The sequence below is a fragment of the Castanea sativa genome, chromosome 10 (assembly GCF_040712315.1).
Source record: "Castanea sativa cultivar Marrone di Chiusa Pesio chromosome 10, ASM4071231v1".
NCBI classification, from domain to species: domain Eukaryota; kingdom Viridiplantae; phylum Streptophyta; class Magnoliopsida; order Fagales; family Fagaceae; genus Castanea; species Castanea sativa.
In genome coordinates, this window is record NC_134022.1 from 17,041,708 (window position 1) to 17,112,276 (window position 70,569).

The 70,569-nt window shown below is 35.3% G+C and overlaps 7 protein-coding genes and 2 pseudogenes across 15 annotated transcripts; 1 reads left to right on the plus strand and 8 right to left on the minus strand.

Moving 5' to 3' along the window:
• Positions 1-1,639: 1,639 nt before the first annotated feature.
• LOC142612124 (4-hydroxy-tetrahydrodipicolinate reductase 1, chloroplastic-like) lies at positions 1,640-5,701 on the minus strand (annotated as a pseudogene).
• A 178-nt stretch (positions 5,702-5,879) lies between these two features.
• On the minus strand, positions 5,880-7,036 carry LOC142611773 (serine/threonine-protein kinase PBL34-like). The gene is made up of 3 exons (XM_075783905.1): positions 6,906-7,036; positions 6,130-6,465; positions 5,880-6,051 (listed from the first exon to the last, which is right to left on the minus strand). The coding sequence occupies exons 2-3, from the start codon at positions 6,445-6,447 to the stop codon at positions 5,911-5,913; spliced, it is 459 nt and encodes a 152-aa protein (XP_075640020.1). The 5' UTR covers positions 6,448-6,465; positions 6,906-7,036; the 3' UTR covers positions 5,880-5,910.
• Positions 6,902-8,146, minus strand: LOC142611772 (uncharacterized; annotated as a pseudogene).
• Positions 8,147-8,380: 234 nt separating this feature from the next.
• LOC142612125 (serine/threonine-protein phosphatase 7 long form homolog) lies at positions 8,381-10,356 on the minus strand. The gene is made up of 7 exons (XM_075784246.1): positions 10,334-10,356; positions 10,045-10,156; positions 9,706-9,942; positions 9,422-9,597; positions 9,179-9,331; positions 8,565-8,655; positions 8,381-8,452 (listed from the first exon to the last, which is right to left on the minus strand). Exons 1-7 carry the CDS (start codon positions 10,354-10,356, stop codon positions 8,381-8,383), a joined length of 864 nt encoding a protein of 287 aa, XP_075640361.1.
• A 2,373-nt stretch (positions 10,357-12,729) lies between these two features.
• LOC142613969 (pentatricopeptide repeat-containing protein At2g03880, mitochondrial-like) lies at positions 12,730-15,820 on the plus strand. The gene has a single exon (XM_075786494.1). The coding sequence runs from the start codon at positions 12,730-12,732 to the stop codon at positions 14,329-14,331; it is 1,602 nt and encodes a 533-aa protein (XP_075642609.1). The 3' UTR covers positions 14,332-15,820.
• A 993-nt stretch (positions 15,821-16,813) lies between these two features.
• Positions 16,814-21,111, minus strand: LOC142611672 (uncharacterized protein At1g01500-like). Of its 3 annotated transcripts, XM_075783772.1 has the most exons (4): positions 20,757-21,111; positions 20,368-20,465; positions 18,819-19,624; positions 16,814-17,552 (listed from the first exon to the last, which is right to left on the minus strand). In XM_075783772.1, exons 3-4 carry the CDS (start codon positions 19,470-19,472, stop codon positions 17,325-17,327), a joined length of 882 nt encoding a protein of 293 aa, XP_075639887.1. In that variant the 5' UTR covers positions 19,473-19,624; positions 20,368-20,465; positions 20,757-21,111; the 3' UTR covers positions 16,814-17,324. The 3 variants fall into 3 exon arrangements, with proteins under 3 accessions (XP_075639887.1, XP_075639888.1, XP_075639886.1); XM_075783773.1 differs by lacking the exon at positions 20,368-20,465; XM_075783771.1 differs by lacking the exon at positions 20,757-21,111 and having other exon boundaries at positions 20,368-20,737.
• A 3,228-nt stretch (positions 21,112-24,339) lies between these two features.
• LOC142611755 (uncharacterized) lies at positions 24,340-28,436 on the minus strand. Of its 4 annotated transcripts, none has more exons than XM_075783882.1 (3): positions 28,175-28,436; positions 27,876-27,994; positions 24,340-24,739 (listed from the first exon to the last, which is right to left on the minus strand). In XM_075783882.1, the coding sequence occupies exons 1-3, from the start codon at positions 28,357-28,359 to the stop codon at positions 24,720-24,722; spliced, it is 324 nt and encodes a 107-aa protein (XP_075639997.1). In that variant the 5' UTR covers positions 28,360-28,436; the 3' UTR covers positions 24,340-24,719. The 4 variants fall into 4 exon arrangements, with proteins under 4 accessions (XP_075639997.1, XP_075639995.1, XP_075639996.1 ...); XM_075783880.1 differs by having other exon boundaries at positions 24,490-24,739; positions 27,861-27,994; positions 28,175-28,427; XM_075783881.1 differs by lacking the exon at positions 24,340-24,739 and adding an exon at positions 26,744-27,114 and having other exon boundaries at positions 28,175-28,424.
• Positions 28,437-32,602: 4,166 nt separating this feature from the next.
• LOC142613205 (putative pre-mRNA-splicing factor ATP-dependent RNA helicase DEAH2) lies at positions 32,603-37,099 on the minus strand. 4 transcript variants are annotated; one of them, XR_012840242.1, is made up of 7 exons: positions 36,599-37,099; positions 35,837-36,039; positions 34,639-35,723; positions 34,118-34,343; positions 33,755-33,993; positions 33,490-33,608; positions 32,603-33,007 (listed from the first exon to the last, which is right to left on the minus strand). XR_012840242.1 is itself a non-coding variant. In XM_075785442.1 (7 exons), exons 1-7 carry the CDS (start codon positions 36,917-36,919, stop codon positions 32,881-32,883), a joined length of 2,220 nt encoding a protein of 739 aa, XP_075641557.1. In that variant the 5' UTR covers positions 36,920-37,099; the 3' UTR covers positions 32,603-32,880. The 4 variants fall into 4 exon arrangements, 2 of the variants coding, with proteins under 2 accessions (XP_075641557.1, XP_075641558.1); XR_012840243.1 differs by having other exon boundaries at positions 34,118-34,353; XM_075785442.1 differs by having other exon boundaries at positions 34,118-34,243.
• Positions 37,100-46,492: 9,393 nt separating this feature from the next.
• LOC142612126 (uncharacterized) lies at positions 46,493-47,257 on the minus strand. Its single transcript, XM_075784247.1, has 2 exons — positions 46,907-47,257; positions 46,493-46,801 (listed from the first exon to the last, which is right to left on the minus strand). Exons 1-2 carry the CDS (start codon positions 47,255-47,257, stop codon positions 46,493-46,495), a joined length of 660 nt encoding a protein of 219 aa, XP_075640362.1.
• Positions 47,258-70,569: the final 23,312 nt, after the last annotated feature.

The window sequence follows — 70,569 nt, forward strand, 5'->3', positions numbered from 1 at the left end:
CTATAATACTAGCAACCGTAGTACTTTGGCATTAGTAGCACTTACTTTGGCAAGTTCAACCATAAGGGCCTCATTTGTAACAATGATAGCTAGTAATTAGATTGTATGTCGGACGTACTGTGGTTAAATTTGTATGGTCTGTAGCTAAGAGGGCAACTATACTACCCATGAACAGTAACTGTTTTAATCCAGTTTCTTGCATTCAATGTACTCTTCAATCAATGTTTGTATACACTACCCATGTGATGTGTTCTAGATTTGGTTTACAGCTGCAGGGGAAGAAAAAAAAATTCTAGAATACTGTTGCAGAGGAAGGGGGTAACAAAAAAAACAAAAAAAAAACCCAGTGGAAATCAAGTCTCTAAAACTCGATTTCTAATCGGATGGCATAATCGTAAATACTGCTAGTACAAATCGAGTTATAAAGGCTCGATTTATATAGGATTTATTTACCAAAAAGCCACTAAAATGGAAATTGAGTTTCAGAGACTCGATTTCCACTGGGAATTTTTCTAGTGGCAGTTGGCCGTAAATATTTTTGAACTCTCTACTTGGTGTACTCGCTGCTAGTGAACTCGAGTACCGAATATAAATCGAGTGTCTAATACTCGAGTTCCACTGGGTTTTTTCCATAATGGAAATCAAGTGTTCAATACTCGAGTTACACTGGTTTTCATTTGAGACTTCTGGAATTAAATAGTTTAGTTTAAAATTTAAAAAATTGTAAGATTTATTTTGAAACCAATCCACCTTAAATCATAGGATTTAAATTAGAATTTATTAAAAATATAATAAAATGAACCAAACTAGCCTATAACTTTTTTATTTTTGAGAAGAAGTCTAAAACCAAAAAAACTGAGTTCCTAGCAGGTGAAATTTCTTAAATAAAGATATAAGATTTAAATTGTGACCACCAAAAATTAATTAGTATCTTAATATGATGATAAGAGCACCTCATCATGAAATGAATCTCATAGATTAAAATTCTATCATATCAATAAATAAATAATATAAAAATAAGTTATTTTAAAACCACAACTTTTGTACTGTAACTTTTGTCACATTTTGATATAACTAGACTATCACATAGACTTATTATTTTTTCTTCACCACTTTCAATCTAGGTATAAAAAGTTGTGGCACAAAAAAGTTGCAAATTTTCTCTTTGATTTAATGCCATCAAGAATCCCTTGTTCCCCATCTCCTTCATTTTCGCTCCATTTTTTTTTTAATCATCTTGTCAAACAAAAAGCATTTTTGTTTGTGAAGTCAGAAACAATGCTGTTACCGATATTTTATTATCAAACATCTATTCAAATAAATTCCATCTTTCCTTCGTCTAATGATAGTAGATGAAGAGATTGGTAAGTTCTAACTCAAATAAAATAATACAACACAAGACTTTCATTTAGGAATATTTTATTAGTCATTCACTAGAGGTTCATATCTGGACATTTTAGTATATCCCACCAATCCAAACTATCATTGCCACAATTAATCGCATAGTTCTAAAATAAAACAAGAAAATGGTTAGGCCCAAATCTATGAATCGAAAATTGCCACCCCCATGCTACTTAACCAAGATCCCAATAAATCTTTAGCTAAGTTAAATGCTAATACAAATCTGAATGATCCAACTTCATCGCATGTTACTCTCCATATTGTATATCAGCTTGTCTGCCTTTGATTGAACCTGCAATTACACAATATTTGCACAATGAAACAGTGAAAATGAGAGCATGGTTGAACGGACTCCGGAGAAACACAACAATCATAATCAGAGATTCATTAATATTCTGCTCACCACTAAATATGTTTTATATAATTTTGAGAAAAGTAATTATTTTCTAAAAAGGATATTCATATTATCTTTGATCAATGAGATATTGCCTAAAAAACAAGCAGAAGAGGTAAAGGTACAGCAGTTATAACTTCCAATTTACATCAGGGTCTACATCAATATAAAACATTATAACACAACATAAATATTTTCTTTAAAAAAATTGTAATAGAAATAAAGAGAGGAATTCCAGCATTAGCACCTTCTTAGCAAGGAATATTACAACATCAACAGTGCCCTTTGCATATGTCGATCTACCACAAACATTATGTTGAAACTCGAAGGAAACTCTGCAGGAAAAAGAATTAAACCAAATCACTCAAAAGCATATAAGCTGAAACAGTAAAATACAAGCCAGAAAACAATAGAGATAAAACTGAGGATTTTATTGTTACGTTTGATCAGGTGATGTCAGATGATACATATGAAAAGCATGACCAGACAAATGCTCCTCTGGAACTCCCACCATCTCAAGTCGTCGCTGGGGATCCCGTATCATTTGTATCTGACAAAATGTTTTAAACAGAATTGAGAGGAGGATTAAACTCATAAAACATTTTGGATAAAGAATGTTTTTCCAAAAAGTAAGTTCAATCAGAAACAATCAGTCAGTCAGAAATAACACTCTATAATTGGACAGATTTTGTACCAAATTGGAAAATTAAGCTTTATAAACAGGATGTTCTAAATTTTATGAATAGAGAAGCTTAAGCCGACAAGCTAGCAAAAAATAATTTAGATATCTGCCACCAGGCTCTTCTATTGAAAAGAACAGTTTTCCTCTAAACTGGTTTCAAGGAATCTCCTCCAGCGTATGACAAAATAAAGAGATGATTATCCATGTATACTAAATAACATGACCCTTTAAGTCATTTAAATGAATCATATGATTATTAAATAGGTCATCTGACTAAGAAAACATGTGTGAATAGTCATTTGAATTGAAATGTAGTGGGTTGGAAACAAATTTGTCCCTAAGACCCTGGATAGGAGTGCTGTAAGATTTTATAGACGTCTTCTGATCAGCATAACAACAAAGACCATTCTCTCTCCTGTTCTACATGCATCATGTGTCAAACAAATACTGCCAAAACTAGCTAAATAGAATTTCTATCCAAAATGCCAGTGCGGTTTATAAAAGTGGAATGAACCTTAGGAGCTATAAAAGTGGAATTTGGCCACCTGGATTCAAGGCAGTCTAACTGAATTTTGGTACATTCCTCCAGATTTAAAATTTGTTTATTTCAGGTCAATAAAAAATTAACATGCATGAGCAGAACGCTTCCAAGAACCAAAACAAAATAGGCCAATATAAAACTTACTTATGCATATGCATGTTCTAGAACCACCTGTACAATTACTTATTAAAAAAAAAAGAACCAGCTGTCAGAAATTGATGCTGAATAAGAAACTTATCCTAGCACTAGCATAATCATCCACTAATTCATAATAATTATTTTGGAAAAGGAAAATTGATCCGATACTATATAAAAAGAATACTCTACAAATTCTTTTAACTTACTTGGTCCATATCAAAAGACACCCCAATTTCTGGAAGCAAGAAATAACAGCTTTAGCAGTTCCAGATGTGTCCACTTTGCTTGTTTGATGGGATTCCATCACCTAAAATTTGAAATTAATGCATCAGACACTACTGAGAATATGTCGCAGTAAAAGGATAGACAATGGGTAAGGAGAGCTAAATTGTGAGACTTCTTGGTACATGTAAAGATTGCAGTGATTAAGATACTGAGATAAGATTTATTACAAATAAATATCAGGCTAGTGATGCTGATACTGTATTTGAAACTGGATTCTTGTTATTGAAGTGAAGAAGTTTCTACTCTTTTTTTTTTTTAAATTAAAAAAAAGAATCAAAATTATCTTATTTTATGGACCTATATTGCAGTCATAAGCTGAACATTTTTTCTAATTGCTAGGCTTAAGGCCAAATTTAGATAACCAAAAGCATTGAAGACTACTCATTCATTACAATTATAATTAAGTTTTCAAATTATGTTTGCAAGCATATTTAATTGCAAAATATATAATCTGACACCTTTCTAGCCTATTTTTCCATTTGCTTCAACATTTGAAAAATCTGATTATCTCATGTTTTTATCAAGTGCAACGAAAAAAATAACTCACCAAAAATAAAATGAATACAAAATTACTGCCCAGGAGTAAGAAGATGATCAAGTTAAAAGAACCATTTAATGAGTGCTAAAAAATAGGTTAAAATCAGTGTGGCCGATACCGTACCGGTACCGGCCGTACCGGCCGGTACATACCGTACCGGCCAGTGCACCGGTACCGGTACACTTTTATATTGTACCGGAAAAAATACCGGCCGTACCGGCCAATTTCGGGCAATACCGGCCAGTACCGGGCGGTATAGAAAAAAGCTTTTTTTTTTTTTTTTAGTTTTGTAATTTTCGAATTTTTGTAAAGGTATAATGGTAACTTATTTACATTAACTTCTTAGTATTATTTATTTTCTTAGTATGCAATAAACAACTAAGCTTTTTATTTTTTATATTGTGTTTTTTTTTTCTTTTATTTGATACTAAAGTCTAAAATTATGAATAATTTGTTCTAAATTGAGGTAATATTTTATAATAAATTTTTATATTTACTATAATATAAGTGAAATATTATATGTTTATAAATATGGTTCTAGATATTTTGGTGTGTGTGTGTGTATATATATATATATAAAATAGCGGTAAACCCGAAACGGTATACCGGTATTGACCGGTATCCGAAATATATCGTACCGGTGACCAAACCGGTACAGTCTCCGGTACGGTATTGACTTCTTTGGTTAAAATAGCTACCTTTAGTCCCTCCTAGTTGTACATAAGATTTTTATGTTTGCGGAGTCTATGAGAGGCGATTGGTAAGTAGCCTTACCCTAAATTTTGGAGAGACTGATTCCCAAACTCAAACCAACAAATAAATCTCACGTCTAGTGATTTGGTAAAGGCTATTTTGAATTCATCAAATAAGGGGCAACTGCAGCACCATTATTGTTTTCTACTTATTTTTTATAAGGACTATAATTTTGTAGTTACTAGTATGGCTTAGTTGAGTTGAATATTATTTTGAATGATAGCTTGAAATAACCATTAACAAATAAGAAATCAAAATCAAGTAATTAAAACAACTTCAGCCTCCATCTTCACCCCCAAGAAAAATCCCAAGATTGAGAGAGAATGAAACCTGTAGGGAGTAACCTGAGAAGGCCCCAGGAAATTGCTCTGCCATAATTTCCATGGCTGCAAGAAATGCAACAACCTGACCAATCCAACAATCTATAAGAACAAGAACAGAAAATTCCCAAAGTGTTAAACTAGACCCAATTAAGTGTAGTGAACTCTGGTCACCTGTTTACCCATTTGTGGGGAAATTACTGCATAAACTTTAGAGTCTTCTACTGTCTTATATAACCAGTCCGTCTCCACCAGTAGTTCCCATCACAAAGGGTACTCCAACTTTACAATATAGCTCTGCATTATCTACACATCCACAACACAAAATTTAAAGAAACTAAACAAACTCGAAAGATACATAGAAGCATTAGAGTGTAAGTATCAATACAGTAAAGTTGTAGATGATATTAAATACTTTATTAATTAATTAAAAAAACAAGATTCCTAAAAATTACTAATGAAGACTCAAACGATCGATGAACTCAACTAAAGAACTACAAGAAACCCTGTCACTCAGTCAGTTAAGTCCACTGAAAAAGTATTTAATTAATTAATAAAGTATTTAATTAACCCTGTCACAAATGCCCACACAGTCAGTTAAGTCCACTGAAAAAGGCAGCCTTCCAAGTGTACATGATACGTTTCCCATGTACCAAAGGCATTCCTTAAGAATGCAAATGAAAGTGATTAGAATGATTTATAATCGCATTTATGTTTGTGTTGCTCTAGAGGAACATATCAAGATATGGTCATAAGTCTAATATGCCTTATTTTGTTGGAAATAAGGCTTTGATGTCATTTTTGTACTAGTGAACTTGCCTTCAAACTTATAAATTTGTTTCTAGATCAATATCACCATTAATTATATGATAGATGGTTTTCCAAGCTCCCTTGAGGCATGAACTCATATACTAGCAGCCTTTGATCATCTTCAATGCAGTAACCAATAAGCTTGACCATTCCAGGATGAACCAGATCACCAAGAAAATTTACTTCAGCCTATTACACAAGATGAGGAAAATAGATGAAATATAATAAGAAAAACATCAATAAATTTGGGCAACAAAAGTTACAAACCAGCCACTCTTTATGACCCTGAAGCCCATCATGGTTGAGAGTTTTTACAGCAACAGTAAGCCCTGTGCCAAGTTTCACCGGAGCAGTTCCATTTTCTTCAATCCACCCCTTGAACACAACCAAAACCTCCTTCACCCAGAAGACTTTCAGGTCTAAAATTTCTTGTTGCCAACTTAAAATCAATAAATGAGAATTTTTGCAGACGAGAAGCAACTTTAAGCTCTTCTTCAAGCTTGGAAGTGGATGAATTACTTTCTGCATTACTAGTGGTTGAGGATGGGACAATTGGAGCTGTAGGTTGGTCTCTGCTTGTATCATTGGTTGATTTACTTTCAACTGAACAGAGTTGCAAAACCAACATATAAGAATTTAAACTAACATAAATGAATAAGCCAGGCAGGTAGATATCACGCATTACAACACTTTGTAACAAAGAGCAAATCAGATTTAAGCAAACATAATAAATTAATATTAGTAGTGATTCTGGAAGAGAGTTTGAGAGTATGAGAGTATGAAGTTTCCAACAGAAAACCATAATAAACATAAGACAAATATATGAAATTAGGTGTAACATTATTAGATGTATCTGACATGAGAGGAGTGGCAAGGGAGAAAGAGAGAGCACTGGATAATAAAAAGAATCAAAACATTTATTCGACTTGATTATGAAATATTTGCTTGAAGTATGAGCCATGCCTGTATATGCCGTATAGTGTAATCATAGAAATATGTTCCTATCTAACATAGAAATCTTTGTCCCTCTTCTGTCTAGTTACCTTTTTTGAACCTTACGCCGTCTCGTATAATGAGGAGGAGGTCTTGCATGTCCTTCGTCAGATGCCTCAGGCCCAGCTTTGTGTCCATGTTTGTGCCCCCCTGTCCCACAAGGAGGTGCCTTTGATATGCGTTTCGGCCGACCTGCTGGCTCTGCAGGTAACCCAACAGCCTGTTCAGCCTGAACATGGGGTGGGTCGGTGCCCGAAGAAGGGCCAGTGGACATACTGTGGGAGGGTGGCTGTGTGTGCATGTCAGGAGGGGTTGGATCAAGACCCAGGTCAAAGGATGGAATGAGTGACAGCTCAGGAAATGGCCGTGGGGTGGGTGGACGGATCTCAGACCCAGGACATGGATGTGGGGTGGGTGAAGGGATGGTGGTAGGGCTAGGGGATGGATGTGGGATGGGTGAAGGGATGGTGGGGCTAGGGGATGGATGTGGGATGGGTGAAGGGATGGTGGTAGGGCTAGGATATGGTTGTGGGATGGGTGAAGGGATGGTGGGGCTAGGGGATGGATGTGGGGTGGATGGGTGGGGATCGAGGGTAGGGACAACTCTCGGGGTAGCAACAGGCGGACGAGAGCCACATCCGGCAGGAGCTCTGCTCGTGCTTGGCCTCTCAGAAGTGCTTGGGCTTGGGCTTTAAGTAGGCGCTACCGCAGGAGTAGCTACCTCCTCATTCGGGGCCTCAGGGATAGGAGGTTGTACGCGGCCAATCTCCTGCACTACCTTCAGCACATCAGTAATGTCCTTGTGGTCCTCTGTGCCCACTAGGTGACGCCTCAACAAACGGGCATATCCTTTAATCTGCACATGAAAAAAAGTAGCTAATAATGGTTAGGAAAGATGTAGCTAGCACATAGAGTAGACCAAAAATGCTAATTAAAAGTTCAAATGAACATAAATTTAAAAATAATAAAAATGGACATAAGAATGTATACCATAACTCTAATAGTGGTTAGGAAAGATGACCTTAGAGCATCTCAAAATAGTTTTTTAAATGAACAAAGTTCTCTATAAGGCATCTTAAGCAGACAACAGCTTTAAAAGAGAGGTTTGATGCTGAGAAGACATTAGACCACATATATCACATTTTCTAAACAGTGGTTTCATGCTAAGAAGTATGGTAAGATGTAGAACACATGGAAAAGTTACCATTATAATTAATCTAGCATCGAGGACATTGATGAACCTCCGAGTTACCCTTTTGTACCAATCGAAGTACTTGTGTTGTGGAGGCATATCACCGAGCACTACTTCACAACGCTGTTGAAGGCAATTACCCCACTCCGCAATATGTGCAGCATGTTTCCGCATCCAATCAACACCAACCTTCTCCCTCAAATCAATGCCATGAAGCACTGTATCGGTGTTAACATTACTGGAAATTTCTTGGATCATCCCGAATTGACGAACGACACGATCCGGTATATGTTTCTCTACTAGGTGGAAACATACAACCGGCATCGTTGCCGTTTACACGGCCCTCCCTGCAACACACCACGGTGGAAGGTCCTCGAATTCAGCTTCATACGGCTGCCACACCACCTACAACAGCCAAAAAATAAGTACGCAACACATTAGGCAACAATGTTTATATTTCAAACTTCACCAAACCTATATCTTGTTCCTAAACATGTTAAACAAGACATTTTCATACCTGGCCTGGCAACATTGAAACTATTTGCTCGCGACACCTGTCCAGGAAGATGTGGGCGGGCCTGTTTTTCTTGTTTGGGACCCACAACCACCTACAATCAAGAACAAAGGATCATTAACTTTGTAATATTTTCCCACTGAGAAAATCATATGATTAAAACTATAATGTAATCAATCTATGGATGGTCAAGTTAATGTAATGAAGTTGTATTCACAATTTGCATATAGACTCTCTATGGATGACCAAGTATTTATAACCTTAGCCCACTCACTATCTTTTCACCTAATCATTACAAACATAATTTGTTATGCTGCATTTAGAGTAACAGTTCTAATGAGATATTTAATCTAGCAAATTGAAGCTTGGTTAACTAAGCAGCTTTTATGTACTTATAAAATAAAAAAAAACTAAAAATTAAGAATTAATGTCTTATATATTAACCTAGTCATATAATTTAGGAAATTTGACACAAAATTAGAGTATATTAACCTAATGGTATATATTGAACCTCAGTTTAAAATTGTTTAATATTGGCTTAAATAATTCCTAGAAGCTTGTAAAATAAATAAATAAATAAATTGAAGATACATAACGTGTATGAGGTAGAGACTTACTTTAGGGACAATGGACCACGCATTGGGGGACCATAAGCACCCACTGGTGGGCCATGTTTAACTGTCGGGCACAAATATGGGAACCTAGCCCATGCCCAATACTGGACCAACAGTAAGCACCCATCAATCTGATTAACTTTCTTGTCGCTTGCCCTGCACAACTCTCAGTACAACCATGCAAGGCAAGCACTTCCCCAACTGTACCTTCGTGGGTTGCGAAGGTCTTCCAACTGCTACACCCACATTAGATGCACCCTATCGCCGGATTTGTCCATGAAGATTGTGTCCCCTAGTAGCGCTAGGATGTAGCATCGTGCGTACTTATGCAGCTGATCCTCTATGGCATTAGGCAGCAATGGATTGGCAACAGCTTCCAAAAGCTGTTGGATGAGAATCCTCTGGCCATGAAGTTTCTTTCTCTGATCATTTACAGGTCGGAAGCCAAGAAATTCGTCGCACACATTCTCCCGTTCTTTCTACGTGCTCCCTGTTATGGCCTCGCCGTCAACAAGAAGCCCGAGAAGAACCTCCACATCTTGCAATGTGATGATGACCTCACCATTTGGCATGTGAAAGGTGTGAGTCTCCTGCCACCATCGCTCCACTAAGGCTGTTATCAAGCCGTGGTCAATCTCTCTATCCAGGGTCCTGAGGAGTCCCTTCAAACCAAGTGCCTTAATGATGTCAACGACTCGGTCGTCCATCATTGTCTCTCGATCAGAGAACTCTTCACTACGGGCATGGCATTTAAGGGACCCTGGGTCCTGCACAGAACAAAACCATGTTTTAATATATGACAGCAAGTGCATGTATATTGTTGAATTAAATGTGTGTACATAGGTTAAATCTTTAATGTTGTGTTTTACCTGCCCATTCCAAATAGCTTCTAACTGATGGTTGGCCTGCAATGTCAACACCAACTGGTCAATGGGGCTAGGCTGCGCATGATCAATCTGTATAGCATTTGCAGCAGCCATACTGCACAAGAATGATAAGTAATTAGCACGTAATAAACATTATTGAAAACAAAAACAATTTTCACGTATATTGGGGTCCAATTTTCAGCTGGTTTTTTTTTTTTTTTTACAATTTACCATAGTGAAAACAGTTTTAACCGGTTTTAACGTTGTTATCTGGTCCGGTTCAATGACATGCCAAACACCCTTCTTTGAAACCATATTTGTCTTTGTGTGTGTGAGAGTTTATTGCTTTAGAGTGAATCAAATGGTCTAACTGTTCAAGTTAACTCATATACACGTGTGAGCTTGGGTGTGCTTTTTTATTTTTTTTATTGAATACAATTGTGCAGCCTGACTCAATGCATATATATGTGTGTGTGTGTGTGTTTGAATTGGTTTGTTGCTTTAATGAATCCAATGGTTCAAGATATCTTTTGTTGAAGGTATTGCTTTGCATTGGTTTGTTGAATTGGTAAATCAATTATGCATGTCTGTTATTATTCTATGTGAAACCACTTGCATTCACCATCTACAAAAGATGAACTTAAGATAGTTGTGGGTTAAAACTATCTTTTTTATATAATTTAATTAGTATTCTTATACAAATATACAAATTTACTTTTGAATTTTATTTGTTTACTGCATTAATGAGTCAATTTGTGTTCTATCTCTATTGTCTGGTTGTCTATGTATTTGTGTCTCTACTTTGGGGAGGTTAACTGAAATTAAAAGTTAAATTGGTTTTTTCTAATGGTAAAATTGATGATTTTTGTGATTGGAGGTTCCTAAAGCTGTGTGATTCATTGACCTTAATGGCAACTGAGGGATAATAGCTGAAAGGGAATTCAGTGATTAAGACTACAAATCCAACCATATGAGTAGAGACTGCTAAAATCTCACATTGATATCTGATACAATTTGCATGTTCAAACCTGTTTTAAAGTAAGATCTAATCCAATCAATAGGAAAATTTATTTCTCTTTCTATTTGTTACTATTGTTAACTTATTACAGACTTGGATACCTCAGACTAATTTGGATTCAATGAGTGGCAAAGTTTCATGGCGTCTTAGTTTCCTCTTGTTAAATTTTCTCAAACACGGCAATCTCAGCACAATCAAATCAATCAGAGTACCATGGAAAATTAACAAATAGAAAATTCCTCATGTTAAATTAACAAATAACAAAAATATTCTCGCATTTTCTTGGGAACCAAACAGAGTACCACACGAAACCACAAACCCACATGAAAAAATCACACAATAAGAAAATCATACCTGAGAGAACTGAGTGAGAGTGGAGAGGGTGCTTGAGAGTGAAGACTGAGTGAGTGAGAGTGGAGAGGGCGAGTGAGAGAGGCGTAAGAGTGAGAGAGGCGCGAGCGTGAGAGGGTGTGTGAGGGTGGAGAGGCGCGAGCGTGAGAAGGTGGAGAGGGTGTGAGAGAGGCATGAGAGGGAGAGTGACAGAGAGTAGAGAGAGGCGTGAGAGGAAGAGGTACAGAGAGTGGAGAGAGGCGTGAGAGGGTGAGTGACAGAGTGGAGAGAGAGGTCTGTGCAAGATGCGTTATTTTTTGAAAAAACCCTATTAGAAATCGAGTCTCAAAGACTCGGTTTCCAGTGGCTTCCACAGATCAACTAGCTTCCATGTGTTGAACACATCACATACAAATCGAGTATTTAAAGGTCGATATATAAATCGACTCTCTAAGGCTCGATTTTTAGGTGGCCGCCATGTGGAAAAGCGCCACATCAGATCTGATCAGACAATAGAAATTGAGTCTCTGAGACTCGATTTATAGGTTCAAAATTGACTCTCTAAGAGTCGAGATGTTAGTATTATATAAACTTTCGAAACAGTAACTACTAACTATATTGTTGAGTAATTATGGCTAATTGTCCATTTTCGCCTTAATAAAGTAACTTCTCTTTTTTCAAACCTTTTCTCCCAAACTATCACTGAACTTGACTGAATGGGCCTCTGATGAAGTTTTAATTCTCCTCCTCTCTGATGAAGAGAATGGACCTAAGTGGACCAAACTACACTAAACAAACCAAATAGAGCAAAATGTTACGCTAATATGCTCACCAGCAGCCACTATATATGCACTTTTAAATAATATATATATGTATATATATATATATTCTCAAACTTTTTTTAACATATATTCTTTCAGAAAGCAAATCTCCACTATCTTTTGGCTGTGTGCTATTTTTCACAATTATTAGATCTATTGTGATTGAAATAAAAATATTTTTACTATGTACTAATTGCTACTAAAAACTCTAACAAAAAATAATTAAAAAATAATTGCTACTAAAAATCACTATTAAATTATTAATATTACTTTCACCATATTCTGATCATAACGTATACATCAGCAATATTTCATAAAATTTTATCACTGAAAGGGAACTTAAGAAACCGCGCTTAAATACACTGAGAGAAAACTTAAGAAACAACACCTAAATACTTTGTCTAAATATTTGTGGTTCTCGTTCTCGTTCTCCTTCTCCTTCTCCTTCTCATTCTCATTAGTTCTAGATTTGTGCTTTTGTAATAAAGGAACTCATATTGGCCACAAATAATAAATAATATGCAAGATATGCGCAGGTTAGAAAAAGTCCTTATTACATATTCTCGCCACATATGCACTCTTTCAACGCCCAATCTCAATTCCATGATTAACACTTACTTTCAACAAAATTGCATTAACCATGCACGTAAACTGTTTGATCAAAACCCCTCGTCCCGAAACGTCGTCTCTTGGAACACAATGATCAATGGTTATGTTAAGAACCACCAAATGCAACATGCCCACGACTTGTTCGATGAAATGCCCATGAAAGACGTGGTTTCATGGAACACCATGCTATCAGGTTTTCACAAGACTAAAAATCCAGAAGCAGTGTATTTATGCCTTGTACAAATGAGAAGGGTTGGTTTTAGACCCAATGAGTATACTGTATCTATAGTGATTAGTGCATTTTTGGACTCAGTGTTCAATGTCTTAGTCTCACAAATCCATGCTCATGCCATCTGTTTGGCTCTTAATATGAGTGTTTTTGTTGGGTCAGCATTGATGACAGGATACGCGAACGTGGGGAATCAGGTGGGTTTTGGGAGAGTGTTTGAGGATATTTTGGTTAAAGATGTCACATCGTGGAATGCGTTGGTTTCCGGTTATATGGAATTGGGTTGCATGGTTGAGGCTCAGCGAGTCTTTGATGCGATGCCTGAGAGGAATATAGTCTCTTGGACTAGTTTGGTAAATGGGTATATTTGCAATAAGAGGATAAATGAAGCTCGGTCTGTTTTTAATAAAATGAGTGAAAGGAATGTGTTTTCATGGACTGTAATGATTAGTGGCTATGTGCAAAATCAGAAATTTATGGATGCATTAAAAATTTTTATCTGGATGTTGAAATCAGGGTGTCAGCCTAATCATTTTACTTTTTCAAGTGTGTTAGATGCATGTGCTGGGTGTTCTTCCCTTATCATGGGACAGCAAGTTCATTCTAGCATTTTAAAGTCTGGAGTACCAGGTGATGACATCTTGTCAACCTCAGTGGTTGATATGTATGCAAAATGCGGGGACATTGAAGCGGCATTTAGCTTTTTTGAGTCCATGCCAAATAAGAATTTGGTGTCATGGAATTCAATAATAGGAGGTTTTGCTAGGCATGGATTAGCAATAAGAGCATTGGAGGAGTTTGAAAGAATGATAAAGTTTGGTGTTAGGCCTGATGAAATTACATTCATCAACGTGTTATCAGCATGTGGGCATGGAGGGTTGATTGAAGAAGGTGAAAAGTACTTCAACTCCATGGTTGAGTACACAATAAAAGCAGGAGTGGAGCATTATGCTTGCATGGTAGATCTCTATGGGAGAGCAGGTAAGCTCGAGAAAGCAGAGAAATTTATCAAAGAAATGCCTTTTGAGCCTGATGTTGTCGTATGGGGTGCATTGCTTGGTGCATGTGGGTTGCATTCAAGCTTGGAACTTGGTCAGGTTGCTGCAGACAGGATTTGCAAATTGGAAAACGGTCATCCTGCAGTGTACTCAATACTTTCAAAGATTCAAGGTGAAAAGGAAGAATGGAGCAGTGTATTTGAGTTCAGGGAAATGATGGAAGAGAGGCATATTAAAAAGCAGAAGGCAAGTAGTTGGGTTGAGTCTCCTTTTGGTGACAGATAACAAAATGACAGAAATGCTTCTAGTAAAGTCATCTTTGCTACCAAATTATTCAACCAAAGATCTTTCCACACAACAAAATCTTTTAATGAAGTCTTCTACAACGAGAAATGAATTTTCAACATGCATCACAAGGGATAAGAATTTTTCTTCATGAAGTTGCTCAACAAGATACCAAGTGCAAAGATGGTTGATGTCTCAGTTACATCTACTGCAGCAGAAACCCTATGATCTGATGAAAGATTAAAATAAATTAGGATAGAGTCAACAGACGGAGCATAAAATAGAACACAAAATGTGGGATAGAGGATTTGTATTCCCCAAAACGATGAATAGTGCAAGTCTTTGGCAAAGTTTGGGTACATATCTCTAATGAAAGTGAAATGATGAGCTTGGATCAACTTATTATTGACTAAACTCTACATGGCAGAAAAGATATTACACAGTAACATTCAAGTGGTTGGACTATAATTCTTTGTTATTAATTGTAAAGTGACATTGCTGCATGCGTGGTGGCCATGGGCTGGCTGCTTGCTGTATGCTTGGGCTGTTATCAGCGGAATGCAGCAATGGCTTGCAGCATGCGTGAGTAACCATGGAGTGTTGCCAGTGGCAAGCACGCATGGCTTGCTGCACGCGTGGGTGGCCGTGGCTTAGTACCAGCAGGCTATGCTGCAGATCAAGAACTCACCAACAAAGATGCCATAGTTAAAGAAGCATGTGAGAAGATTAAGGCCACTAAAGAAAGAATGAACTGGATCTACTACTTCAAGTACCGAGGGGAGGAGTTTGCAGTAGGGGACATGGTGTATTTCAAGTTGCAGCATTATATACAACTCTCAGTGGCAGTTAGAAGCATCATCATGTCATCTGCTAGATATGTTGGTACATTCAAGATTTTGCAGAGGGTTGGGCCAATGGCTTATAAGTAGGATTTGCCTGTTGATGCACACATTCTTCCCATATTCCATGTCTAAGCTTCTTAAATAAAATTGGGAAACATTATCAGTTCCAACAACCTTTACCAGCCGTAGGTGCGGATGAAGGAACATTAATGCCCTTGCCTATGGTTGATTGGTTGTTCTCGACCACAGAACTTGTAGTAGGAAACAAGAAGTCTTGATTCTCTGGCAAGGGTCATCCCCTGCTGATGCTACCTGGGAAGAACAAGTCCTCATTAACAACAATTCTTGATTTTCTCCTTGAGGACAAGTTTAGCTCTCCCAAGGGGAGGGGAGATATAACGGTTCAAGTGGCAGGATATTTGGGTTACGTTATTATTTATTTTAATAATGGTTAGCTAGTTTAGAGATAAGCTCCTTAGTTTTAGTTAGTTGAATAATGGTTAGCTAGTTTAGAGATAAGCTCCTTAGTTTTAGTTAGTTGAATCGGTAGTGGTTTGTTAGTTATGTAACTTATGTTCCTACTTTGTAAGAGTTTAACTACTCCAAAAATAAATGAGATCATTGCATTCTGTTATACACGAGTATTTTGGAGGATGTGGCTCCCTTGATGTAGCCATAAATTTCCTTGTTTCTGTTTTTCTGCAGAAAGAGTTCACCATAGGGAATGATAAAGGTCCTGGGACAAAGTTACTATTTACCAATTAAATAAGCTAAAATCATGTGTTTTGTTCTTCTCATAATTTTCAGGTTCGAAAGAAGCTTGTGAGAAATTTCCTTATTGTTCTTATTGTATGCAAGGATAATGTCTCACCCATGTTGCCCAATAACAAATCTCTTCACCTGGAATTGGAAGAGTCATTCCTAAGAATAATCTCTACACAGCCTAGGAGCTGTTGCAGCAGTGCCTCAGCTTCTCAACCCAAAATGTTGAAGATTGCCCACATTTTTTCACAGCATTAAACACTTGGTTCAGCTGTGAAGCTTGACCTCTGCAAGCAGGCAACCTCTGTTAGAAAGTAGTACCGGTGTTAATGTTGTGGTTAAAGAATGTTGTTTCACTTCACCATTTTGCTTCTGTCATTGCTGAGGTTTATCCTTTTTCTATCAAATATTGTGTATACTAAATAGCATTTAGAGAGAACTTTGTGTGTTGTGCATATAAAACTGGATCTTTCCCACCTCTGCAACAGAAGCAAGTCTGAATGCTTTTGAAATCCTTCCTGACATCATCCTATCTGGCCATATTTAGTGCTTATCTAATTATCTGAAAATAAGTTCCACTAGGAGAAGGCTATTGCTAACTGTATCCTGGCTGCTTAGAATGCAATCTGACGCATTTCATTCCAACTTCCCATTTGGAAATTTGGAAGCCTGTCAGATACCTCTAGAAATGGCTTTTGAACGTGGTTAATTTTTACTATTGCATTTGCAGTCTGATTACAATTACAAATGCAGTTCTTATTTGGAGTTAAATTTTGGCAAAACCATTCTCTTGTCAGTGAGGGACTTTTTAATTTCCATTGATTAAATATGACGAGTAATAATCATCTTCATACAATGAAATGGGTTTTACATATGGAGAAATTATTTTGTGTAAACAGTTAAATTAGAATGATGACAATATAGCCATCAAGAAAAAAACCAACAAAATAAGTACGAACACAAATTATTCATGACCTGTTAAAGGGGATCTACATTTCTTTCCATTACTCAAAACTACTCTGCTATCAACACCTTAGAAAACAAAAGAACTTCACAGATAAGGCCACGCCAGACAACACTAGCTACATAAGGATCTCAACACACTAACGTTCCCTACAAAATCAAGTGAGAGATGCTGAAAGATTTTCTGAATTTATGGTTGTACATTTGAAATAAATGAACCTTTTATATTAGATGCAAGGCTTAGCCCCAGCAGAAACCAAGAAAAGCTTGAACTCATACATTCCTTTACTTGATTGCAAAAGCCATAAGCCCCTCCATATTGTCAACTGGAACACGTCAGAAGTACCACTAAGTTGCCTTAATTTGTTTCATAGGGGTGTTGAATGGACGGCATTTGGCTAGAAGGGAAAACAGGGAAAATGTGGATTACAGTGGTCGCCTTCTAAAGTTTCTGGTGGTGCCTTGGTATGTTCGAACCAGCAAGCCCACTCCAATTCCAATTCCAAGACAAACACTAAGGCCAATCCCGACACCCACTCTTACACCAGCATTGAACCATGTAAGCTCTCCATCTTCACCTTCAAAATATGTTGACCCAAAGCATGGGTTATTGTAGTATTCATTTTCTGGTTTGTGCTTCAGGAATTCTGACATCTGCAAAGTTTAAATAAAATCAGGATGCTAGGTTATGGGAAGCAAAATTTAGTAGCAAAGTAAAATATGTGTAAACATAAAAACATAGTGAAGAAATATTTGTTAATAACCCAAAAAAATTATAAAGCATATGAGTCATGGGAAGTATTAGCAACATACCAACTACGAAAATCATATGGATGAAAATTAATTAAATCCTAGCTAGTTGCTACAATAACAATATCAATTATGACCACATTTGGACTATTGCACCCACTAGAACTTAATGTGCGATGCTGTTGACTCCAACCAATCAAGATAATTACAGAAATTGCATACTGGTCATCAGTGTGAAGATTAAGTTCCTATAGGGATTAAAGCACTTTTTGCCTTCTTGAGAGTATTTAAGTATCATAAAGTAATTCAAAGAATGTCAAGAGGCAACAATATCTAAATAAGGGCATCTATTTGTAGATCAGCTGATATACTAATGAAATTCACAAATGAAAAGATGCTTTAGTAGATAGAGGAAGAACATCCATATCCATATAGATACGTTCTGTAATTATGTGGACACAATATAGAATGAACCAAAAGGTAAGTTCACCAGAGAGCTCCTACGACTCCATAGAACTTTGGGTTTAGCAGCATTTGACTCCTCAACAAAGTAGGTGATCTCTTTATTAGTTTATGGCCACGTTTTAGCACTAGTGGAACTAAGGCAACAAAAGAGAAAATTATATATCTACACCATAAGCAAACTATAATACTTTACAGTGACTAAGTTCAAGGTGGTATGTAGTAATAAAAAGAATTTTTCTACTCTTTACAAGGCCAAGGTAATGTTGAGAACACCTCTTTACTAAATCAGAATGGGTGCATAAGTGTACATACGGGTTCCATGATTATTTCTTATTCATAAATGTATACAATACGTAGAAAACCATGAAACTGAAAAAATAGGATAAAAAATATTTTTATTATACGTCTCTTCCAAATTCTAATTAGTCACTAAAATAATGTCATACGAAATAAAAAGGGTAGTATTGTATTAGTTCTTAGCTTCAAAACATTTGCCAGCACCTATCCTTCTGACCATTTAGGATAAGATTGTCTATGCCTTACAGGCATCCAATATTCTATGCAACAATCAAATAGAGTGAATATTTATGCAGCAAGCATAGGCGAGTTTAATGCAACACACACACAAAATATGAACAGAACATCTAAAAGTCAGAAAAACAAATCCAATCTAAAATTTAAAGATTTAGATTAGCAAAGCAGTACATGCAAATTAGGCCTGTGAGGAACATCTTTCTGGCTTTCAGTCGCCTCATATTCAGGTATCGAATCCAACATGCCCTTCCTCATTTGCCTTCTCCGATGACTGAGCTGCAAAGTCTTTGTTAAGATAATTGGAGTGCTCAAAAAGGACCCTGCAATGTAGACCTCAATTGTAGGTGAAGCCAAGTCTGGCCCCAGCATTGGCTTCCCCTTAAAGAAGCCAGTTTCCACGGTAGTATCTGATGCACAATCAATGCTCCATCCCTGGCCTTGATTATTTGATTTTCCAACAAAACCATTGCTATTACACAATTCTAAAACCCCTGATAACACAAGAACATCCTTATCAAAGACCTCAAACTTCACACTTCCTGTCATCCTGATACAATCAGTGCTCACAAATGTAGCTTCTTCAGACTTCTTATTTAATCGATCCCTTCTAAGAAGGGTTGACAACCCGTCAGAATATATGCCAGCTCGAACACCATTGACTTCAAGAAGCGTATCACGATCAAGCGGAATATGGTTCAGTGTGAGGTACTCAGGAGAGGAATCATCAATCTTGCACTTGCTAACTCTAACATAAAAAACCCTCAAATCAAGCCAAGGTAATGATACCTTGATGCAGGGTTGATAAGAAGAGTTCCTCATAACCATGTCCCTATTGTAAGCTGGCTAATTCAATTAGATGACTTGTAAGAATTCTCCATTGCCGGAAGAGTTTAATCTTCAGTAAAAATTTTCCACTTTAATTGAGTTGATGAGTTGTGATAATTCAAACAAATGCAATTCAGGCAAGGAAAGAATACCTGCAGCCATATGAATGAAGTCAGACCATTGATATTTACATGGCATAATTAGGACACAGCAAAACCATAAACCCAGCTGATCAGTGTGCCCAAGAGAAAGGATTGGGGGTGTCAATCTATAATAAAAGAGATTAAGCCCTACTTCTCCAAAGAACCAAACTGAACAGAGGAATCTACATGAACAAAATAAATAGAAAAAACTTTTTATTTTATAATGGCAGAAATTCAGTTCCAAGAGACAGAACACCTCATAGAATAAATAAATAAGAAGGAATGAGGAGCTGTCTAAACTCTGAACTCAACTGGATATGAATCTTACCAAGATAGACAGCATTAACATTTTGCTCATGTAGGTGATAAATTACTAATTGTTCTAAACGTTTTAGTTGTTAGAAAAAAGGATTTTGATACCATGATAAATTATGAATTGTCCCAAAATTTTAAGCAGTGAAGAAATAGTGAATTTCATCAACTATCATTCTAACTGTAGGAATTGCGTACAGAAACAAAGGACAAATAAATAAGTAGAGGAAAGGCCAAAGCGACTAACAAACCAGAAACAGAAAGGAAAGATAAAGAAGGGTTAAGAAGATGAAAAATCCCAGAGAAAAGTCCAAATAAAGTATATAGCTTAAGCCCAACAAATGTTCATCGCAAAATTAAAAGCTGAAGAAAATAGTCTTTACCAGACAGGGAACAATTTAAATGATAAGTTACATGTAAATAAAAACCACTTAGTTTACCTTCAAAGAAACGAAGAATCGCCACCAACCAGAGCAATATGGTTTTTAAACACTAGAGAAAGAATTAGTATATGAATATCTCCTTTTATATGGTATTTCTGAAATTGCAATTCCGAGAAGATGAAAACAGACAAAGAATAGAATACAACCATCTGATTAGAGAGTAACAAAACTTTAGCACAAAAAATAAAGTAACGGAACAAAAACCACAGATTTCAATGAAATTGTCACCTGGCTGGCTGGCTGTAAACGACAAATAACTCACGTCATGTATACTACTATGCAGAAAAAAACATAACACACACTCTCTCTCTCTCTCAAAAATTACCATGGAATAATGCAAAACCAAAACCGTATATTCAACAACCAAAAAAAAAAAAAAATCCCACCTCAAATAATATATTCCACTTGACAGTTACAAGCTCTCTTTGCAGCCTCTAGATTGAATAAAGAAGAATAATCGAATATGAGCCTCTACTCTAGTCTGAGAATTGACCCTCCAAATCCAATACTACAAAAACAGAGCTTTCGATCTTCTATAGAAGAATCGTGGCCATGCAAAGTACAACTTGTCAAATCGCAAACAATAAACGACAAAAGTCCCTGTATTTGACAAACAAAATTGGGATGTCTTTGTATTCAAATTCAAAAACTGAGAACAACCCAAGTCCTCAATTTTCACGAACAATAACAGGTTATCTTGTACTCAATTCGTTTTATTATTATTTTTTAATTTCTTTTTGTTGGATTAGCAAGTATTACTGGTCCATATATTATAATCGTAGACTAGGGTCACTCAGTATTTGATATTCTTCAGATCTTATCCAATAAAGGAACACGCAGGTTCACAAGGTCGGCATATTGAAAATTTGAAAGGGATGGGCAAGCGTTATACTATTACACAGTAAAGATTTATTATGAATTTATGAGATAATAGCCCCTCTCTCTCTCTCCAGATTAACGAGGTTAATATATATGGTGCAAGGCTGCAAGCAACTTGTGACACAACAACTTCATAACTTGTTATCCATAAACAAATAAATAAATAAACCCTTCATAACTTCTTTTTTTTGTTTTTAATTATAAATCATTACTTGTTTCATTACTCTGTTAAATTGTGATTGGTATAACTTTATTTTGATATAACCTCAAGATTAACATCATTGCTTTTAATATAATCTCACTACTAACATCACCTCAATAATTTTGGAAAAAATATTCTGAATTTTTTTGTCACTATGTCTACTAAAAAAAGGCATTGACAATATTAAGCTTAATTGTGTACTCGTTAGTTGTTACATGAGATGCGATGATTTTTTTTTTTTTTTTTTATAATTCGATAGCTGAGGGTGGGGGATTGAACCCTGAACATCTCTATTGGATTGAGCTACAAAGTGCTTGAGTCTTGATACCTGGGATGATATTTTTAGGATTTCAGACAATTGAAAGCAATAATCCTTTAACCAAACTAAAAGTTTGGTCACCTTCAAACTTCGAAGGTTCTTTCTTAAAACCTATCCAACCTTTAGCCACTCGGACTTGGCCAAGAATTATTTTAAGGTATCAGAAGAAACCGAGAAAGTATTTATGCATATTGTGATTACAGCTCTACAATGTTACGAAAGTTTTGTACCAACTTATGGAGGCTAAATTCACTATGACTTCATGAGCACAATTTAGATTTCATTGAATTTTCAATTAGGATATACGCACCACCTAATCATTTGATATCTAGTATTGTATGCACGTGCCTAGACTTTGAATGGTTTAAACGCATAAAGAGTAAAGAAGTACTGAAGCAATCATAAATTTATCTTAGCTTTATGTTTTCCTGCAAGGTATAAAATTCGATAAAGCTGATAATGCTCTCTGTTTTAGTATGATAATGCCAATGAATCATGATATGGACATTCCACTCATTTCTCTCTTTAAAGCTGGACGTCTTAATGACCTGTGATCAATTTCATGAAATAAACATTCAAGAAAAAAGTGCAATAGAGGAAAGAAAAGAAATTGTTCTCATTTTGTTGACCGTGGGTTAATGCGACTATAAAATCATTCATGTTGTATGAGTCTTAGCTTGGTATGTTGTATGAGTCTTCATAAATTAAAAGTATCTCATCCATTTAAGAGCATTCTCATCAAAGAATGCAAAAATGCTAAATCTCAAATTTTAGCATCTGAAACCCAAAAAACCCACTCCTTCAAAACTTACATATGCTAAAAAATTTGCAATCTTGCTACAGTGCGCTCTCAATGAGAGCGCACTATAGCAAGATGTTATAATATATTATTAATTTATTTATTCTCTCTCCAACTCTATGTCTCTCCGTCTCCCACATCTCTCTCTGCACTCTGGTTCTCTCTGTAGTCCTCACTCCCTCTCTCTTTCTCATTCAAAACTTACCACCGAAGTTGGGTTGGCGTGAGATCAGCGTGGAGGAGGTCGACATGGAGATGGGTTTGGCGATTGAGATCGTACGTTTGGTTCGGGTGGCGTGATGGCATTTGAGATCGGCATGATGGCTTTTGAGATCGTACATTTGGTTTGGGTTTGATTCTTGCCGTGGCTGTGGCTGTAGTGTTTGGCCGTGGGTGAGGTTTTGGTTATGGTTTTTGGCCATGGATGGTGATGGGTCATGGGTTTAATTGGGTTAAGTTAGGTATGGGTGGTGGTGGGTTTTGGTTGGGGTTGAGATCAGGGTGGGTGGGTGGTGGGTTTTGTGGTGGCTGTTGGTATTGGGGTGAGGCTAGGCTGCGGTGGTGGCTGGCAATGGCTAGCCGTGGTTGTGGGTTGTGCCGCGGGTTGAGACCATGTGGTGGGTGGTTTCTTTTTCTTTTTTCTTTTTTTATGTTGTTGTTTGTGATTGTGGTGGATTTGGCTGGTGGCTGATGGCGGCGATGGTGGGTGGATGTGGATGTGGTGGGTCCCATGGTGGAATAGGGAGCGTTTGGATCGAAGTCTAGGCTCTGGGTTGAGAAAGATGGAGAGACAGTGGGAGAGAGAGACAAAAGGAGAGTGAGAAATAATATATAAAAAAAAATGAATAAAAATATTAAAGAAAGAATATTTAAATAAAGTTGTAAAAAAAATAGAATGTTTGATGTTTAAAATATTGTAAAATGAGGTGTTAAGATTGTAAAAGTAGTGTTTTGAGATTGTAAATGCTAAATTTTTTAGTGTGTTTGATGGGAATGCTCTAAGGGGAAACAAATTGCTATCATCCAGTGTCTATCAGGATAGTAGAATATGTTACATAGAACTTTATCTAAAAGAAAAGAATGGGAAGTTGGTACTTAGTTACTCAGCTAAAGCATGTTCAACTATGCTCCTCAAGCTTTTGTAATATCATTCCACGAATTCCATTGGTGCACACTGCACACTACACACTGTAGGCAAATGAAGAATGAAAGTCATTCAAGCTTGATGTCTGTGACAAGTGACAAAGAATGTTAAGGAAGTTAGATTCATTAGGTAGTCTGCCACATCACAAGCCGTATCAACTTTAATTGTCACAGATCTGTGGTTTATAAATGATAAGTCGTTACGCTACTATGATATTAGAGTACTTTTGAAATAGCAGTCAAAATACTTCTTTTGAAATAGAATACAGAGAGACACAGAATCCCTAAGCCCAATTACTGTGGATAAATAAAAAATTAAAAAAAAAACGTATCATTTCTCTAATGCACAGTTCAGACTGAGAACAATTACTCTAGAAAGGTGCAGGCAAAAAGCCTATGACCTCCCAACTGAGAAGACACGAGTTCAACGTGCAGGCCTCAATAAAGGCCAAATACCAACATGAAAGAGTTAAATTACGCTATGGTAACTCCTGTGGAAGTGTCAAAGAATCATAATATATCAGTTGGGAGACATGGAAAATTCAATACTACCATGCTTTAAGTTTACCATACTTTTGCTAACTAGACAATGCAGATCTTAAATATCCTAACTGGTCTAGAATAAAATTTTGAAAAACAGGAGTTCCTGATTGTATTTCTTGTTGTTTGCCAATACATTCTTCAAGAAATATCTCACCGAACATTTTCAGGGGTGAAATACAGAAAGCAGAAAGGTTTCAGCACCCACTAACTGTCTAAGTTAACAGCTATGTATTAAAAGTATGTAACATTTTTCAATTATTAAAAAAAAATGAAACATTTTTCTACCTCAGAGAAGTAAAGAAAATACCAGTATATGATGGTCATTGCCATATGATGGCTTACACAATGCAAAAGTCATAAATGAGGAGGAAAGGCAAAGAAAACTTTAAAGCAATGCAAGTAGTACAAAGACTGCTCAAATGCAGGGCAATTAGGTTTGAAATGGTCGAAGCCTTTGGTCTTTGTCACCGAGGAACTGCAAAGTCTAGGAAATGCCATGGAAGATAATCAGTAGATGAAAATAAATTGTTAATCATAAAGATGAAAACTTTGTAGAGTAGAGACAAGAATGGAAATGTTGAAAAAGAAAGTTGCATCATAGAGTAATGCAAACTAATGAGTCAAATTCTGTGGGGGGGGAAAATGACAAGAAGAATGAATTATATACCGGCTGAGAAGAAATAGTAACAAATTGCCAATGAACTTGAATAAGGGACATTTAACTCAACCATCGCTGATAGAATGCAACTCATCTTAGATATGGAAGAATCAGCAATGTACTGCCATCATTATCATACAAACTATAGGTTTCTCATCTCATAATATGACAAACCTAGACTAACAGTTAATGACAGTATGAGCTAACATGAGAAAATGAGGAGTTGATAAAGATTTAAGCATGGGTTAATGATATTTTCAATCTCTATTCATGAGGTGTAGACATTATATCACAATATAATAAATGCACTCTTAATCAGGCCACACAACACAAGTGCCAGCCACCATTTCAATATTGACTCCCATATTGTAATTTTACTTCGTCTATATGTGCCAGAGACAGACAGATTATCAATATTAGTAGCTTTTGTTACAACAAAAGCTGTTCATGGGCATATCACTTGCTAGGTCTCCTAGAATGATTGGATTGAATATAGCAGGGAAAACAAAAATTATACTTTCCCTAAGAAAAGAACTGTGAGACTGAATTTCATGTTCTATACATGCCCCATTCTATTTTCTCCCCTAATGTTTTGAAACCAATACTCTAATCACTATTGTGATTCAGAGCGCATGTAAGATCCTGGAGTTTCTAAGTTCTAACACGCTAATCTAGAAGCTAAAGTTTCAAATCTGCAAACTTCTCACAATTCTAATTTCTTGATTGCAATAAAATCAGTCAAACTGGTCATGAGCATGATATTCAAAAGACAACTAAATATTCCAATTGCATCTAAAGCCTTCATAAAAACACTCAAAAAAGAGCCTTAAGTTGAAAGATCAAGATCATATAGCTAATTTGCATCTCCACTATGCAATACACAAGTGATTGCCTGGGGTAAATATTGTGACTGCACCTAAAGCCTTCATAGCAACAATCAGAACAAAGCCTTATGTTAAAAGATCAAGAGCAGATCCATTGTAATTCAGAGCACATGTAAGATCCTGAAGTTTCTAATACACTAATCTAGAAGCTAAAGTTTCAAATCTGCAAGTTATTCACCGTCTTGCTTTTCTCAAATTCTAATTTCTTGATGACAATAAAATCAGTCAATTTGGTTGAGGATATGATAGTTAAAAGATGGCTAAATATTCTGATTGCATCTAAAGCCTTCATAAAAACACTTGGCAAAGAGCCTAAAGTTAAAAAATCAAGATCACATAGCTAATCTGCATCTCCACTATGCAGAACACAAGTGATTGCCTGGGGTAAATATTGTGATTGCATCTAGAGCCTTCATAGAAACACTTTTTATGTTAAAAGATCAAGATCATATATATTTAATTCATCCCCAACAGCCCCCACCCAAACCCCCACCCCCCCCCCCCCCCAAAATAAAAAATAAAAAACTAAAATTTAAAAAAATTGGTCAAACAAGTTGCATGGGAATTCAAGATTATGAACTTTTTTTCCATTCAGCATGACCTGATATAAAATATGGTAAATATTGTCCCACATAGATCCAGAAGTTACTTGCGTATATGGTTTTGCTGAAAAATAGACCATTAGTTTCTGGCTTCCTGGCTGATGGAGTAAATATAAATAATCAACTGCCAACCCATTTCAGAAACATAAATGCAAGGTGAAAATCAATTCAGATATTACCAAAAAAAAAAAAAAAAAAACCACTTTTGTTAAATTAATTCTAAAGTTCACACTTCACAGTAACTATCATTTTGGCTATTGGAAATTAGAGAGAGAGAGAGAGAGAGAGAGAGAGAGAGCAAAGAAAAATATTAATAAATGCTATAAGAGGTGGGGAAAAAAAAAAAAAAAAAGCATTTTTTAAGCATTTCATTCCTTTCCCAAAATCTTCCTGAGAATGTAACCAAGCCTAAATAGAGTGCAATGACTACCAAACAAAACTAAGATGTTGACTCCAAGATTGATTGGATAAGCATAGCAAAACATTAGGGTTCCCTAGTCACTAGTTCCATTATCACACTGCATTAACCAACTGATTCTTATTACATAAAGCCAAGAAAACCCTCGAAATCAATATGCAGATGCTGCATAATACAAAGACCAGAAAATCAAGATTTGAAGGATTCTGTTCCTTTCACAGACTGATAATGAAATAAATCCTAGCTTTATCGTCCCACAAGATCCAGCAAGCCCCTGTCACAACGGTATTGCAAGTCCTATACCATGAAGTAGAAGAACAGGTCAGAATACACATGTTATATGAATCAAGAGACAACCATCCATGTTGGCAGCCCGGCTTATGTATTAATATGAACCAAGTGACTGACATATTAGATCTCAATAAATATATATATATATATATAATTATTATTTGTAAGCTTAACAAATGGCTATATTTATAACCATGAAAAATGCCAAAATGATCAACATTTATCCTAAATCTAGTGTCATTAGAAAGGAAAAGAAGAAGGCAATTGCCGAAAAATGCTTGAGAAATGAAGCATTTTCCATTGTTTACCCACAATCATATCAAGAACCCAACAGAATCTTGATATAATGCAATGAATATAGAACTACACTAATGAGCACAGGAAAAATACAAGAAACCCTTTTGGATTTTTTTTTTTTTTTTTTTGTTAAAAAAATTATTATCCTTACTCGCCTCTAATCACAAATATTCATTGCACATCATACATTAAAAAAAGGTAAATTCCAGCTTCCCCCTTAACCATGGAGAACTTGCAATGTCCTCCCTAAATTACAAACTAAGCAATGCCACCCTCTTTTGATAAGTAAACTAAGCAATGTCCCCCATTAACTATTGGCAATAACTAATAAGCACTTGCCCCGCGCCATTAGAATAACGTGGTTATTTCCAATAGTAAAGGGGAATATTGCTGAGTTTTAATTGAACCATAGTTAAGGATATCATCTTGAAACAACTAAGATAAACAAAAATTACATGAAATTGAAGTACCCTGAGAAAGCCAGCTCCAGCAAGAGGAATCAATAGCGATGTTGGATTTGAGCCGAGCTGAAGCTATGGCACTGTGAAGTGGCATCATTGACTCAACGCTCCCCAACACCGACACCACCCTAAAAGACAATAACCCAACAAAAAAAAACAAACACACAGAATAACATAAATAAGAATCTTATTCCTGTAAAAAATTGGAAACAAAAAAAGAAGCTTGAAAATAAGTGAAAGTTAACGTATTTAAAGAAAAAGTGAGCAATGGAATTAATAAGAGAAGGTGGGTTTGAAAGTGTGTATACCTTGAAGCACGAGGAATGGTGGTGGATGAAGAAGAAAAGGCAGAGGCAGAGGCAGAGGCAGGAGTAGAAGGAATGTTTGCTTTGGGGATTAGGGATTTTGGGGTTAGGGTTTTGGAACAAGAAGCTAAAGAAGACCTTGAAGTTGAACCCACCTTTAGAGCTGATCTGCAGAACAAGGAGGCCATTTCTGGATTCTGAGGTTTTACTTTTAGAATGAATTTGGGGGTTGGGACTGGAAGTAAGCTTAAACCCTACTCAAATCAGTATACTTAAACGGCGACGTGTGACTTCACTTTGCTCTTTTTTTGGGTTTCTCTTCTCCCCAAAAAACATTAAAAAAAAAAGCGTAAATGCACTTTTGGTCCCTACATTTTGGGGTCATTTCTATTTTGATCCTTACATTTTATTTTTACCACTTTTAGTTCCTAATCTAATTAACGCGTGACATTTAAGTCCTTACCGTCACTCAACTAACAGAAAATGCTAACGTGGCTAACGGCATAGTAAAATAATAATTAAAAAATCTATTTTGGTATTAAAAAATTGCCACGTCAGCGTATAAATTAATTTTAAATTAAATAAAAAAAATTAAAAACAAAATTAAAAGCAAAATTAAAAACAAAAAATTGAATATGAACCTCAACAACAACAAACCCAGAATAAGAACATGAACATCAAACCCAGAATCAAGAATATGAACCCCAAAGAACAACACCACAACAAATAAAAACAAACCTCTAAAACTCCACACCCAAAACGCATAACACCACAAACAACAATTCACAAACCCAAACTTCAAGAACAAAATTTAGTAATGAAAACAAACTCAGAATCAAGAAATGAGTACCTTGAAGAAAAGTGATGTTGAGGTCGCGGACTGGGATCATGAGGATGGTGCGGGAGAGATCGGCGCCGGGAGGGAAGTGGAGAGAGCCGGTGTGGTGGTTGAGCTTGGCGAGGCGAGATCCGAAGGGGGCACCGGAGATGTCGTACTGGATGAGACGGTAAACGTCGATGACGGTGGCGGCGTCGCAGAGCTTGACGCAGGTCACGATGAAGAAGACAATGACCCTCTCTGCGTCGTCACTCTCAAGGCCAAAGCCATCATCGTCGACGACGTCAGCCACGTCGAGGAGGACGAGGAACCGTTGGACCCGTCGATCGGAAGAGACTACGTGACCAAGCCAGAGAAGATTCTTTCGAGCGCGGCGGAGTCTAGGGTTTTGAGGAGGGCGAAGGAGGAGTTTGGGGCGCTAGGGTTTGTGGGGTTAGGAGGGTTTCGGAATGTGAGGGAGGTGTATGAGTGGAAAGGTTTGAAATTGGAGGTGGATGAGACTGATTTCGAGTTTGGGACTCTGTATGAGATTAAATATGGGTTACTGTGAGTGAATTTTTGTTTTGTGAATTTCAGGTGAGTAAATGAGATTGATTTCAGGTGAGTGAATTTTTGTTTTGTTACTGTGTTTGTTTGAGTTTTGGATATGGGTTTTTTGTTGATGAAGTTTTTAGTTGGATGTTTCTTTGATTCTGGGTTTGTTTTCATTGCTAAATTTTTTTCCTGAAGTTTGGGTTTGTGAATTGTTGTTTGTGGTGTTGTGCGTTTTAGGTGTGGAATTTTAGAGGTTTGTTTTTGTTTGTTGTGGTGTTGTTCTTTGGTGTTCATGTTCTTGATTCTGGGTTTGATGTTCATGTTCTTGATTCTGGTTTGTTGTTGATGATGTTCATATTCAATTTTTTGTTTTTAATTTTTTTTATTTAATTTAAAATTAATTTATACGCTGACGTGGCAATTTTTTAATACCAAAATAGATTTTTTAATTATTATTTTATTGTGTCGTTAGCATTTTCTGTTAGTTGGGTGACGGTAAGGACTTAAATGTCACGCGTTAATTGGATTAGGGACTAAAAGTGGTAAAAATAAAATGTAGGGACCAAAATAGAAATGACCCCAAAATGTAAGGACCAAAAGTACATTTACGCCTAAAAAAAAAAGACTTATGCAACTTATTTTATTTTGTGCCAAGTAGACATCCTTTCGTTTTTTGTTTTGTTTTTTCTAATGACATTTGGTGCATTATAAACATATTTAAAGATTAAAATTTAAAACTAATTGCTAACCTGTGCAATGTATCAAATAATTTATAAAAATACAATTACTTAAAAATTAATGATACGAAATGAAGATATACACATTTTGGAAAAATAACCGTATTGTATATTTTTTAAGATGAAACAAAGGTGCACTGTATCTGTTTCTACCATGTTTAAACTCTTATTAAATATGGAACAACAAAATGCAACAATTTATTGACCAAAAAAATTTCTAAGTTCCACCGAAGCTTTCAAGGGGAAAAAATAAATCAAGTAATACAAAAATAACATTTTGTAACACAAATTATTCATCCAACAAAACTAAGATGTTAAACATGAGAATAAAAAATCTAAGATACTTTAGTAGCATCCATTACCTGTTGCTTTCTTTTAGCATTTACTCTGTCTATAAAACTCTAGGATCAAACACAGTGTCTAGATGTTTGGTTCTTCATAAAATATTACACAAGCATACAGGCAATGGAAGTAAATAAAAAAAAGATACACAAACACGAAATATTAAAGATAAAAAATATGAAAAACAAAAGAAAATACAAAAGAAAAATTAGTGTAAAAGATACCTTGAGACTTGAGGACGAAGGGTTTGTAGAAACAAAATAATAGAGATGGCAAAGAGAGGGATTTTGGTGTAGTACTCTCTCTCTCTCTCTCTCTCTCTCTCTCTCTCTCTCTCTCTCTCTCTCTCTCTCTCTCTCTATCTCTATATATATATATATATATATATATATATATATATAGTAGGTCTATATGGTTTAAAACACCCCACATTGTTGAGCAGTAGTTGGTTTAAAACTGTTTAGTCTACTAAGTATTAGTCAGTTTAAAACTCTATATTGTTAAGTAGTAGTTGATTTAAAAAAAAAAAAAAAACCTTCTCCATGTTGCTAAGTAGTTGTCAATTTAAAACTCTCATTTTGACATAATAAATAAATTCATAAAAAATGATGTGTAGAATTGTGAGACTACCAAAGTTTATGTAACAAAATATTAGAAGATCAACAAATAGCCAAACACTTCAGTTTTATATTATATTATATATATATATATAGTTTTGATATTCATTTTTGGTGCTAGTTTCATCGTTCTTTGGACCATATCAATAGTTCGCAAATAAATAATATCATTGGACAAACACATAAACTTCAAATTCTTCAAATTGGGATAAATAAAAAATTGACATAAAAAAAATCCTAAGTAACCCTGTAAAGATATTTCTCTTAGCATATTGTTGCTAAGATCGTTTCAAGTGCCAAATCAATAACTGGGGTAAATTTATTTGTTTTTTAAGCCAATTTTAGACTATATCCCTAGAAAAAAGAGTCAAGCATGCATAGAGCGCATGCAAATATGCAATAAGGCTAGTTAAATATATATTAATATTAATAATTGTTTTAAGGTGATAAACTCATTTTGATAAGGGAACAATTTTTGTTTGATCTTTGATTTTTTTTTTTTTAGAGATAATTACAACATATTGCTGACCCCGCAACTCGAACCATTTTTCCCCTAAACCCCCAAACTCTTTGTACATGAAGAGGTACCAATTCAGTTACAAGGTCTTTGGCATTTAATCTTTGAATTGATTCAATTGAGTAATTGCCTGTGGTGGTGCTGCTGAAATTTTCAAATTCTTCATGCTCTATTTTTTTTAATCCTTTACTTTATCAAAAAAAAAAATGTATAGCTAAATTATAAGTTAGTATCATTAAAATTTTGTACTTAGAACATCAAACAAAAATATTTGTAGTTGGCCTAAAATTTTAAGTGAGGTGTACTAAGAACTTGGAATTATATATATATATATATATATATATATATATATATATATATATATATATATATAATTATAATCAGACAGTTTTTAAAAATTAAAGACCCGTTTGATACATTATTTAAACACATGTTTTCAGTTGTTAAACATTACACATATTTTTACATTTTTTCACCCACACATATTTTCAAAAAAACTGAAAACTGTTTTTTTAACACTAACACCAAAACGGGCCTTAAGAGATTTTGGCAGAGGAAGCTGGTAAACAATTTTGACTAGAAAAGTGATCTAATCACTTTAATTCTCAGTTCAGTTTTCCTTTTTTGGAAAAGCTGATTTAATAAAGATAGGACTATTTTGTAAAAACTTCTTAATTCAGTTGAATTTTGCTATTGTTACATTAATTGTCAAAAAGAGCAATTTGGGGCAGTTAAAAAGTAAAGCCTTTTTGCTGACTTTGTTACATTCACTGTCAAATAAGGCTGTTTGGGACAGTTAAAAAGTAAAGCCCAAGTGAGGGAATCCTGTTCCCTGGGTAGTATAGATAACATTAATTCCCGTTTTTCTTAAATGAAACCATCAAATCCGGAATAAATTAAGATAATCAATACAATAGAAAATTATAGTTCACTAAAACTAGCACTAGTTAATGGTACAGAAACATTGCCAAATTTCCACCGATTTCACTGCCAAGCTGGTTCTCCTGAGAGTTACACAATGGCTAATATAATGAAAGAATTGAGATCTCAGGAAATGGCTCCTCCTTTCCGTTGAGAAAAGGCAAACAAGGAATTGAAAGATGCCAATGCGGAAAACATCATCATCACTTTCTGTTCCTGCTCTCCTCCCTCTCCTTCTCCCGCTTCTTGTAAAGCTTCTCAAGAACACGCTTAGCCTCACACTGCGGGAAGTTCGTCAGATCATAATAATGTGGTGCTATATCAATTATCCTGTATCCAACAAAAATTGTCGATTAGTCTTTAATAAACAAATCTTATTATAAGGGAAATAAATGAAAAAAGTGATATTAATGATAGGCCTAGATGAAAACCAATAACAAGTTAGCTACATCAACATTTTGTAAAAATGTTGAAAAATAATTTGCGACCGTAGCATTTCTCTAATGCAAAAGCAATTTATTCTTAATTTCTTATAAATCCTAGTTGAACTCGTTCTCAAGCTGCATGTGTGAATATGACCAAAGCCAAGTGCATCAAATAAACAGCCTAGGATTTTATTCTTAAATAAATAAATAAATAAAAACCCTAACTAGCAGAGAGACCAAATACTGGAATTTAATTATATATAAAACATCCGCCTATCATGAGTCATACTCAGATATTGACCCCCACCCCCCAAGAAAAATAATAAAATACAGTATACTTTATTACTGCCACAAAAGAAAATCATTAATCAAAAGCTCGAAACTAACCATTCACCACGAATATCTGTCACCGTCCGAATGAAATTCCTGCTTGTTAGAACATATTCATTATAAATGACCCACTCGGGCTTGTGATCCAAGCAATTCGATGGATGCAAGTGGACCACCTGCAAAACAGATTATAAAGGAAATTTAGATCTTTTTTTTTTTTTCCAAAAAAAAAAAAAAAAAAAAAAACTAGATACAGCATATTTCAGAACCAATAAGAAAAAAAGCTTTAAGAAAAGGATAAGAAAAGAATCGCTTTACATACTTGGTTGTCCTTCACTGTCAAGTAGTGTCCAGTACGTTCCAGGTGAGCTACCTGCATGAAATATCCTGCTAGCATAGCCTTCCTTATGTTGATGTAGTAATCACGGCTGTTGAAATCAGTGCTGCACAACCTGAGGTTAAACCTGGCCATGATACGCACGAGCTGTTGTCTAACATTATCAGCAGCCTTCAACGCCCTTTGGTTGACGAAGTTCTCATAGCACCATGATGGGTCCTCGTCTGCAACCCATTAATAAACAAGGAAGAATATTAGAACTATAGTGCATTAAAAAGTGACTAGTACTGCTTGAGGCTAATTTATAAAATTAAAAATATAAAGAAAAGAACAGATAAAAGTACTTACTGTTTTGCTTGTATGCATGGTATACGTTCAAGAGCGTGAGGTGATCTCCATCGATGTGCCCAAACTTAGCTTTTGCTTCATCAGCAGCTTTCTGAGCCTCCCTAGGCCGGACAAAGCAATTGGGTACTAAAGAAAGAAATTGGTTATCACAGAGGAGGCCCACGGAGGTCAGCAGATGCATAGAGGCGAGACGATACCATTTTCTTCATGAGAGAATACTGAGAAACTGCAACTATCTGCATCAGCACTTACTTAGAAATCCTATGGTACATGCCAACCGGGGGCATGAAACCTAGAGAAGACAGTTGCTGATGACAACCTAATTTGACACAGTATTCTAACCACGTGCACATGGACTTGCATGTGCAAGCAATTGGAAGACATCATATGCACAGACATATATCTGTGCATATGCCAGACCCATGGCTACATCCAATCATGATGCAGCCAAACAGTACTTTCCTATATTACTAGGACAGGACTCGGTATGAAAATAAAGGGACAAGACAATAAAAACATACCTGAAAGCATGGCAGAAACTGATAGAATTTCATTTGAACAGTTGAATTCAGGGCTAACAACGAGCATCTTTGACATCTGAGGATCCAATGGAAATTCACTCATAATTTCGCCCAGCTTTGTCAGATTTCCGTCATCATCTAATGCTCCCAGGTAATTCAAAACCTCTAAAGCCCGCATCAATGTCTCTGGAGCAGGGGGATCCATAAAATCAAAATGCACTAGATCATCTATTCCCAGTTTCTTCAAAGTAAGAACCGTATTTGCAAGGTTTGATCTTAATATTTCTGGATAGGTCTGTGGTTGAAGATCATTCTGGAAACTTTTCTCAGTGTAAAGTCTAAAGCATTTTCCAGGCTGAGTTCTTCCAGCACGCCCTGATCTCTGGTGTGCACTAGCCTTAGAGATCGGAGATACCAACAATGATTCCACACGCACTCGTGGGTTATAAACTTTTTGTTTTGCAAACCCAGGGTCAATCACATATACTATACCATCAATGGTCAAAGAAGTTTCAGCAATGTTTGTTGACACCACAATCTTCCTTCCAGCAGGACCACCCTCTTTCACGGGAGGTGGAGCCGGTTCGAATATCTTCTGCTGCATAGCCGGAGGAAGGGTAGAATACAAAGGCACTACTTTGACAGGTCCCACCTGGTCACCCATATTTGCAACTTCTTTAGTTATTTTTCGGCATGCATCTTCTATCTCCTCCTCACCAGTGAGGAACACAAGTATATCTCCAGGAGTTTCACACATATGAATTTGCACAACAGTTCGGATTGCTGCCTCCAGGTAGTCCCTTTCAGGCTCTTCAGTGTAAAATATTTCCACCGGATGAAGCCTCCCAGGAACTTTCATAAGTGGTGCTTGAAAAAAATAACCCTGAAATTTTTCAGCCTCAAGAGTAGCACTCATTACAACTAGCTTCAGGTCAGGTCTATTTTTCAACACTTCCTTCAGAAGCCCAAACAGAACATCAGTTGCCAATGTTCTTTCGTGAGCCTCATCAAGAATTATGACCTTGTAGCGTTCCAAAAGCGGATCGGTCATCGCTTCTCTTAAAAGCATACCATCTGTTAAATACCTGATACATAAAACAAACAAACAATTAGTAAACTTTCAAATCATGTCCAGGCAGCACGTAACCACCCAAATATATATAAGATAAGACATGTTAAATCTGAAGGATGAGCTTACTTCAAAACTGTTCTTGCACTACTGCAGTCTTCAAAACGGATACTATAACCAACCTCTTCTCCGATAGTTACATCCATCTCTTCAGCAACACGACGAGAAACAGACATAGCAGCCACCCTACGAGGCTGGGTGCATGCAATCATCATTTTCCTGCGCTTATCTGGAGTTTCTAAATCAATCGCTTCCAAAACGAACTGGGGAATCTGTAGAAAAGGGGCATATATTTCGTTAACCTCCATGTTCAACACACAAGATAATTACTCCATGCTCGAGGCGCGCGTGTAAAAAAAAATAAAATTCAACTAAAAGATATAACACACAACTTTCCCAGAAACATAAAATACATTTCAATCTTATGGGGACCAATATTAAGGTACAAGGAAGTTTTTTCTATAAAAAAAAAACCCTCAATTCCTTGGAAATATCAAATTCTTACCCACCCTATCAGATAAATTGTTTAACATTTAAATCAAATTAATAAATGACTATACAACAAACTAACATCAAATACTCTCATAGACTTATACATGCTATCAAGTTAAAGCTTTCGCCACTAACCATTCCAGACTATTCATGATTATAAACCTAAATAAATAGAAAATTAAAGGGTCACATACATGATTATAATAAGCCCAAACAAATGGAAAATCAAAAGGTCAGTATAAGATATTAAACAACCAAAACCCTAATCTAAAATTTAAACCTGCCCTCTAGTTTCTCAGCAAACAAACATATTAGAGAAAAGAGAAACAAAGATCAAACCTGAGTGGTTTTGCCGCTACCAGTCTCACCGACGAGGATGAGAGTCTGGTTAGCCTTGAGATCTTGCAAGAACTGTTCTTTCTGGTGCCAAACAGGCAAGCCTCTCCGCTTCTCCAAAATCTCATAGTACCTCTGCGAGTAGGGCCTCCCCGTCCAGCTATTGATCGCGGGGTTGCTGCTATTGCCTCCGCCAATAATACCACCACTGTTGCTCATCGCCGCCGCCGAGGACGAGAAGCCGCCGCCGCCGTTGATTTTGGCGATCTTCGACTCGCCCACCACGTCGAACAAGCTCACCTTCCTCTTCCTCTCCGTTCCCATCAATAAACCCTAACCCTGGCCCTAACAGTACAAACCGCACAGAGCGAGCGAGCGAACGAACGAACCAACCCGACAGTCGAGTCGATTAGAAAGCAAACCAAAAACACACCCTAGCTATGAGATTTTGACTAATTTTGGAGAGAGAAAATTTAGGGTGTGAGAGAGAGAAATTAAAAACGAGGCTAGGGCTACTCGGGGTCGCTATTTATATGTGAAAATTAAAGGAGACTTTTTGTGGGTTTTCTGTTTTGGGTTTAGGCCTATGAAGTTGAGCCCATTTAACTTTTTCTTCACATTCTCTTTAAGTCGGTCCCAAGAGTTGGCAAAATAGTGGGCTTTAAATAAGTTTGGTTCATGAGGCTTTTGATTCCGACAACACATACGCATGCACATGCCGAAATAGGCAATTTAGCCATTTGTCCCTCTTTTCAAACTATTTAGTAAAATGTTCTTATTTTTAAACTCGATAGTCTCAAAATTGAGTTCTATGTGTTTTTTTAAGTAGAACTAGATATTACTAATGTCGAGTTTCACTTAAATTTTCAAAAAAAATGTAAAATATTATTTTGGTCCCTAAACTGTACCAAATATTTATTTTTCATCTCTAAACTTTAAGAAGTTCATTTTTCGTCCTTAAACTATTGAAAATGTTTTATTTATATCCTTAAACTTTACTAAAAGATTTTTTTTTCATCCCTAAACTATTGAAAAATTTCTTTTTTCATCTTTATTTTTGTCTATTTACTATTCAAAAAACTCTTTACAAAGTTTAGGGATGAAAAAAGAACTTTTCAAAATTTAGGGACAAAAAACAAAATTTTAATAAAGTTTTAAGGACCAAAATAGTATTTTACCCAAAATTTAACTAACAAAATATGCATAAAACTCGACATTACTAATGTCAAGTTCCACCTGTAACTCGATTTTATTAAAATCAAGTTTAAAAAATGGGGACATTTTGTTAGATAGTTTAAAACTAAGAGCATTTTACTAAATTGTTTTCCAAAAGGGGCATTTTCCCATTTTGGACCGCATACACATATAGCCAAAATTATTCATCTTCAAGAAAGTCTAAAGACACAAATGTTTTGACAAAAAAATTAACACAAATTGTTAGTGGTAAGTTAAAAAGTAATGTTAGTAGTGGACTCATATGAGAATCAGTGAAAGCTTGGCAACTTAACAAGTTAGAAAAAAGTTGTGAAATTTGTTGTTTATGTAGCATTACTCTTCATCTTCAAGCCACCGACTTTTTTGGATGATGGAAGAGCAATGCTAAGTACACAACTTTTTTCATATCCTATTAAGATGATAAATTGTAATTGGATCAACATAAATTTTGCATAAGTTATCACTAACACCAATTTTATTATAATCCATTCACAATAAGTTAGTCAAAAACCTAGTAACTTAAGTGGCACCTCTTGATATTTCTAATGAAAACGTGTGTTAGAAAGAATGATTTATATTTTGATTGTATTGTACTATTTGTCAGTTAATAATAAATGGATTTCATATCCTTTATTTAAATATAATTTTAAATAGAGGAATTTCTACTATAAGTAAGAGTTAGAAAACAATATTGCTAAAAAAATTAAAAAGAAATATAAAACACCAAAATTATTCCTAAGGTTTGGGCTTGTGAGATGGTACAAAAACTTTTTTATCTTGCTTTGGCAGCTATTTATCTACTAGTGCAGTCAAAACATGCTATTGGAAGGAAGTATAGGACCTAGAGAAGTAAGGAAATTTGAAATAGTGTTATGTGTTGTTTGTGTTGAGGGAGAAAATTGGATTTAAAAAAAAAAAAATATTGGGACAGTTTGGGATTGGCCTAAGTCCGATTAGTGATTTTTATATATTTTGCCTTCTAAAAATGCATTCTTGTTCGATTTGGACAAAAAAATAGTGTCACATTCAATTTTAGTTGTCTAACTATTTGGGATGCTAAATAGTAAGAGCATCCACAACAATTGAGCTATTTTCGTAGCTATTTGACAGTACAAAAAGCTACTTTATCTATTTTACCTACTCACTTTACAAAACATGCTCAGCAGTGGATCTATTTTAGCTTTTAACATAATAAAATAATATATCTATTACAATAAAATAATACATCCCACTTAAAAAACACCACAAACTGATAATGGCACAATTCACAACCACCGCCAAGAACAACCACCCATAAAAACCTTTCAGCTAGCCTCATCCACCTCCACCACCACTCTACTAGCAACAAACCGCCATTTCAACCACAATCCACGATCACAACCAAACCCACAAAAAAATCAAACACCAAAAAACCCATGCGAAGAAGAACCAAAAACACCAGAAAAATAAAAAAATAAAAAACCCACAAACCCAGCAATCCAAAACCCATGAACCCAGAATTCCCGCCGTCATCGATCATGGCGCCGTAGGGATGAGCGATGTTACTAATTACCATTGATGTTCTGTGATGAGCTGGAGCTGATGTTACTGTGGGTTCAGTGGAGAATCAACCCTGCGTCGATGCTACCCACACTGTCAACATCCTCGCCATGCTTTGGTTTCCGATTACACTTCAATCTCATTGCTCTACCCGTACATCTCTCTTTCGGCTTGAGACTTGGGGCTTGGGTTGGCGAGCTGGGTCGACGGAAGGGGTGGGTCAGAGCTGGGTAGACGAGTTGGGTCTGTGGTGGCATGTGTTGGCGGCATAGGTCGGGGGGGTGGTGGCGTGAGAGGTCTGAAAGTTGAGAGTTATGAAAGTTATGAGGAGAAAAGAAAAATGAAAAAAAGGAAAAATTAATATTTTAATAAGAGGGAGAATAATTTTTTTTTTGTTAGCTTTCAGCTACAGTGCACATCTATGTATAACAAGAAGGTAAAAAATTTTAAGTATAGCTCCACTGCTGCAACCCTTTTTTGTGTGTTTTGGTGTAACTAAAATAGGAGTCCAAATCTTCTGTCCCAACTTATATGCTCCACTCTATACTCTACCAAATATATCAAGCCACGTGGACATCATTTATTATACAGAAACGGAAGAGTTAAATGGAGTCAATCTCCTCAATCTTAACTCACGTTCCAAACCCAAGTAAGGTGAAAAAAAAAAAAAAAAAAAAAAGCACTACAATCAAAATACCGAGGCAACACTGGATTCCACCACCAAAACCACTGTTGGAGAAGATGAAGAGGGGATATCAAGCTATCAATGATCAAGCCCATATAATTTGTAATTAAAACTAATTTACTCACCGGCATTGTAAGCTTTACAAGGACTTGTTGAGACGGAGAGGAGGATATTGTTAGTTTTAAGAATGGAGTTCCTTTGCTGGTATCCAAGGAATACAGTTTAGATTTGTATTCTAGCTCCTGAATGAATATTCTAACAGTATAATAAGAGCCATCCACTTGTTTAACTGCAAAAGAAGCAGTTGGGAATTTTCCAGCATTCATTTCTTTATACCTACAAAGAATAGAGCTTCCAAGCCTCAATGATTAAGCTGTCCCTCTGATTTTTTTTTTTATTCTCTCACACAAAACCCAAAATAAAAAATAAAAAATGAAAAAAAACAGCTGACAGCACCAACATCAAAATATCCAGCCACCACCAAAGTCACTGCTAGAGAAGATGACTAGGATGAATCTCCTCAACCACCAACTCCTATTTCGGTACACCCAAAACAAATTACTGGACCACCACCCATGGTAGTGCGTTACAAAATTCTCTGCCCCTACACTATTCCAAAACCAACGCCAATGCTGGTGAAGAGAAAATTCTCAGCCCTTACCCATGGTTGTCTTCTTGGCCAAAAACCCATCAACCTAAAAACAAAAAATAAAAACCCAAAGCAAAGGAGCCCATCACTTAACTTTCGTTTTATACATCATAGAAAGTAAAGGAACCTACAAATTCCCTAAGTCCAAATCTGTAATCGATTTGGTTTCCGTTTCCATGTGAGAAACAATCTCACATGGGTTTTGTGTGAGAGAATAAGAAAAAAAAAAAATTAGAGGGACAGCTTGATCATTGAGGCTTGGAAGCTCTGTTCTCCAACAGTGGTTTTGGTGGTGGAATTCGGTGTTGGCTGGGTATTTTGATTCCAAGCTCTGTTCTCCAACAGTGGTTTTGGTGGTGGAATTCGGTGTTGGCTGGGTATTTTGATTGTAGTGCCTTTTTTTTTTTTTTTTTTTTTCTTTACTTGGGTTTGGAACGTGAGTTAAGATTAAGGAGATTGACTCCGTTTAACTCTTCCGTTTCTGTATAATAAATGATGTCCATGTGGCTTGATATATTTGGTGGAGTATAGAGTGGAGCATATAAGTTGGGACAGAAGATTTAGACTCTTGAAATAGCTATATAGCTATTTAGTTACACTGTTGCAAATGCTCTAATGATGAGAAAATGGTCAACAATCCCAAAATTTTCAAGAACTTACTTTTTAACTTTATATTTAGTTTAATTTTTTTAAGATTATATTTAGTTTAATTTTGCAATAAGTATATGAATGACCTCAAATTTGTCTTATTTCTTACGTGACCTTAAATTGATTAGATTTTTTATATTGCTTTGACCCCTTAATGTTGAAATTCTACTTACTCGTTGAAATGTAGTAAAACTCATCCCTTAGGAAGTAGGATATTTGATATGGGTTGAATACGCTATTGAGAAACAATTTTTATAAAATCCTCTTAGGAATTCATAATTCATCTCAGCAAAAACAACAGCTACCCTCTCATCACCAAAAAAAAAAAAAAAAACACAGCTACCCTTCTAGTACCAAAATTGAAAATGAAACTCTACATTGTTATATATATACTTAAAAACTTTTTTTTTTTTTTTGAGACTATATACAAGAACATGTCTCTATATGTATATATAGAAAAACAATATGATATATGCTTGTTGGCACCCAGAATTTTAAAAAGGTAAGCCCAAATCAGTGGCCAAGCCATATTGGGCCATGCCCCCCCCCCCCCCAAATTTTTCAAAAAAATTAGGGCAAATTACAGTAAATCCATTTGTGGTGTGGTCCGATTGCGCTTTGCTTACTCGTGGTTTAAAACTTAACACTTTGTTCACATGTGTTTAACTCTATTTAGTCTCCGTTATCCACCTCCATTATAGTCAAGGGTAAAAATGAATTTTCTCTTCCCTTTTATGGCTCTCTCCTCCAAAAATAAAAAAATAACATAAAAAACACAAACAAACAAGATCAAACAATATATTAACCCCCAAATTTTAAAACTTCTTACTACACTTTTAGTGACGAACAAGTTAGTAGCCCTTTTTTTCCCTGATAAGTAGCATAAGTTTTATTAGACACAAGTTAGATTCCTTTCATGTAAATGTGATTATTAGCACCCACACATTTCCTTGGACTATAAATGATAAATTCTATCCAGTAGAGCTAACCCAGGACCCTCCAATGAAGTACTTGAATCTACCAACCAAGAGAAAAATGCTTTTATAGTTTTTGCTTTATTGTCCTTACTTAGATATCAGACATTGACTTCTATCCTCAATGAATTCTACAATGATAGAATTAGCAGTTAACAAGAAATTACATCCATTATGTGGTTGATGAAAACATTTTGCTTCACTGGTTTTTTCTTTTCTTAAGTAAGAAATTGATTTATATCGCAAATGGGCACAATCCAAGTACATGGGAAGTATATATGAGAACACCCAAAAAACAAACCTATTAAGATGCATAATCTTAAAAATTACTAAGATTCCAATTTAACTATCAGTTCCCAAAACACAGAACAAATCATCAAACACATCAAACACAAACCCAAAACTCTAATTTTCTTGCACTTTCTCAGCAAACAACCAACACAACAAAGACCCCATTTTTATATTTCAATAAAAGAAAAACAAAAGAGTACCTGAAAAGTGAGACTAAATGGATTATTGAAGCCACGCTTGGGCAAGCGACAACGAAGTGGGGTATGACCCCTTCAAAGCCATGTTATAAGAGATGCATATTCTTGGGTTTGAAATAACACATTTTGATCTTGTTTGTTTGTGTTTTTTATGTTTTTTTTTTTTGAAGGATAGAAACATAAAAGGGAAAAAAAAAAAACATTTTTACCCTTGATTTTAATGGAGGTGGATAAGGGAGACTAAACAAAGTTAAACACAGGTGGACAAAGTGTTAATTTTAAATCATGGGTAAGCAAGATGCAAATGAGCCAAATCACAGGTGAGTTTACTATAATTTGTCCAAAAAATTATTACATGTATATACTAGTATAATAATTATCCCTTCCAATTTAATTTTTTCTAAGAATATATACGAACTGACCCCCATTTCTAGAGTTTATTTCCATAAATTTTATAAGTATGATTTTCATAAAAAGAATAAAAATAGGCATTGTGGGGGGGGGGGATAAAAGCTCTTGAATAAACGTTTGGGCTTTGTGCCTGATTAACTGGTACCAGTTTGTTTTGATCAGAGCCTCTAGGCCCACAAGTCAGTTTGCACTGTAGAGGTCTGAGGAGTTGTCCAAGGAGGAATTTCTCCTCGGACAGGCCCAGCAATGACCCTGGGACTTGCTAAATGGGTTAGAGGCAGAATTCTGGAAGAATTGATGGGTAAGAGGGTGATCCAAGCACCCTTTAGAAGCAAGAACATGTGAGAAATATCTAAGGAAAAAGCTGCTACCACCACATTAAAGGCCCTGCATCTATCTCCCTGGCCGCATTAATGAGGAAATGACCTCTGAACAGTAGAATTCAGTCTTCTTGCTATTATTTGAAGACTTCAAAAAGGTGGTGGATGGGACAAGTATCTAAGGGGAAGATTTGTATGACATGTGGATGAACCAGTGAAGAAGAAGAAGTATAGAAGGAGACGAAAGAGGAAAGGGAAGGGGACCTGCTACTGAGCTGAAAAAATAAGAACTAAGAATTGTAAACTTTGGCATAAAAATAGAATATTTATACAAATCATTCTCGGCTTATGTCCGAGGAGGTCTCTTTGTCATACTTGTTTATCATTTGCATAGATTGTGGCATTCTAGCCTGTTAATTGAACTTCCAACATCCCAAACCTAGGTTTCAAATCCTTACTCTACAAATTTCATTGTATAAGGCTCATTGGGCCTGAGCCCAATACTTGTTTTTGGGTCCGGGTACAATTGTGCACTTACAGGCACAACATTTTTACAAACAATTTTACAATAAAGTCTAGATGTCAAGTATTAAGTAAAAGAGTGATATAAGTGATGGACTTAAATAAGAATCATTAACATCTTGCCACCTAAACTTTGTTGTGAAAATTTTGTGATTATAACACTACTCAAAATACAAAAAATAAAAGAGAATTAAAACAGTAATAATTTTTCCTCCATTTTTCATTAAAAAAGCTTCTTTGGCTTACCTTCAGCTTTTGCATTTGACGGAATAAAGGTCTCTTCTTCACTCTCAAAGGTTTATCACACACATTATAGCATAGGACCCCTTCTTCATTTTCAAAGGTTGCACACAGCCACACACCATCAATCTGCGATTTCTTTGGGCAAACACACCCATCGCTCACTACAGATGAGTCTTTAAGACTATGTTTGGTTATAGCATGACTCAAAATTTAGTTTTCATAACTCAAAACTCTAACCCATATCTCATATCAAATTCTCTATTTTTCACCTATCAAAAAAAAAAAAAATCTCTATTTTTCTCATTACTTTCTCCCAGCTGTGTTTGGCTCAAAAACTTGGTTGTAGTTTTCTACTAAAACACTCATCTTTAATTCAAAATGGTGAAGCCCACAAGCTGAAAGTGGCGAGAACGATTCTATACCTCAATCCGCATGTTCTTTTCTCTCTCCACCACTCTCTTTCGTTTCTCTGTCTCTCACACTACATTTACTCTTTCAATTCTTTCTTCTCCACTCATCATCAGAACAAAGAATAGTAATAGCCCACACTCCATCTTTGTCCTCCTTGGCCAATTCGGGTGACTACCCCAGATCGGTATGGTCCCTCAACCTTGTCTCTCTCTTGCTCACTCTCTCTCCCCCTCTCAGCTGTTGCTTTTGGATCTACCCATTTAGTTAGATCTTGAATTTGATTCGTATTTGTCTTCATGCTCTTTCTTTAAGTAGTTTTTTTTTTTTTTTAATCCAATCATTTATTTTATAAGTTTGCTGATTATGGGTTTTGGATTTATGGGTTTGTTGATTATGGGTAGACTTATGGATTTGTTGATTTTGGGTTTGAGACATATATTGATTTATGGGGAGAAGATTGTGATGACGAAGAAGAAGAGTTCAGATTTGAGCTAATTTAAGCTTTTGAAAGAAAGTAAAGCAATGCTATCAAAAGGATGTTTTAGTTCTTGTTCAATTACCCGTAGATGCAACTATTCTTTGGCTATTATTGTGACCACAAGTTATCAAAGTTATCTCTTATGCTATAGCCTTTATAGCACTATGTGATATTTGTTATTGACAATATTGGTAAATTAGAGCAGGATGAATTATTGAATCTATTAGATAAGTATGAATAACCATAGTTGAGAGATTATTTCAATTCCTATCAAGACACTCAAAGGATGTTATTGCTTTGGCAAAGCAAAATAGAAACAAAAAGAGAGACCAATACTTGAAGGAAAAGGATGTCGCTACACATTTCTGGACTCATATTAAGTTTTTTGAAATAAGTTAATGTGAATTTGTGATTGCTGTTCATCTTTAGGTTCTTGTTAAAAAAAAAAAAAAAAAAAAAAAAGAGGAGGAAGGAAAAAAAAAAAAAAGGACAAAATTTAACTACAAAATTAGTTGTAACCTTAGACTACAATCTTATTCAATATCTTTCTATTGAAGGTGAATTTTGACAAATCCACCATTAGATTACACATTCTTCTTATAATTTTCATGCTTGCAAAATTTCTAAAAAATTAAAAATCAATAGCTATGTTATCAATATATTGTTTAAATTACAAGTTTTTGTAATTTAAAAATTATACATAAAATATAAGCTTATAAATCATATCGTAAATAATATTCGATTGACACAAAATTTGACATGTGGATTAAAAGTGTAAAGAACATGCAATTTAATAGTTAGATTTTCAAATTGAGAGTAAAGTAATTATTGTGGTTTGACTTGATGGAGACAAGTCATGACCGCGTGTCCCATACAATTGCTCAGATTTATAAGTATGCCATCGAATCTCAATTTTCAAATCTTGAAAACTCCAAAAAGTTGTTCTCAATTTCCGTCACTCCAACTCAATTTTTTAAGTTTTGAGTTATGGAAATTGAGAACAAAAACTGAACCAAACAAATTTTTTTGAGGTGGAGAATTGGGTGATGAAAATTAAGTTTTGAGTAAGAGTTTTTCTAAACCAAACACACTCTCTCTCTCTCTCTCTCTTTGATTTCTTTTTTCTTTTTTGGAGAAAAATCTCTCTGATTTTTTTTTTTTTTTGGACTCAAAGATAGAATTATATTGATAAAACTGGGGAAAGCCCCTCATTACAATATTTCAATGGCTGGGACCCATCCCACCTACTACGTTTACAAGAAAAGAACAATAAAATACTAAACACAATAACGTAAATAGCACACTCTGGTGCTCTTAATGGTGGGCCAGCTGCCCATTCCACCTATGATAATCTTGTAGTAAAGTTGTGGCTCCCCTAAGTATATCACTTGGCTGGTTCTGTGTATCTTCGAAGTAGAATCGGTTCCTAGCATTCCAAATGGACCATGCAACCATCGCCCATAATTCTTGCTCTTCTCTCATGAGTTTCTCCATCAGCTGTCTAGCTAGGAGGTGGAAGGTCTGTATTCTTGCCCCACACTTCTGTAGCTTCCCTCTAACCATCGCCCATACATTCCTGGCCATAGGACATTCCCATAATGCATGGCTGACTGTTTCCTCTGCCTGACCACATATTGCACACGATGGGTCAATGGGTACTCTCCTACGGGCAAGATTAGCACGAGTAGGAAGGATATTTGAGCATGCTCTCCATACGAAGTTTCAGACCTTCGGCGGTATATTTAATGTCCATAGCTTGTTCCAAAGTCTCTTGTCAACCCGTGCCCGTGAGTGTTCAGCCTCATCCACTTGGTTCATTCGCCGAGCAACCTGATATGCTGATCTTACGGTGAATTGACATACTTTGTTTTCCTTCCAATAAATCTGATCCCGGTCACGTGTGTTACGGAGCTGGATACGAAGGACTTCTTCTTGTGTGGACTGCAAGAACGTGTCTTGTATCACTCTCTTTTTCCATTGCATGGTTCGTTGGTCAATCAGGTCCCCCACTTTCATTGAAGCGTCCACATCTGGTTTGAAAAGTGGGGGGTGGGGTAACCACCCACTAGACCTCACCATAATACTCTGCCCATTGCCTATTTTCCATCTGGTCCCTTTACGGATAAGTTCCCTTGCCGAAAACAAACTACGCCATGCAAAGGAGGGGTTGTGACCAAGTTCAGCTTCCAAGAACGAACACTTTGGGAAGTACTGGGCCTTGTACACTCGGAAAAAGAATCTCTCTAATTTCTTAGTTGTTCTAGTTTGCTAATTTTTTTATAATTATTTATATATCCTTCTTTATTTCTTTGCCCCACAATACTAGGTCTCAGTCTGTCAGTCAAATTTGAAGTCCAAACAATATTTTTTTGAGGTTAAAATTGGCTCTATGTCCTACATGTGTTTGCTTTTGTCTTCAAAAGCTAAAGCAATACTTCCAAGTAATTATTTGTTAGAATCATAATATTTTAAGGCAAGACTTTTCTTCAACTTGTTATTTGTCATTAAATTAGTATTTATTAATAATATATAAATATAATAAACGATCATTGAAATTGATAGTATATTATGTATAAAAGAAAATCGTAAGTGGGTTTTGTTTTAGGTGTTTTTTTTTGGTGATTAAGTGTAAGTTCTTCTAAAAAAAGAAGAAGAAGAAGATTAAGTGTAAGTGGTTATTTGATTTTATAATATTGTATGTATTCAATAATTGTTTGGATACATTTTTTTAGAAATTTATTTATTTTAGATAAATACAATAGTTATAATGGGATCATAGAGACTTGAACTTTGGATGTCTGAGTTAGAAACTCCAAAAAATGCTAATTGAGTACAAAGCTTTTGAATTTTTTTTCTTATAAGTATTTTTTTTGGAAATCTTTAATCATTTCATTCAACTATAGTATATAGTATAGATATAGGCTTATATAGTCTATGCGGGAAAAAAAATACTCGTTTCATTTTTTGTGTCCCCCAAACATAGATTCCTAGCTTTTCCATTGAGCCCAATGTAAAGAACTGAAACCATAGGCCTTATGCGAATACAAAGGACCTAAGTTTCAAGAAGAACAAACCCATGAAAGAGAAGATGGGGACCCAAGAATAAGAGCCAAAGCCCAACAATAAAAGAAAGAAAGAAAATGCCTTGAATAAGGTGTGAATGACCCAATAAAAGGGTTGCTAGGTAAAGGGTCCTCAAATGAGACATGTATGGCAAGTTCGAGAGCCCACCTGGATAAACAAACACAAAGTACCGAGTTCCCTCGGAGAAAAGTTGAAAGGGACAAATGATCCCACTATAGCAAGAGCAAAGTCCTGGAGCCCAAGAAGAAGAAGGTGGCACGCAATGGCCAACAAGCCAATGAAAACAAAACCCCAAGAACTTCGGCCAGAAGAAAACCATGTAAGAGGAAAGAGCACTAGTATAAAAAGGAGAGTAAATTAGTCATGTAATAAAAACAAGCAATAACAAAAAAAGTAAGCAATATCCAAAGAAAGAGCACTCTCATTCAAAGAAGAGATAGAAATTTAGGCTAAGGTCCTTAGAAAGAAATATTGTAGGAATCCTAGTTTGTAGGAAGAAATACATGGGGGCTTTACATTGATCCAAGATTCCAGATTCCATAAGTCTTGGGTCTCAATACCTACTTAAGTTTGTGAAGTTTGAGATTTATGGGCTTTGTGGCTTTCTCCTTAAAGGATTTGTATCTAAGTTCCTAATCTAATTAATAAAGGTCATTGAAGTGCTGACTTTCTCTAATGTTTTCTTCTTTAGTTCTTTTATATGCGTATGTGTGAATTGCTATGTCTTGAATTTGTTTGTGCGAAGATCAGTTCAATGAAAAAGATCTCATTTGATCGTGGTGGCATTCGACCCTAGTTCACCCTTATTCAGTATCTCATCTTTGCCCCTCAACAGACCCATCACTTTGTATTGGGCTTAGAACAATACCACCTTGTCTACTTGAGAAATATAATACATTCATTCAGTATTTCTAACATGGTATCAGAGCCATTGTTCTAAACTTTTTGGTTTCTTGTAGTCTTGTCTTCTTTGATATTCTCCTCTGCCTCAACCTTCTCCAATCAGTAAACCCATTTTTGCCCTTTTTTTGACTGCTTCGCCACCATTAGAGGCACTCTGGGTTAAATCATCACCGCCAGAAGATCTCTCTCTACCGCCAAGATCACTGCCTTCGTCGGATCCGTTAGTTTTGAAGTTCTAATTACGACACTAAAGACATAATCATATAGATCATCAACTGATCTACTCAACGCCACCAGAATCACCACCATCTAAGTGTCCACACGCTGCTCAAAGATTTGACGAGTAGTCCCACGTGCTACACGCGCCACTGCACACCGATATAGGTTCGACACGCGCCTCACGTGCAGGTAAAGTACCTGTTAATATCATTGGTGACATCATCACTACCACGTCAGCCCTAATTGACACCATCTGCCATGTCGACCGCTTACATCATCTGTCATGTCAATCTTGTACGTCATCTAACACGCTAGCACACCTACATCATTCGTTGACCTAATGCGTCAGCCACCGTTGACCTTGATCGTGGACTTTGACTTGCGTCAACCGTTGACTTTTTGTTAGAGTTGACTTTTTATAGTCCAGGTGCTCCTTACCAAAATTTTCGCGTAGATTTCATTTCTGTAGTCCATTTTTACATATTTTGCTTCTAAATGAAAAATAAGGACATGTCTTCTTCTTATTGCAATAATCATCGCCGACAATCCAACAAATGTTTTTGTGATTTTTGCAAATATCTTGGCCATAATATTGAAGCTTGATATCATCGTAACAAATTAGCTATTTCCATTTTTGCCGCTACTGTTGCTAACACTAAAAGTATCCAACCAATGACTCCTATCTCTACAAAGTCCAAGTGTTCTAGATCCACTACCACCATATCTATAGTCGACCTTCAAAACATCATTGCTAATACCATTCATATGGTTGGTAATGCATCTTATTCCTTTGCTCTCTCAGTTTTATCTGGTATGTCTCCTTCCTCTTGGCTTATGGATTCTGCTTGTTACAATCACATGCCACCTTACTCGTCCTTATTTTCTCAACTTGAACTTACTCCACACCTTCTTAATATTCGTACCGCAAATAGTTTCACAATGTTTTGTCAAAATACAGGATCTATTTCGACCTCCAACCTCTCAATTCTTGGGGTTTTTAATGTTCCTAACCTTTCTTACAATTTATTTTTTATGAGACTATTAGCTGAATTGGGTTATCGCATTACCTTTGATTATTCTGGGTATACTGTGCAGGATCCGAGGACGGGACAAGAGCTTAGGACCGGTCCTAGAGTTGGTCATATGCTTTCCGTGGACAATCTTCATCTTCCATATGTTGCTCATGTTTTTGTTGTTGTTGCAGTTTCTTCTATTCCTTCCCTTGCACTTTGGCATGCTCGACTTGGTCATGCATATTCCTTTTAGGTACAACATTTGGCTTCTAGAGGTTTGTCAGGTTCAATGTCCAACGAAAATTTTTATTGTGTTTCATGTCAGTTAGGAAAACATCTAGCTTTGTCTTTCAATACTAGTGAATCAATGTCCACTGATGTCTTTGACCTAATTCATTTTGATGTCTAAGGGCCTTCCTCTATCTCTAGTATTGGTGGATCTCAATATTTCGTTGTCTTTGTTGATAATTATTCTTGCTATAGCTAGATTTTTCATATGAAACATCGTTCTGAGTTATTGCAAGTATATTGTAATTTTGTAAAAATGGATGAAACTTAATTTTTCAAACAGATCAAAAATTTTCAATCTGATAATGCTCCTGAATACACTCAATATGCTTTCCAAGCTATTTTGCATTCCTATAGCACTATTCATCAACTAACTTGTCCAAGTACCTCTCAGCAGAATGGTAGAGTTGAATAAAAATTTCGTCATATTCTTGACATTGTTCATGCTCTCCTTCTCTCTGCCAAAGTTTCTGCTCTTTTTGGGGCAAAGCTACTCTTCCTGTTGTTCATGCTATTAATCGCACTCCTAGTTCTGTCATCCAAAATCAAACTCCATATGAGCACCTTTTTGGATCACCTCAAGACTATCACCACCTTCATTCCTAGGGTTTTGCCTGTTTCGTTCTTCTTCAGCCGCAAGAGCATAACAAACTTGAGCCTCGATCTAGGCTTTGTTGTTTTCTTGTCTATGAAGAAACTCAAAAAGGGTATCAGTGTTATAATCCTATCTCTTATCATCTTTGTATCTCCCGCAATGTTGTCTTTTAGAAATATCGCTCATTTGTCAAGCTCTCTCACTTCCGTGCATCCCTATCTACCTCCTCTATCTTAGATCTTTTTCTAGATGAGCCACAAATTTCTTCTATAGTTGCTTCTGATCCTCCTATAAACTTCTCTGTTCAACCATTAGATATTTCGTATGCCTCTCTTAGATCACTCTCTAATGAACAGGTCAAAGACGAGCTACCCAACATTAAGCTTGGGTCCCCTGCTCCTGCTCCTGCTTCGCCTGAAGATCTTGCATAAGACATTCCACCTTGTCACTTAACTCAAGTAAGATTCGTTCCAGCACATTTACTTTGACTATTTGTAGAGTTTGTTTAGACCCCTTAAACCACAATTGGATTAACCTAGTTAACAAGCCAAGTTATTACTTAATTCAAATTCCAGATCTAAGTTAACACAATCATATAATCATATCAATGCAAAGTGCGGAATATAAAAACACAGAGATATGATGACCTAGGAAAACCAAACCGGTAAAAAAACCTGGGGAGGATTTAACCTAGCTATCCTCAAGGTAAATCTAAATCCACTATGAAAGAATCGAAGTGTACAATAGCGACTTAGACCACTAACATCCTATTGCTACCCACCAGTAGAACTTACTAACACGACCACATGCAAGCTCTGAGACCATGGACTCCTTCTTTCTTGGATTCTCCAGCAAGTACGAGCACCCCCGCTTGTGTATCTTTAAGCTCTTATGGCAGCAACTGAACGATCATCAAGCTCTCAAAGAAATCTCCTTCTTGATAATCCCAAGCTTGTGTGAAGGCAAGCACCTCTCAGATCTCACAAGAGATTCACACAAACAGCAATATGATCAACAAAGACTCTAGAGAGATTTTGGGTACAAACCCTAGATACAAAAAGAGGCACACTCTTTTCTCTCTTAAAAGCCTTTAAAAACGTGCTTAGGGTTTCCTTTATATAGTGGGAGAAGTAGATCTGAAACCCTAATCCTAAATGGGCTTGAACTGTGTTTGGGCCGACTTAAAATTCTGCAGAAAATTCCTGATGCACGATTCTCGATTGATCGAGTCTATTCTTCGATCGATCGAGTCGTGCAGAAATAGAACAGTAATTGTCTGCAACTACTCGATTCCAAACTTACATTAAACCAAACTTTGAGCAAGTCTAAACCTAGACTAATTGTTTTGATTATGGTTTGCCAACATAATATATATTGAAGTTCAAATACATTAGTCCCTAAGGTCTTGGAACCTAACACTATCATTATTACGCTGCCATTGTTTCACTCCACAAGCCTCAAACCTATTGTGAGACCTTCACTGATCCTTTATGGCAGATTGCAATGAAAGAGGAACTTGATGCATTATCTAAAAATCATACTTGGAATTTGGTGACTCTCCTTCCTGGGAAATCTGTGGTTGGTTGTAAGTGGATCTACAAGATCAAGACTCGCTCTAATGGATCTATTGAGCTTATAAAGCTTGTCTTGTTGCAAAATGTTTTACATAGGAGTATGAGATTGAATATAAAAAGACTTTTGCACTGGTTATTCGAATCTCATTTTTTCATGCCGTTGCCAGTAAATATGACCTTTTTCAGATGGATGTCAAAAATGCCTTCCTTAATGAGAATTTAAGTGAAGATGTTTATATGCAACCTCCTCTTCGTCTCTCTATTGAACCAAACAAGGTTTGTCACTTTCGATGTGCTCTTTATGGCCTTAAATAAGCTGCACATGCTTGGTTTGCTAAGTTCAGCTCTACCATCTCTCATTTGAGTTACATTGCCAGTCATTATGATTCTGCCTTATTTCTTCGTCACACCAATAAAGGCATTATTTTTCTTCTCCTATATATGGATGATAGGATCATAACTGGTGATGACCTTAGTGGCATTCAAGAATGTAAGGATTTTCTTAGTCAGTAGTTTGGGGTGAAAGATCTTGGACATCTTAACTACTTCTTGGGTCTTGAAATCACTCATTCTACACTTTATATTACTCAAGCCAAGTATGCTTCTGAACTTTTGTCTCGAGCTAGATTCACTAATAGCAAAACTGTTGATACTCCACTTGAACTTAATGCGCATCTGACTCCCTTCAGGGGGGAAACCATTGTCTAATCCCTTTCTTTACATATGCTTGGTTGGTAGCCTAGTTTATCTCACTGTTACTCGTCTAGACATTTTTTATGCTGTTCACCAGGTGAGTCTGCATCTGTCTGCTCCACGATCGACTCACTTTTCTGCTGTTTTGCGCATTCTTTGATCCCACTGATCGCTCGTCCACCACTAGCTTTTGCTTTCTTCTTGGTTCTTCTCTGATTTTTTGGCATAGCAAGAAACAAACTCTTGTGGCTTGCTTCAATACTGAAGCAGAATATCGTGCCCTTGCTGATACCACTTCTAAGCTCCTTTGGCTAAGATAGCTTCTTAAAGACTTAGGTGTGTCCACATCCTTTGCTACTCCTCTTAATTGTAACAACCAGAGTATCATTTATATTGCTCACAATGATGTCTTCCATGAACGGACTAAATACATTAAGATCGATTGTCGTTTTATCTGTTATTATCTTGTCCATGGTGCTCCCAAGTTGTTCTTGGTCTTCTCTAAAGATCAACTTGTAGATATCTTCACCAAGTCACATCCTATAGGACGCTTTCGTAGTTTGGTTGAGAACTTTAAGTTGGTCTCACATCTATCTTGAGTTTGAGAGAAGCTGTTAACGTGTAATAGGTTGTGGGCTTTAGGCCACCTTGTTTACTTGTACTACACACTCTGCCTTCTATATAAAAGCACTTATGTATATTTTATTACCTAAGAAATATAATAAATTCATTCAGTATTTCTAACCGATTAAAGGTTGATTGTGCATATTAGCTAATGAAATGAAAATAAAATCGTGCAGACCACAAGTAAAATTTATTAGACTAAAACTAGTTAACAAGTGATTTTCCTCCCACCTCCTCACTTTATATTCTGTCAAAAATCACTCCCTAGCTTGTTTCCAATGACATGCGTTTTTTTTTTTTTTTTTTTTTTTTTTTTTTTTTCACGCGTCTCTCTCAAAACAATTCAGATGATCTATCATATATCACATCATGTCTAGATTTGGCCGGTTGTGGTGACTGGTAGTGGTTAGTAATTTGCTTATTTCTTTATTTGATAAAGACTGGTTACTTAGAAGTTAGAAATAGAAAATGTAGTATAAAATTCTTATTACACTTCTGAATTGTCTTTCTTGCATTATTTTCTTACGGAATGATTGAGAATTTAATTCTTAGGTAGTTGGCCGTTGGCATATAATGATGCCTTCAAGATTAATGGGATCGATGATTCATGACCAACTTTTTTTTTTTGTTAAATATATATAAAGTTATAAACTAAAGAATCTGTAGGCACAAGTTTGGTGTAAAGGCAATCACATAAATTAAATTCCAACAATGCCTAATGCGTGTGGAACTGTGGATCGATCCATCATCCATTTAAGCCAAACAATAATATATCATATATATTTCAATTTTTCCTTTTTTATTAATATTTTTTAAGTCTTTGTTTGGGGTTTGCAATACGTTATATATGTGGTTAAAAAATATGGCTTTAAAGCCTAACATTATTGATACTAACTTATAACCCCATGCATATGCATGGATATAGTTAAAGACATATAATAAAATGCATTATATAATTTAAATATTATTGATAGTCATTTTTATATTTTGTTAACTTTTTAAAAAAATTTATAAAGATATTATTATGTATAAAATGTAAATTGTCCAAGTTTTTTTTTAAATTATTGTGAAGCACTTTTTTTTTACGATTCATTTATTCTAAACTCTTTGATGTTTGTACTTAATAATTCACTTAGATGAAAATTTATGATGTGGTCTCATATTTGATACTAAAATTAAGAAATAAAACTCTTCAATAATAAATAATTTAGAACACATAACGTAAAATTAGAATTATAATTTGAGTTTCTCTCGACTTCACCTATTTCATATATATATATATATATATATATATATATATATATAAGTATATATTACTCTCCTACGTCCACATGCATGTTCTAGCCCTTAAAATTGGCCTCTTGTTATTTTCAACCATTTGGCACAAACTCCTTGGAGTAATAACATATTCAAAATAGTTTGTAACGTTAGCTGTCAGCTGTCAGCTGTCCCCTACTGCTTTCAGAGCCCTGTGGACTGGACTTTTCTATGAGTTAAGATATTCTCCATCATTGCTTTCCTTGTTTGTGCTTGGGACGATATCATAGCTTCTTTTTTTTTTTTTTTTGAGAATAAAAGGCAGAATATTATTCAATGAAAGAATAAAATTATACAAGAACAAGGCAGCATCAAGGAGAGCCAAAGAAAACTACACTCGCTACAGAGCTTTCCCAACACCTATCAAAAACAGCAGCTATATGCAAGGTTACATCAAGGAAAGCCAAAGAAAAACAAGTCTATCTTACAAACGCAAGACAAGCTTCCATAATTAGCTTCCAAATATTTTATAGCATGGGATGCAGCAGACCTGGCTACAAAAGAGGGGTTAGGACGTGGAGTATCGTAGTGAGCCTCATTCCGCTTATTCCAAATCATCCAGCTGATTGTGAAAAATATTGCAATCTCTAGGTCATTTTTCCTTTGCATAATTTGATCAGCCACATTCACAAATGAAAGATTTGTGCAATGAGACATGGTCCCCCTTAAGTATGTGGACTTCCAAACCATATTAGAATATGTACAGCTTAGCAGGATATGGTCTGTTGACTCCACCCCATCCTCACAACGTTCACATCTAGCATCAAACAAAAATTTTCTTCTAGCTAGATTTACTTTTGTAGGTAGTATATCTCTACAAGCTCTCCAAATGAAAGTTTTGATTTTATTACATACCTTGGCCGCCCAAATCGCTTTCCAAATTTTATTGCACTATGAGTAATTGGATAATTGGCCATGAGAAGATCTCAGTTGTTGAGTTTGTATCATCTTGTATGCACTTTTTACCGAATATTCACTTGTGTTTGTGTATGCCCAAGTTTGGATGTCTTGCACCGCTCTATCGCTCAAAGGGATGGATTTAATAACTTCAGCTTCATGTGGGAGGAATACATGAACAATCATAGCTTGAATGTGCACAGAAACAGAGCTCGAAATTGGAATTTGGAGAGCAGTTTACTTCTTGGTTGCGTGCGATAATTTTGGCCTTTAACTTAGCTTGATAGATGCTAAGGGTTTTTTTTTTTTTTTTTTTTTTTTTTTTTTTTGTCTTTAGTGCATCTGCATTAGTGGATGCAAAATTTTTGTAAATTTACACATCTAAAACCTACTTTTTCTATTTTACACTCCCATTTTTACAAAACATCCACATCAGTTTGTCTATTATACACATTTATTCAAATAAAATATTCATTCCACACCCACCATCAACCCACCCAGCCACCATCTTCAACCCACAAATCTTCAACTAACTCATTCCTTTCAAACACATAAACAGTCAACAAAATTTAAAAAAAAAAACACAATTCTAAGCAAAATTATGAGTAGTCAAACAAAAACCCAGATGATTTTCTAAGTAGCCAAACAAAAACCCAGGTGCGTTGGTGTTTCTCTGTTCCTCCAAGGTTCTAGGCTTCAAAAACCTAGGTGCTACGCTTATTCCAAAACCCAAGCTTCAAAAACCTAGGTGCGCGCGTTGGCATTGGTGTTTCGCTATTCCTCCAAGGTTCCTGGCTTCAAAACCCAGGTGCTACATTTCAGATTAGGTGTGCTAGGAGACCATGAGGCCGACGGTTAGGGTGGCAAGAATGGCGATTCCCTCAAGGTCGAGTAGGAAGGCGGCATAGGGGTTAAGAGTTTTTGAGCAATCTGGAAGAGGATCTGAGTTTCTGAGCGATGTAGGCGAAGGATGTTGCTCCGGCGGAATCATTTTGGCTAGCCGGAATATTAGATTGAAGAAAAGGATTTGAGATTGAAGAGAAGGATCTGAGAGCAATCGAGACAAGGAGAGGGACTGAGATAGAACGAGAGAGAGGTGAGAGTGAGGTGAAGGAGAGAGAAAAAAATCTAAAATAATAGATAAATGAGCTATAGTAACCGTGTAAATATACACGGTTACTGTAGCTAATGTGTATATTTACATATTTTTACACCTATTGATGTGGGTGTTTTTTTGCTCAAAATGTGTAAAATGTGTACCTTTTTTAGTTTAGAAGACTATACACATGCTAATTTGGTTGCTCTTAATGCGTACTTTTGCTGCTAGGTAAGGACAAAATAACTTTGTTTAAATTTTTTTAAAAGACTGGGTTGTTTGTTTTGGATAAAATTAGTTAGTTAGGCTTAATATTTGCTATTGATATATTTTTTTTGTTGCGTTAATTTTTTTGAGCTTATATATTTTGTTTTAAATTTTAGATCTATAAATTTTTTACTACTTTTAAAAGGAGGAAAATGTTAAAGGTACAAATTTTTTATAAATTAATGATGTGGTGAATGATATTTGGTAAGTAAAAAAATAATATAAGTAGTGGGCCTAAATACGAATCAATAAAAATTTGTTATCTCAACATTTTGTAAGAATATTATAGAAAAGTTTATGACTGTAATATTACTCTTAAAAGAATCAATGATATTGTTAAGTGGGCAAAATGTAGTGCTAAAATTAATACATACATATATATATATATATATATATATATTTAATAGGGGGGGGGGGGATGCGCCCCCCCTAGTCTAAGCTTAGCTCCGTTCTTGGGTGTTCATATTATGTATTCTAGTTAGCTTAATTGATGAGATATTTTATCGTCGAATAAGAGACATATAGTTCAATCCTAACTACATTAAAAATCAATTAGTGTTTTAGCATGGCTTGATGATAAAAAATAATTATCATGGAGTGAACAATGAATACTATAGACTGAAATTTTATCCTATTTACTAACCAAAAAAGAGAGCAAAAAAGTTTGATTGTACATATTTGTTAGTGCATGTATTTAGGTAGATATATGCATTTACTTCTGGCCATGACACATGATGATGACTTTTGCATCTTTTGCAATGAAAGTTAATTTGAAGTCCATACAACAAAGAAATAAGATAAGAAAAAAAAAGTTAATAAATGCCCTAAGGCACTAGTTTAGGTGATATTTTTTATATGTTTTGATTGGGGGAAAAAAAAACTAACGTTTCTTACAATTTTTATATTTTCTATAAAAATGGTATTGAAACTTTTTGAAAATGGTTCATTAATAAATGCCCTAAAGACACTCGTTAACAAGCCCATAAGATAATATGGGTATTTAGAATTGCAAAGGATGATCAATAAGCAAGAACAAGATTGTCCTTGTTTAAAGGTGGTTTCTGATTAAATTAACAAAGGTAAATATATATGTGTGGGTGGGTGGGTGGGTGGGGGGGGGGGACGAGGACCCAAAGTAGTTAATGAAATGGGCAAAAGGGTAATTCCGAGGAGGTGAACTTCGTGAAGTTTCTTTAGAAAAAGCTTACATAACTTATAAAGAGGTTAAACTATTACAGTTGATAAAAGTGCCGAGGACTCTTGCCTAACCTCGGAGGGTCGAGAATCACGGGTGAAGGGAGCATAGTGCAACCCGAGGGAGGAAAGGAACAACTTGGCATTGAACAAGAAAGGGAAGAAGAAGGAAGGACAAAACAACCGTCCCCTTTGCATTAAATGTACTGCAACCACTTAACTGGCTGCATTAATGAGGAAATGACCATGAACAGTGCCTTCACAACTCACCCTTTGGTGTAAAAACTACTAGTAAGTCCTTGATGAGACAACTATCAAGGAAGTGTGATTTGAACTCTCCAAATGTAGAGCCCACATGTATTATGGCTAACTATATAAAGTCAAGAAACACACCTGGATCCATGGGGAGAGATTTGCTGAAGAAAAGAGAGAGAATACCATTATAATAGTATCCTCGGACTGAACTAAACTTGATGACAAACACTTAGCCATTTCAAGGCTTTTCTTAATTCAATACGTACTTTTTGCCTTATAAACTTGTCTAATTATCATTAATTATGGAAGAATGGGTACTTAGAAGGTGATCTTATGTCCCACCTCTAAAATATATTGTATGAGTAGGAAGTAACATGTTAACAACTGTTAGCTACACTTTTTACCCGCCACAATAAATATATGTGTATATGTGTATATATATATATAGACACACATGTACACAATAGAAAAACGAAAAATACAAAAACAATAACTTCCTCCATTCTAGGTTACCCCCGTTTTGTCATCTAATCCCTACATCTGATGAATCAATATATATAGACACACATGTACACAATAGAAAAACGAAAAATTCAAAAACAATAACTTCCTCCGTTCTAGGTTATCCCCGTTTTGTCATCTAATCCCTACATCTGATGAATCATGGTGTACTTGAGTCTATGGGTGATTGATAAGTTTGACTGAATTGATACATATTGCCTCAAGAATACTTTTAATTTGGTCAATGCCTGGGAAAGGAAACACATAATGAAGTCAATCATAAATTTAAAATTTGAGTTATCCATTATTATAATAATCTATATATTTATATATAATAATAATAGGTAAAGCTGAGAGAAACTCAAATTAGAATTCCAATTTTGCACATTCTGTCTTAAATTATTTATTTTTAAGGAGTTTTATTTCTTAGTTTTAGAATCAAATGTGGGACCATATCATAAATATTCATCCAAGTGAGTTATTAAGTACAAAAATCAAAGAGTCTAGAATAAATAAATTGTACAAAAAAAAAGTGCTTCACAATAATTTTTTTTTAATAAAAATATGGACAATTTACATTTTATACCTAATAATATCCTTACAAATTTTTTTAAAGAGTTTGCAAAATATAAAATGACTATCAATAGTATTTAAATTATATATATAGGAATTATATTATGCATCTTATTGTATATTTTTAAGTATATTCATGCATATGCATGAGGTTACAAGCTAGTTTTATTATAATAGTTGGTATGACATCTATTTTAATGTCTTTGTTAATGAATTAATGATACAATGTAATCTGAAATGTTTATTTTGAAACGAACGGTTAAAATTAAGATAACATGATATGGTAGAATACCTTAAAAACTCTACAAGATCTGAATTTATAAATGAATATGAATAATTATTACATTAAAATTGTATTTCTTATATTATATATTTGTGTTCCCTTAATATTTGATTATCAACTTTAATATTTTAAATTGTACCATTAGGGTGACATGTTAACAAAACCATAAATCCAAGAGAGGAAAAAACCACAAATATCAAGCAAAACTTAAGTTCAAGTTCATTTAGTACTTTATTAAATAATTTTTTTATCTATTTAATTTTAAAAATAAATTCAAATGGTATACAATTATCAACCAAAGCACATACAATCACACCATTTACAAAGTTTTTTTTATTTAATTTTGTTGATAAATATGACAGGTTTTCCCTAACAAAGTTTTTTCATAGATATAATAGATTTAAATTTGAAGGAGATAATATTTGTTTATGATGATTATTCTTGACTAGCAGACTAAGACACTGATAAATTTAACTTTTGTGTAGGCAAAATCCAAATTCAAATCCCTTATTCAGCTAAACATTATAAAGTTGAGCTAATTAGAACCAAGCCATAAGTTCTTGTGGTAGCAAGAGGAGCGTGTTTGAGATGTCGGGGTCGCAACAATTATATTATCTAAGTATTTCTAACCATTTTGACCCCAAAAAAAAAACATTTTAAAAAATATAAAATACAACTCATAATTAAGCATGGAATAATTCTTAACTTGTACTCTTAGTACACTCATTAAAAATACTCTTAAACGTTTAATATCAATGCCAATTTTTTTTTACAGAATAATATCAATGCCAATTAAATATTAATAATGTACTATATATTATATTTCTCAATCAAATTCAAACACGTAGCTCTATTGATCAATAAAATGCAAACTGTGGCGAGCGAAAAATAGCGAAATGACAAACAGTAGATTTTGATAAGTGACTTTACTACAGTTCACCCACTTAATTAATTTGTAGAGGTGGGATGCAAGGTTAACATAAAACACCCATTATGTAAAAAAGGAATCTCCGGGTTGAACTTTGATATGAGATAGAAGTAGTCAATTTGAATTTTTATTGAAATTTGCTAAGTGTTTGTCCTTGGGTTCAGTCCGAGGATAGAATTACAACTGAATGATCTTCTTTCTTTTTTTCTTTTCATTTTTCCATTAATGTGGCCAGTTAAGTGGTTGCAGTATATTTAATGCGGAAGGGATGACTTCCTTGTCCTTCCTTTTTCTCCTATTCCCTATTTAGAACCAAATTACCTTTGTCTCCCCGAGGGTTGCATCGATATACCTTTCTCGGCCTTCCCGAGGTTAAGTAGACCCACTCGGCATTGTCAATAATAGCCTCATCTTGAACTCCTTACTAGTTAACCAAATCCTCTCTGTTTAGTTCCCCTCTTCGGATTTACTCTAAGTTTGTCATGTATGCAACATATCATTTATATCATGCATGAAGGGTATATTGGTCATGAGAGTCTAGAAGACCAGACTCTGTTCGGGTAAAATGGGTGCCTAACACTTTCTCATTTCGTAACCTAGCCTCCGAATTTAGTTTCTTTTGGATAGGTAGACCTACGCTTTATCTTTATTTTTATTTTTGGGTAGGTTGTAACTAGGACAAAAGGCCACGTAATTCTTTGGTATATTGTAATTAGGACTCCAAGTCTTGTAATATCCAATCTATCAAGTTTTTGTTTTTATTCAATTAATGACAATGAAACTTTTTGGTCATGTAAAGTTGTGTTTAATTTTTTCTTATTTTTTTGCATAAAAAATAAGTGACGGCTTCACACCACTTACCCAAAAAGAGAGGTGTCCTTAAAAGCACCCAAATCTCTTTTTTTTAGAGGCCTAATTTTGTGGTCTCTCACAGTGGGGACTATAGTGGGGATGTCAAGGGCTAAGCTTCGTATTAGACTTAAGTGACCAAATATGTACCCTTGTCTTTTGTATGATATTGCATGATATTGTTGTTTATTTGTTTGTTTGTTTATGTTTTGAGATGTTGTTTGATATTTTGTTGTTTGTATTGCTTGTTAAAAACTTTCCCTAATTGTCATAGTGTGTGCCATCAAAACAACAAATATGTATGCACCCCTCTCAACAACATGTGGTGGTAGTAACCATGGATCACCGGTCTTCATTAGATTTGGGTACCTAGTGGCAAACTCACCAACTCATAGCCCAAAGTCACTGGATCATTTCTTGTTGACTGTAAAGGATAGACCATGTCGTTTGGACCAACGCAGTGTTCATTACATTACAAGTTGGGAGGTGTAATATCCTAGCTATGGGAAACAATGAAACAACAAACCCACCTTACAATGTAATGACTTAGAATCTACCCTTAGGTTGGTCCATGTTAAAATTGCATTGCATGTTGTGTGTGTTTTTTTTTCTTGGTTGGTTGATGTAGATGGCGACCTAGCTTTAATTGACCCAAGAAAGCCTGCTATAGAGAGAGAGAGAGAGAGAGAGAGAGAGAGAGAGAGAGAGAGAGAGAGAAGGAAGAATTTGGTTAAGATCCGAAGGAAGGCTGCAAAGAGAACCCAAGGCTAGCACTCAAGCTAGTAGCTCCAGTTCCAAGCCTATCACTCCTATCACGGTACTGAAGCCCGTAAGCATAGAGGACACTCCGCTGCTGCAACATCACAATCTCATATTCGACCTACAAGACAGTTCAAGCCATAAGAACTTTGAAGCTCCTAACACTGTGGCTGAAGAGGAAGAACATCCAAGCACCCAAACACCGAAGAACCTATGAACACTCAAGAGCTACTCAACACCACGGTAGCTAGTCAAATCCAGTTGAGGGAGGACATGAACCTTATGGTGCAATAGTTTCAAAATTTGAAGAGTAACTAAGAGGAGAACAAGGCTAACCATAATCCACCAACTATGGAGAATGAGAAGAAGATCAATGAGAGAATAAATAAGATGGAAGAGATGATTAAGAGAGCTTGCAAGATGGAGGACCTCATGGACTACCAATCACTCTCACTTTTCCCAAATGTGAGATTGCCTCCCAAATTCAAGATGCCAACTTTAGACAAGTTTGACGGGACTGGTTGCCCAAAGTCCCATTTGAAGATGTACATGAGGGCTATGCAGCCCCTAGGAGCAACTGAAGAACTACTTGCTCAAATGTTTCAAAATACCTTAACTAGAGCCACTCTTAGGTGGTTCCTCAACCTAGATGATGCTAGAGCAAGGAGTTGGGAGGACATCTGCCGCGAGTTTCAAAATCAATACAAGTACAGCATATAGGTGGATGTGACAAGGAGAGATTTGGAAACTACAAAACAAGAGCCGAATGAGTAATTTTCTACATTCATAACCAAATGGAGAGCCAAGGCGGTCCAAATGACGAACTGGACAAGTGAAGAAGAGCAAATCCAAATGGTGGTTAAGAATTTGTTACCCATTTACCATGAGCACCTTTTTGCCTAATACTTCCCTCACTTCAAATCTTTGATAATAGGTGGTACTCAAGTGGAAGATGCTATCAACAATGGCATAATCAAGGGAGAAGATCTTGTCTCTAAGAAAATAAAAACTCCAAAAAGAAGGGTCAATGATTCCATCCCCAATGATCATCAATTGCCAAACCTCAAAGAAATTTTTCAGAACTACACATGACTTTGAGTGAAGCCTTGGAGAAACTACAAGCTAAGGGAGTACTGAAGCCATTGGATCCAAAGCCAATACCACATCCCGTGCTTAGAAGCTACAACCCTAATGCTCATTGCAAATATCCTCAGGGAGGAGGCCACACAACTAACAAGTGTTTTCACTTAAGGCATGATTTTCAAGATCTGATTGATCAACAAGTCATTACTCCACCGTCATCAGCCAGTCATCCTGACTATGTTTGAATTTTATTTTACAAGTTTTTTAGATTGACTTTTTGGTCTTATTGTTTATTTATGATTCGCTTTCTAGTTGGTCTTTTACTTAATAAAGTCCATGCTGTGTTTGATGCATTTGGTTTGTCATGTTATTCATATGTAAATCAAAAAAAGAAGAAGAGAAGAGAGTCAGAAATGATTTCAAAAAAAAAAAAAAAAGAGTTTTTGAAAATTGAATTTTTTTTTAAATTTAAAAAAGATTTTTCAACTAGGGGCATTGGGCCCTCAAGTCATTTCAATTCAGTTAAAAAAAAAAAAAAAATTGCATTAGGGGCATTGGGCCTTCTTAGTAACCTTTTTCTAAAAACCCTTTTTTTTTGTTCCTTCTCCAAAATTTTTTCAAAAGTCTTCTTTTCAAGAGAACACAAGAAGATCCATTTGACAAAGCTTCTTCTAAATCATGATGATTAATTGCTCTACCTATCAATTTGTTCCAAAGAGGGATTTAACTTCATTCAATCCATGTAAGGACTTTTGCTAAACATTCAAAGTATGATAAGAAAATGTCCTAAAAGGCAATCAAAGAAATACATCCATTCATCCAAATTTCTCAAACCACATACACTCAATCCCAATCTCTACAAAATTTTTCACATTGTTGGAGCATTTATACTTTTATTCCAAGAATAATTTATTAAAAGAGTTTAAGTCGTTGTGCTTACAATAAAACATCACTAGGGATAGGAGGCCGCCTTCAATAACCCACATTATTTCTTGACACCTATTATAATAATTATCCATTGCTAGCCAACTTGAGCCTTTAAACAGTTAGCCTGTTTTTCAACGAACCCACTAAAAACTTAAATCTTGGGTAGGGAAATTAAGTATGCATGCTTAATTCTCAAGATGAGGAAGTGTTGACCTTATTGATCCAGCACCACTTGGTAAGGTCCTCAATGAAGACAATATGACAAGTTCAAAAGAGGAAGATTCATAAAGTTCAGAAAAGAAAGTTCATCAAAGCTAGGTAGAAAGGAAATCCATCAAGGAGAGATAATATTTTGAGAAAGCATCAAACTATGAGAAAAAAAAGAAGGCCATCAAGCTAGAAAAGACTTCAACTAAAAAAAAAAAAAAAAAAAAAAAAAGAGAGAGACAGAGAAGTGAATGCAAGAATTTTCATCAAGTTGTGAGAGAATACTAATTCATCAAAAGACACGAGAGATATGAGATTCCATGAAAGATCATTCAAGTTGAGAAGGATAAGCAAAAATGAAGATTCATCAAGAGAAGAAATTTAATCAAATTGAGGAAGATAAGTAAAAGAAAAAGTAAAATACATTTCATAAAAAAAAGTGTGTTTAGTCAAGTCAAAAAAAATGAAAGTGCATTAGAAAGGACTAGCCTCTGAGCATGCGTGTGAGGCTCTTCTATTTTTTGGGTAAGGATTAGTTTAGAGCATTTATTATAATTTGGGATTACTACATTTTTCAATCACAAAAAAAAGCCTAAGATTGTGATGAAAAATTATTTCACCACAAATAATACTCATCACACTCCTAGGTTTTTTTTTTTGTGATTGGAAAATGTAGTAATTCCAAATTATAATAAATGCTCTAAATTAATTCTTACCCAAAAAATAGAAGAGCCTCTGAGCACGCGCGTGAGCGCATGCTCAGAGGCTAGTAATACATAACAAAGATATATGTTAGCACCATTCATATACATATATCACATAAAATTATAATCTGTATTCACTAAGGTTAGAGATATTTTTTTGATGTAAAGACTATTAAATCACAAAATAAAACATACAAAAACTTATATGAATCCTCGATATTCACCACAAATAATACTCATCACACTCCTAGGTTTTTTTTTGTGATTGGAAAATGTAGTAATTCCAAATTATAATAAATGCTCTAAATTAACCCTTACCCAAAAAATAGAAGAGCCTCACGCGCGTGCTCAGAGGCTAGTAATACATAACAAAGATATATGTTAGCACCATTCATATACATATATCACATAAAATTATAATCTGTATTCACTAAGGTTAGTGATATTTATTTTGATGTAAAGACTATTAAATCACAAAATAAAACATACAAAAACTTATATGAATCCTCAATATTCAACTGCATAAGTTCATTACATAGATGAATGAGTTGTTATGTGCATTATTGTTGAAGCACCTATATCCATTTTCAACCCCCCCATCAACCAAAATACAGAAGAAAGAAGAGGAAGATGTGTCTTTAATTGTCTTTGAGAATTTGGCAGAGCAAATCTCAAATCACCCTTCTTAATTTACCAAATCAACTTGTAAATAAATTAAAAAGTGAGTTACTAATAATACAGTTTTGGTTGCTAGAGAAAAGAATCCTCAACAATTAACGAATAATAAATATTTCAAATTTCCATTCATTTTCCAAGGTTCTCAGTCACCTAAAAACAGCATAAATCCAAATTTCCAAAAAATAAAAAGAGAGTATTTTAATGCAATAAAAAAGTAAAGAAGATATTAAAAAATGGAAACAGATTTAGTGAAGTTTTGAATGAAAAAAAAAAAGAACAGAATATAGTTGAAAAATATGTGAAGGGAGTTTTTCATTTCAGTCCTATAAATTATTTGTAAATGTACCATTCTGTTGAATCCTAGTGCTGACTTTTTGTTTGAATTTTTTTTTTCTACAACAGCAGAAACTTTTATTAAATTAAAGAAATTGTTTAAATTGACATAGGATTTTCACTTTTAAAAAATCCATTCTTATCTATGTTTAACCAACAAATATTTTTTTAAAGTACATTTTTATGGATAAAAAAAAAACTAAGTATTAAAACCCTTCAAGAACCATTTTCATCCTATATAGAATCATAGATAGGAAATTTACCAATCCATTCAAGCTATAAAATTTGAAAACACAAATTCAAACTATACTTTGTCTACTCGTCTTATTGTTTGTTCTCAAACATGGGTTGCTTCAAAAGGTTCCTTTACACCTACAAACTCAAAAAAGAAAAGAAAAAGAAAATGAAAACCAAATAATTTATGGAGATCGAACAGCAAAACTACGAATTTAAGTTGAATTCAATTGATGATAAATGAAATGAATAATCAAATCCAACAGAGTTAAATAGACAAACCTGAGAACTTCACAACTTTGTACTTTTTGAGAAACAAAGGAGTAGAGAAAATAGAAAATACTTGAATCTCACACGTGTTACCCAATTTTAGTTTTGATTGGTGAAAAATATTGGGAGTTATTGATTGCTTGAATTTTGAAATTTCAAAGAATTTTTTTGAAAAAGAGGTAACTACCATGTACGTGTTTATTGGTGAGAAGTCAGGAGACAAATGAGGATTAGAAAGTGACAATGTTTTTTTTTTTTGTGTGTGTGTATTGGAAGTTCTAATCCATAGTAAAAGGGATTTTTTTTTTTGGGTAATTGAGAAAGTGGAAAACGTGGTTAGCAATTGTTGTGATAATTTTTGCCAATAAAAAAATAATTGTATAAGTTTATCTCTTAAAAAGTTTGAATTTAGTTTACAATTTGTTGAAAGAGGGAAAAAAAATTATTTAGTCATTGGATAAGTGGAAAACGTGGCTGGCAAATTAAAATCATTTTGTAGGAGTAAAAGAATAAAACATGATAAATTTGATCGGTTGTAAAAAGGGGGAAAAATTTTTTGGTTGGTAATTGAAAAGTGCAAAACGTTGTTGACACTTGACATAATAAAATCCATTTTTAAGAGTAAAACTTGGGTTCGTTAGAGTAAGACATTTGATAATTCATATCCATTTTTCTATTTAAAAAAATAATAATAATAAATATATAGTTACTTTGAAGAAGTGGGTTAGTGGAAGAGTGTTCCTATTTTGTAGGCAATATATTAGTACAAGTTAGACTTGTATTTTTACCAAACTATCATTTAATTCTGTCTCTACTTATACCTAAGGCTGTAGGGGTATTTTGGTACAAAAAAAAATCCGATCCAAACAGGTGTAGCCGCTTAAATAGTAGTATAGATAGGAGGGTATCAGGGAGAAATGCAAAATCATCCAAGAAAAATGAAAGTTTGTCAAGTATAAAGAACAACAACAAAAAAATGCAGTTGAGTGAAAGCCGATAAAATTCAAAAATAAAATAAAATAAAATAAACATTAAAAAAAAAGGGGGCTCGCTAGGTTGAAAACCTGAAAGGGCGATCTAGGCAAAAATTAGAGGCCAAAAAAAAAAAAAAAACCTGCTAAGCTGAAAACTCGAAAGGGCGGTCTAGGCAAAAAAAATTAAAAAAAAAAAAAACTTGTTAGGCTAAAAACCCGAAAGGACAGTCTAGGTAAAAATTAGGGCAAAAAAAATCTTTCAAAAAAAAATGAATGAGAAAAACAGAAATGAGAGTGATTGATTTGATCACAAGATAGGATGCTAAGAAGACCAAAAGAGGAAGTTGTCAAGCAATAAAAATCAAGACCAAATGAAAGGTGTAAAGTTGAATTTATTCAACTATGTGTTGGCTTTATTCCATGCTAAATTTGCTTGTAATTCAGCATTTAGAAATCTTGTATTTAGGTGGAAATAATGTAAAAATTGTGTGTGAGAGAGTGTGAAGATTTGATCAAGAGTGTGCAACAAGAAGGTTTCTCGCGAGTGGTGGCTCGCCAAAATGAAGTACACGCGTGAAGCATGCAGAAAGATGAACAGTCAGGATAGCCGGATCACTACAGGACAAAAAGTACAGTCTGACCTAGTCTGGTAACTGGCAACTGGCAACTGGAACTAGCGACTCAACCTAGTCGCGAGTGACAATAGTTATCCTATACGTTATAGGATCGACAATAACTCTCATATCTTTAAGGGATCACCTTAGTTCTCCTAAAACTCATAGGATCGACAATAGTTCTCCTATACATTATAGGATCAACAATAGCTCTCCTACCTTCAAGCGATCGACCTTCGTTCTTCTAAAACTCATAGGATCGAAAATAGTTCTCCTATACATTATAGGATTGACAATATCTCTCTTACCTTCAAGGGATCTACCTTAGTTCTCCTAAACATCATAGGATCGACAATAGTTCTCTTACACATCATAGGATCGACAATAGCTCTCTTACCCTCAAGGGATCGACCTTAGTTCTCCTAAACATCATAGGATCGACAATAGTTCCCCTATACATTATAGGATTGACAATAGCTCTCCTACCTTCAAGGGATTGACTTTAGTTCTCCTAAAACTCATAGGATCGACAATAGTTCCCCTATACATTGTAAGATCGACAATAGCTCTCCTACCTTCAAGGGATCGACCTTAGTTCTCCTAAAACTCATAGGATTGAAAATAGTTCTCCTATACAATATAGGATTGACAATAGCCCTCCTACCTTTAAGGAATTGACCTTAGTTCTCCCAAAACTCATAGGATCAACAGTAGCTCTCCTATCTTCAAAAGATTGACTTTAGTTTTTCTTTCAAGTTTCAAATTTCAAATCCCAAATTTCAAGTTTCAAGTTTCAAAATCCAAATTCTAAGTTCCAAGTTTCAAACTCCAAATTCCAAGTCTCAAACTTCAAATTCCAAGTTTCAAATTCCAAAGATAAAAATCTTTTTCAAAGAACTACAAAAATCCATCAAAGTGTTCTTGCTAAAAAATGAAAACATTCAAATCAAGAAGGAACAAATGAAAATCACACATCTCAAAAATAGTAGGATCACAAAGCACTCATCATTTAAAGTCTAATCCCAAATTTTAACTTTTTGCAGGCAACAATTCAGATCAAAGTAGAGAAGCCCTTTGATCAACATTTCAACAGTTCAGGTCAAAGTAGAGAAGCCCTTTGATTAACATTTCAATAGTTCAGATCAAAGTAGAGTAACCCTTTGATCAACATTTCAACAGTTCCGATCGAAGTAGAGAAGCCCTTTGATCAACATTTCAACAGTTCAGATTGAAGTAGAGAAGCCATTTAATCAACATTTCAATAGTTCAGATCGAAATTGAGAAGCCCTTTGATCAACATTATAACAGTTCAGATCGAAGTAGAGAAACCCTTTGATCAACATTTCAAAAGTTTTGATCGAAGTAGAGAAGCACTTTGATCAACATTTCAACAATTCAGATTGAAGTAGAGAAGCTCTTTGATCGACATTTCAACAATTCAGATCGAGGTAAAGA

Bases quoted from the DNA above. Each gene is read 5' to 3' on its own strand.
- LOC142611773 (XM_075783905.1), bottom strand. From the start codon at position 6,447: ATGATACAAGCAGAGACCAACCTACAGCTCCAATTGTCCCATCCTCAA. The intron at 6,052-6,129 runs GTTTGTAACTTT...CTTGTGTAATAG, and splicing joins AGGGTCATAAAGAGTGGCTG to GCTGAAGTAAATTTTCTTGG.
- LOC142612125 (XM_075784246.1), bottom strand. From the start codon at position 10,356: ATGGTTTCAAAGAAGGGTGTTTG. The intron at 10,157-10,333 runs GCATGTCATTGA...ATTCTTGTGCAG, and splicing joins GTTTCAAAGAAGGGTGTTTG to TATGGCTGCTGCAAATGCTA. The intron at 8,656-9,178 runs GTAAGTCTCTAC...TCTTGATTGTAG, and splicing joins CGTGGTCCATTGTCCCTAAA to GTGGTTGTGGGTCCCAAACA.
- LOC142613969 (XM_075786494.1), top strand. From the start codon at position 12,730: ATGCAAGATATGCGCAGGTTAGAAAAAGTCCTTATTACATATTCTCGC.
- LOC142611672 (XM_075783773.1), bottom strand. From the start codon at position 19,472: ATGGTTATGAGGAACTCTTCTTATCAACCCTGCATCAAGGTATCATTA. The intron at 17,553-18,818 runs GTACTGCTTTGC...TAAACTTTGCAG, and splicing joins CTCACAGGCCTAATTTGCAT to ATGTCAGAATTCCTGAAGCA.
- LOC142611755 (XM_075783880.1), bottom strand. From the start codon at position 28,359: ATGGCCTCCTTGTTCTGCAGATCAGCTCTAAAGGTGGGTTCAACTTCA. The intron at 27,995-28,174 runs GTATACACACTT...ATTGTCTTTTAG, and splicing joins ACCATTCCTCGTGCTTCAAG to GGTGGTGTCGGTGTTGGGGA. The intron at 24,740-27,860 runs GTAATTTTTGTT...GGCATTTCCTAG, and splicing joins TCAGGGTACTTCAATTTCAT to ACTTTGCAGTTCCTCGGTGA.
- LOC142613205 (XM_075785442.1), bottom strand. From the start codon at position 36,919: ATGGGAACGGAGAGGAAGAGGAAGGTGAGCTTGTTCGACGTGGTGGGC. The intron at 34,244-34,638 runs GTATGTTTTTAT...TTCTTTCTTTAG, and splicing joins AGTTTCTGCCATGCTTTCAG to TACCCAATTGCTTTGTCCGG. The intron at 33,994-34,117 runs GTAAGTACTTTT...AATGGGTTGCAG, and splicing joins CCATGCATACAAGCAAAACA to ACGAGGACCCATCATGGTGC.
- LOC142612126 (XM_075784247.1), bottom strand. From the start codon at position 47,257: ATGGTGAGGTCTAGTGGGTGGTTACCCCACCCCCCACTTTTCAAACCA. The intron at 46,802-46,906 runs GTCTGAAACTTC...ATATGTGGTCAG, and splicing joins CATTAAATATACCGCCGAAG to GCAGAGGAAACAGTCAGCCA.